At 50.5% G+C, this 71,316-nt stretch overlaps 2 protein-coding genes across 2 annotated transcripts; both read left to right on the forward strand.

The window, feature by feature from the left end:
* The first annotated feature begins 4,832 nt into the window (after positions 1 to 4,832).
* On the forward strand, positions 4,833 to 7,895 carry slitrk2 (SLIT and NTRK-like family, member 2). Its single transcript, XM_030106678.1, has one exon. The coding sequence runs from the start codon at positions 4,912 to 4,914 to the stop codon at positions 7,603 to 7,605; it is 2,694 nt and encodes an 897-aa protein (XP_029962538.1). The 5' UTR covers positions 4,833 to 4,911; the 3' UTR covers positions 7,606 to 7,895.
* A 6,642-nt stretch (positions 7,896 to 14,537) lies between these two features.
* LOC115404275 (proline-rich protein 2-like) lies at positions 14,538 to 33,995 on the forward strand. Its single transcript, XM_030113549.1, has 5 exons — positions 14,538 to 14,549; positions 17,358 to 17,507; positions 32,924 to 33,051; positions 33,159 to 33,677; positions 33,902 to 33,995. Exons 1-5 carry the CDS (start codon positions 14,538 to 14,540, stop codon positions 33,993 to 33,995), a joined length of 903 nt encoding a protein of 300 aa, XP_029969409.1.
* Positions 33,996 to 71,316: the final 37,321 nt, after the last annotated feature.

Here is a 71,316-nt window from a genome sequence, read left to right on the forward strand (position 1 = left end):
GATGTGTTTAGATTACAGCCGGGTTTCAGAGGCAGTTTCCTCCAAAGCCCCGAGCGAGGAAAGGCCTGGAGCGCCGTCTGTCCTCCGCCCTCCTGGGGGTAGACAACCAGAGTGGCGCCGCATGCAGGAAATGATCCTCACCGTGTGTGTTGGTGCCCGGCCTCTTCAGTGACCCCCGCCCGTCGCAGAGCCCCTGCAGCGTTCCAGGGAACCCTTCACAAAGCACACAGCGGTCCCGCCCCGCTGCTGCTCTACGCTCCATGAGGGAATAGCTTCTGGCCGTGGTGCAGCAGGGCAGCCAGGCCTCGCTCACCTGAGGCCCGCTCTCTGCTCCCCGGACCAGATCCAGAAGAAGACGGAGAGTGAGCACCAAGAGAAGATCGGAGCAGGACCAGCCGACCAGGCTCTCCCTGATGGTCCGTCCGGATGCTGCAGCACGACGTATGATGAGTAGGTCACATCATGAGTGTCAAACAACATGACTTTTATTCTGAAAGATCCACCTGAAATCTAAAGAACACCCAAACGCACCACAAGTTCCAACTACTTCCTCACCATGAGACGAGGCGTTATCAAGACCCCTCATGACATGAATCCAAAGAATGATCCCTGTCCTCACACCGTGCTCCAGTGAAAGCTTCAGAAGGTTCTCACAACAACCACAGGCGCCACTTTTTAAGTCACCCATGACTGATCAATACGGTGGAAGTTTTCTAAAAGTGTGCTGCTGCCACGGGAGGCAGAGCAGAGCCGTCCTGAACCAGGACTCTGGTCCCTGGAGGCTCTGGAGACGAGACGGAGCTGGTGCTCCCGTCGTTCCAGCCGGACGCTGCTGAGGAGGGGGAAGCTGCTGCTGCTGCTGCCGCCGCCGCCGCCGCCGCCGCCGCCGCCGCCGCCGCCGCCGCCGCCGCCGCTGCCGCCGCTGCCGCCGCCGCTGCTGCCGCTGCTGCCGCTGTTGCTGCTGCCACTGCTGCCGCCGCTGCTGCCGCCGTTGCTGCTGCTGCCGCCGTTGCTGCTGCTGCCGCCGCTGCTGCCGCCGCTGCTGCCGCCGCTGCTGCCGCCGTTGCTGCTGCTGCCGCCGTTGCTGCTGCTGCCGCCGTTGCTGCTGCTGCCGCCGTCGCCGCTGCTGCTGCCGCCGCTGCTGCCGCTGCTGCTGCTGCTGCCGCCGCCGGATGCAGCTCACCTGTTTCTCACACACTTCTCTTTCCTGTTGTTGTTGTTGTTGTTGTTGTTGTTGTGTTTTTTATCCTTTCGTCCTGTCTGCCGGGCCGGACGACGACAACAACAGCAATGGTGATAACATCATCTGAAGAGTGGTGTGTGTTTGTTTCTGTTTATGTGTGTGTGTGTGTGTGTGTGTGTGTGTGTGTGTGTGTGTGCGTGCATGTGTGTGTAACCCAACACAGATCCGGCCCAGAGGGGGACCTGACCCTGACCCCCTCCAACACACACACACACACACACACACACACACACACACACACACACATCCAGGAGGCAGGAAGCCCGCAGGGAGAAACAGGACTCACCCAGCACTGAACCCCGTGGGGGCCAGAGCGCCGAGGGGGGGTCGTCACCCCACAGGAAGAGGAGGATCCGCCTCCACAGCCACCCAGAGGGGGTGGCAAACATAAGACCCGTGGGCTAAAACCGGCCAGCATGAGGCTCCAGGCCGGTCGAGCAGAACCACAACACTGAGCAAAAGATCAAACATGTCAAAGAACACATGACCCCCCCCCCCCCCCCCCCCCCCCCGGCCGCGCTGCCAGGACAGCTAGTTAGCTAGCTAGCGGTAGCTTCAGAGCCAGGAGCCTGGACGCCATGCTGGATCCCAGCAGGAGGCGTCATGTTCAGCAGCAGCTGCTTCTCTGAAAACATGTTGGACAAGTTACTTTCACCAAGGATTTAGTCATAGTTACTAGTTACTTCTTCAAAAGAGTAACTGAGTTCCAATATTTTAAAAGTAACCAATTACTAGGTGAAGTAACTATTGTGCTACTTTGAAAAAATGTGTTTAAGTATGTCAAAGAAGTCCGATCCCCTCTCAATGGAACTTTAAGATCATGTTGAATTATTGATTATAAACTGAATGTAGGATGAATGAAATAAACGACAAACAGGAAACACTACGCTGACCTGAACTGCTCAAACGTTGCCGTGTGACAACACGAGACCAGACGCCAACATTTCATTGATAACTGTAGACAGTGTTTCTACATCTTTTCCCACACGTCTGCTGATATGGAAAGATGTCAGCAGATCCCAGTAATTCCATCTGAAAGCTGCAGCTGGTAGAGTGACCAGGCCTCTCTGTGGCTGTATGGCTGTCAGGTCATGTGACTCACTGTGCTCCAATCAGGTAAACCTCCGTTGTGTTTTTCAGAGCTGGGAGCCACAGAAACTGCAGCTTTTTGAAAACAACTCCAAAGATGGAACTTTTTGACAATCCGTCTCCATGGAAACACATTTTCTGAAATGCTGCTGCTGATCATGAACACCAAGGCTGCTCTGCACACGACCCGGTCCAGACTCTCCTGGTGCTGGTCCTGGTGCTGGTCCTGGTGCTGGTTCATGCTGGCGGCAGGTGGAATCTCGCCGCCTCGACTCTACATTCAACCCAGCCAGAAGTGGGGAGCTGAGCTCAGGGCGCAGTGCGTCCAGCAGGGCGGCGATCTGATCAACTCCACCACTTTGAACAAGCGCGTCCGTCTCTCGTCCTCTGCTCTGACCGACCCTGTCCCGAGTCCTCGGTCCGCCGCGCCGAAGCAACGTCTGAACGGACGGACGGGTCTCCAGGCTCGCAGATGTGTTGTTTTGTGTCTCTCAAGCAGAGGGGACAGGGGACATGTCAGCGTCCAGCAGCGCTCCCTCAAACACAGCAGCGCCTCAGACTGCAGCTTACTGTCGTTCATTCAGAGAGATCTGACGATCTGCAGCGTTTCCTGTTCCTCTCAGAGTTTGATTCGTCCTCGTCCAAATGATGTGTCAATAGACCCACACAGCACAATCATGTGAGGCTGAGTGACAGATCCACTCTGAAGATAAACGCCTCAGTGACGGAAAGGGCAGCCTTTCCTGCCTCCTAGTGGCGCTGCAGGGAAAATCACCTGGGAAAAGAGCACGGCTCGTCTTGAAGTGACTGCAGCAGAATGGCAGCGGCGTGATTGATATAAACTCCGCGTCTGAATCATTGCATTTGCACGGCGGCTCTGCAGGTATGAAAACAGCTGATTTATGGCGCCGTTACCGGCTGATGCTGAGGTGCAGGTTTCTTCCCTGAATGCAAAGCGGCTGCCGTCAGGCCGGGCTTCATTCTGGAGCTGTTAATTGGATAAAAGGGGTGACCCAGCTGAGGGGCTTCACCAGTTCAGCTGATGACTTATAAAGAGACAATTTGGGGCATTTTTCACCTTGAAAAGCAACTTGTTCATTTTATTCCTTTTCTCTCTCTTTCTTTCTTTGGAGAAACATTTTATCTATAAGCAGCAGAGAGGGGAGGAAATTTCACTAATGTGGGGAGAGATGGAACACTTTACTCTGACGGAAAACTGGAGCGGGTTAAAAAAAAGCATTTTACAGTGTGGCGGTTTCAGGAGTGTGTGTGTGTGTGTGTGTGTGTGTGTGTGTGTGTGTGTGTGTGTGTGTGTGTGCGCGCGCGCGCGCGTTCATGTTGACTGTGTCGGTGACGTAACGGCCCCTGGGTCGGTCTCTCGCTCTCTCTCTCTCCCCTCTTCTCTCCCACCCTCCCTCTCTCTCTCTCTCGCTGTCCTTCTCTGTCTCTCTCCAATATCTCCCTCTCTTTCCCTGCCCCCCTCAGCCTCTCTCTCTCTCTCACTCCTCTCCTTCTCTCTCTCCCTCTCTCAGTCTCCCTCTCCCTCTCTCAGCATCTCTCTCTCCCTCTCTCTCTCCCTCTCTCAGCCTCTCTCCCTTTCCCTCTCTCAGCCTCCCTCTCCCTCTCCCTCTCTCTCTCTCTCTCCCTCTCTCTCTCTCTCGCGGTCGGCTTTGGGCAGCAGACGCTCGGAGCTGCTCTCAGTGCGCCGAGCGGAGGAGGAGGAGGAGGACGGACGGCACAGGGCTGGAGTTATGCCTCAGCTCCGGGAATATTCATCTCCTCTGACGCTCTCTCTCTTCTCCCTCTTGTTTTTTTCCTCCCCGAATTGACTTTTCCCGGCGCTCCGTTCCCTTTGGAGACGGCGGTCAGGGGAGCCGGCCGTGCGTCATGGCGCGTCTTTGCGCATTATTTCTGGATCTTTAAAGAAGTGTGGTCTGTCTTTCTTTTCTTTTCCGCCGTGGACTAAGACATGGAATGAAAGGCTCAGAGTCTGCGGACCGGAGAGAGGCAGCGCTCCGCCGCCCTGCAGCTGCCGCTGATCTGCGTGAAGCCGCTGAACAGATCGCTGCACCCTAAAAGGAAAAACTAAGGGGTTGCAGTAAGCGGCTGTCGCCTCCTCTCACCCATTCTCCTCGGCTTCTGACAATGTGCCAACTCCATCCGCCGTGCAGGAGCCCTGTGCTTTCACCGGATTGATTGTTTCTTTGTTTTTTTCCTCTTTGGAAAGATTTGGAGATATCTGTGGGATTTGAAACAGAAGATCAATGGAGAGATCTGCGCACCTCCCGTGCGTCACAACCTCGTTTTAACACTAAATAACGGCGGTGCGCCTGCTTTCTGCGCGCCTGTGTGTGCTAGTGTATGTGTGAGTGAGTGTGTGTGTGTGTGTGTGTGTGTGTGTGTGTGTGTTTGAGTGTGTGTATGTGAGTGTGTGTGAGCGCCTCTGTCTCCTTTTTCCCCCTCCTCTCCCAACTGTGAGAACTGGGCTCGCTCTCTTTTTTCTGTTTCCCCCTCCCGTCCATCCTCCTGCAAACGTAAATGCTGGGTCCGTATTTCAGCGCCCTTCTCTGGCTGTAAAGATGCTGAGCGGCGTCCTGTTCCTGAGCGTCCTCACGGTCACCAGCCTGACACCGTCCGAAACGCAGAGCCGCAGAACTTCAGCCTCCAAAGACATCTGCAAGGCGCGCTGCGGCTGCGAGGAGCGCGAGAGCATCCTCAACATTAACTGTGAGAGTAAAGGCTTCACCACCGTCAGCCAGTTCCAGGCGCCCCCCAATAAAATCTCCCAGCTTTTTTTAAACGGAAACTTCCTCTCCAGGCTGGGCGCCAACGAGTTTGTCAATTACGGCAATGTCACCTCGCTGCATCTGGGGAATAACGGCTTGCAGGAGATCCGAACCGGAGCCTTCAACGGGCTCCGGTTCCTGAAGCGGCTCCACCTGAACAACAACAACCTGGAGGTGATTAAAGAGGACACGTTTGCCGGTCTGGAGAGTCTGGAGTATTTACAGGCGGACTATAATTACATCAGCGCCATCGAGCCGGGCGCGTTCAGCAAGCTGAACAAGCTGAAGGTGCTGATCCTCAACGACAACCTGCTGCTGTCTCTGCCCCCCAACATCTTCCGCTTCGTGCTCCTCACGCACTTGGATTTACGCGGCAACCGGCTGAAGATGCTGCCGTTCGCCGGCGTCCTGGAGCACATCGGGGGCATCATGGAGATCCAGCTGGAGGAGAACCCCTGGAACTGCACCTGCGACCTGATCCCTCTCAAGTCGTGGCTGGACACCATCTCCGTCTTCGTGGGGGACATCGTGTGCGAGACGCCGTTCAGGCTGCACGGCAAAGACATAACGCAGCTCATCAAGCAGGACCTGTGTCCCCGCAGGAACGCGGGCGAGCGAGCGCAGACCCCCTCAGACTCGCACTTTCAAGGGGCCCTGCCCCCGACCTACCACCCGGGGGGGATCACCCCCACCCGGGCCCCCAAAGCCTCCAGGCCGCCCAAAATGCGCTACAGGACTACCCCTCGCGTCTCCAAGGACAAGCACTTCGGGCCCATCATGGTGTACCAGACGCGCTCGCCCGTGCCCATGCTGTGCCCCAGCGTGTGCGTGTGCACGTCTCAGAACCCCGACAGCGGCCTGAACATCAACTGCCAGGAGCGGAAGCTGCATAACATCAGCGAGCTGAACCCCAAACCCTCGTACCCAAAGAAGCTGCACCTGACCGGCAACTACTTACAGATGATCTACAGGACGGACCTGACGGAGTACAGCTCGCTGGAGCTGCTCCATCTGGGAAATAACAGGATTGCTGTGATTCAGGAAGGTGCGTTTGAGAATCTGACCAACCTGAGACGGCTCTATCTGAACGGGAATTACATCGAGTCGCTCTCGCAGTCTCTGTTCGCCGGCCTGCAGTCGCTGCAGTACCTCTACCTGGAATATAACATCATCAAAGACATCCTGCCGCAGACTTTTAACTCTCTGCACAACCTCCAGCTGCTGTTCCTCAACAACAACCTGTTAAGGTCCCTCCCTGACAACGTCTTCGGAGGCACCATGCTCACCAGACTCAACCTGAGGAATAACCACTTCTCCTACCTTCCGGTGCGAGGCGTCCTGGACCAGCTGTCGGCGTTCATCCAGATCGACCTGCAGGAGAACCCCTGGGACTGCACCTGCCACATCGTGGCCCTGAAGAACTGGATGGAGCTGTCCAGCACCAGCGTGGTGGTGAACGAGATCACCTGCGACTCGCCGTCCAAGCACGCCGGGCGGCTGCTGCGCTCGCTCCGCAACGAGGCCATCTGCCCCGAGCCCAGCGAGGCGCCCCCGCCACAACACGCCCCCCCTACAAAAGCCCCCACGTTAATGAGCCCCGGCACCGAAGCCGTCACCACCACCCCCTCCTACCCCTCTCCTTCTGCTTCTCCGTCCTCCTCTTCTTCCAGCTCCGTCAGCCCCACCGAGTCCCACCTCCACACCCCCGAGCTGCACCCTGAGGTCCCCCTTTCAGTCCTCATCCTGGGCCTCCTGGTGGTCTTCATCCTGTCCGTCTGCTTCGGCGCGGGCCTGTTTGTTTTTGTTCTGAAACGCCGTAAAGGCGTGGAACACGTCCCCACGGGAGCCAACAACCTGGATCTCAACTCATTCCAAGTGCAATACGGCTCCTACACTCCCGAGCCCACCCAAGACAAGACCTCCGAGAGCCACGTGTACAACTACATCCCCCCTCCGGTGGGCTCCATGTGCCAAAACCCCATCTACATGCAGAAGGACGGGGAGCAGGTGGCGTACTACCGCAACCTGAAGGAGCTGAGCTTCGGGCCCCTGGACGTGAAGAAGGAGGACGTCCTGACCCGCAGCCCGGGGGCCTACACCATCAGCACAGTGGATTTTATGGACAAGTCGCCCACGTCGTGCGGCTTCGGCAGCCCGGAGCCCCCCGAGATGCTGTACCAGAACTTGGGCGAGCGGCCCCACAAAGAGCTGCCCTCGGCGGCGGGCGTCCCCCCTTTCAATTACAACTTTTGCACTTTGCCCAAGAGACCCTGTATCGTCCCCCCGTACGAGGCCGCCACGGCGCGGCGGCACGTCCCCAACGTGGACCGGCTGAACAAAACCGTGCTGTACGGAACCCCCAGGAAGTACTTCGGGCCCGAGCACCCGTCCAAGAACGAGCACCCGCTGCTGCTGCCCGGGAAGCTAAAAGCAGAGCCGGACTACCTGGAGGTTCTGGAGAAACAGACTGCCATGAGCCAACTGTAAGATAGCGTCACCCCCCCCCCCCCCCCAGGTTTTTGTGCAGCATTCATAATAATCACGCAGTTACTGTAATAACTCCCATATATCTATCTTATCTATCTGTGGTCAGCTCGACACGACGGCCTGGAGACAAACACAAGCCTTCGATCGATTCCTCTCCATCTTTTTTCTTCTCTTTTTTCCCTCCTAAAGATGTATAAAAAGGAATATAAGAAGTATATTATTATGCAGTTCTATTTTTTCTCCTGGAAGGTATAAATTATTTCTTCTTTTTTTGGAAAAAGAAAAAAGAAATTCTAAACAAACAAAAAGACTCTGAAGACGGCAGGTATTTCATGGGCAGGACTGTAAACATACAGCTTTTCAAAAAACTGTATTTTGGTAAAAAAAAAAAAAAAAAAAGAAAAAAGAGAAAAAAGAAAAAAATCTTTGAGTTGATTCCCCGTGAGTCTGAAACGTTCAGCCTTTGTTGGAAGAGGAAAAAGCTACAGATTGACATTCCTGTACATACCCTAGCAGATAAATGGTGAGTGTTAAAACCCTGAAAAGATTTTGGTTCCCTCAAAAAAAAAAAAATCCCAACAAGCGGCAAAATCCTAACTTAATCCAGAAAGTGCCTTTGCACTCGACTATTTTATCAACAATGCTCTCTGCAAAATGGTTCCTTTCTTTTTGTTTTTGAAAAGTGCTGTATTTTAAAGAATCTTTATGTAAAATACTTATTTGTTGGTTAAAAAAAAAAAAAAGAAAATGAACTTGAAACTTTGGGTGTGAAATGATGTGTCAGTTCTCCACAGGGACGTTCTACATTTCTCTGAGTTGTTTTTGTTTCCTGCTTTGGTTCTGAAGTGTCTTTGGAGATGTGTGAGGGAACGCTGTATGCTTATAGGGGAGCAATACCGAGCGCCGGCCAGATTGCGCCATTAAATTTTCACTGAAGCACTTTGTCAAGATGCCTGAGCGTCAGATACATTTCTTCAGTTTGTCTGCTGCTTTTTTTATCCTTATTGGGGAGGAATGTGTGCCGCCGGTCTGCTGCGTGTGTGTGTGTGTGTGTGTGTGTGTGTGTGTGTGTGTGGTGGGAAAATGAAAGTAGGGCCTGTTTGCCTGCAGCTCCTCGTCCAGCTCTGATGATTTAAGGGGTTTGTTTTCTGCGCTTCTTCTTGAGTGATTCCACGAGCTGGATGAGCGATTCCTTCTCTGTGAAAGCGTCCGTCCTGACGGTCACTGGCGTCAGAGGGTGGTCATGTGACCGCAGAAGCATGTCAGACGCTGACAGGACTCCACCTCTGCCTCAAGAATCAGCAGGAAAAAGGAATCTGTATCTTTTTGTTGGATGAAATTCCCAGAAGTCGTTCACCTTCAGCTGATTATGGTTTTTGCTGTTGTGGCCGTGTTGCCCTTTTTTCAATCCATCCAGCAGATGCAGGTTTATGAAAGGTTGGATGAAGATGATTGCCTGAAAAGAGAACAGAAGTGCTCTGGAGCGTCGCTTCGTGGCTTCGTCGTCTCACCAGAGAGGAGAGTTGTCATCAATAGAGCAGTTAGCAGCTGTGTGTTCCTCCCGTGGTTCAGCAGTAACACAGAGAGAGAGAGAGAGAGAGAGAGAGAGAGAGAGAGAGAGAGAGAGAGAGAGAGAGAGAGAGAGCGATGTGCTGCTGCTGGAAAATGGAGGCTGGTCTCACTTCATTTCTTCAGACATTTCTTTGCGCCTCTTTAAAGACGAGGGCTGTGGATTGAGGGACACTCAGCCGGGGAGGCCGGACGGCGTCCGGCCGTGGCGGGCTTCGTCTTGCTGGAGCTTTGTGTTGGATCATTGTTTTGGTGTTGCTCTAAATGAGCGTCGGTCCTGTGATGTTCGGAGCTTTATGTGAATGAGCTTCAGACAAATCGAGGCCTTTTCTCTCAGTTTCCTCCATCAGAGTCACTCAGTGACCATTTCTTTAGCTGTGGCGTCGCCTGAAAAGATCTCACTAAGAAACCAAAATGAATTGTGTTGTTTTTTGGGGGGGGGGGGGGTATTTCGTATTTTGCCCCAGAAGGCTGTTCAGGAACATTGTTTTTATGCTGGGATCATAGTCACTCTTGAGAGCACTTGTTTGTTTTGTGTGACTTTAAATTTAAACATTTCTCTCTGATGGCGTGGAGAATATATGAGTTAAAGGTTCTCATGGCACTATTTCACGGTCCGGCCCACTCGAGGGGAAGTCGAGCTGAACCAGCGTCACAAAATCATTTTTCACTGTAACAAAACACACTGCTTGTTGGGCTTTGTGATCCAGCCAGACTGAAGAATTCTCATTTCCAGAGCAATTAGCAGTGGTGGGTAGCTTCCCTCATGGACAGAGGAACGGGGAGAGAGAGAGAGAGAGCGAGAGAGAGAGAGAGAGAGAGAGCGAGAGAGAGAGAGAGAGCTGGAAAATGGAGGCTGGTCTGCGGAGTGAGAGCAGGCTGCTCCAGACGTTCGGCTGTTTGGAAAGAGAAATCTGCTTCTGAGCGCAGTGAGACGGAATCTGTCGTGTGGAATTAGGACTGAGAAGAACAAGTCACGCCTTTTTTTTGTATTATATATATATTTTATATATTTATATGATATTGTGGAAAATCTTGCCGCTTTAGGTGTTTTCGGCCCCCTCCTCGCCGGCCGTGTGGCAGAACCGAGCCGTCCAGTCTGCTCTCATGCTAATTCTGTTTTCTGTCCTTCAACTCAAGTTGACATTGGCTCTTTGTATTCTCTGTGAATGGCTCCCAGCGGCCAAATCCTTCTCCCCCACCTCCCCCCTTCACTTCTCCCTTTTGTACGTCCCTGTCTGTGGCCCACCTCCCCCCTGATCCTCCCCCACCCTCCCATTCCCCCACCCTCCCATTCCTCCACCCTCCCATTCCTCCACCCCCCCCTGTCTTTTGTCCTCCTGCTCCTCCTCTCCTGGGCTGGAGCCGCTGCTCGCCGGTCGCTGTCCGCGGTGCTGAAATGCTGCTGTCCGGTGGAGTTTCACCTCTCTCAGACGGAGGTGACACACTGCTGTTTTCTGCTGGGGGGGCTGCTGTCATGCAGGTTCCTGGGCGATGTTTTTTCACACTTGAAGCTTGTTTGAAAGAGGAAAACGGTACATGGAGTGTGTGTGTGTGTGTCTGCTCGTTGCTCTGGGCTGATCGCTGGATTTGGTCAAACCTCAGCAGCAGGGTGGAACATGATGGCTTCTTGGGAGTTTGAGGGTGAAGTGCAACTGAAAACACTGCAGATAATTTGTGATACAGACCTTTAAGGCACTGGTTTGCAAGTGAACCTTAGAAAATCAGTAAATTCGCTTTGTTTTGTTCCAATAGCGAAGCCAGATATATCATTAGTTGACCAAATATTAAGCTATTTCACCATTTTAACCACCTCTTTTAGTGGTTATGTAGTCCGTTCCATGGCTTTATTTGATTCCCATCATTTATAAACACATTATAAGTGTTATTTGAAAAAATCCTGAGAAACATAAACCATCAGGAAAATATACTAAATGTATTTATTTTTCAAACAAACTGTTAAAATGTGGGCTTTTACCAAGGATTTTATGTTAAGGTTGATCTGAAAACCCAAGTTGTGTTGCTAACCTGACAAATCCAGACTATGTATAAGAACAGAAAGCAACGGTCAAGTCATAGACTATTGGTTGTTACAGCTGCTTCTTGTGTCTACAGTCACAATAAAAGAAGAAGAAAGGGGAGCTGAAAATTTACATTTTGATGGGGATGGATGGATCCTACACAAGGATTCAGCAGTGAGTCCACAGATCATTTATTTGAAAAGAAGTGGATGACATTTAAATGTTATCTTTCAAGCCACAGCACGATTCAGCATCACGGACTCAGCTCAGGCCCCACTGATGTCTTGAGTCCAGCGTTATTTAGAATTATGTCCACAAATCGATGTTTTCTCTGTAACTCTAACACTGTCTTGCCGGTTTGAGCTGACGGGCCTCATGTTTGACACCCCTGGTTTAATCTAAGCAGACAGTGATCAGCTGACAGCTGGAGGATTTTACGTCACACTGTTTCAAACCCTGAAGTTTTGTCCAAAAATGATTGAAGAACAATAAACGAGACTGAACATGTTTATCAGTTTAGGCTCCAATAGCCTGTATGAATTAACGTTCTGGCCTCAGGGTTCGGAGCTTTGGGATTGAAAGTCCATGGGTTCAAACCCCACAGCTGATGGGTTCCTCACCAAGGATTTAAAAAGTCCGATTCCTTTAGCTGTTGCAGAAAATAAATAGAAGCGAAGCAAAGACGCCGGTCCAGAACCACAGAATAGAAAGACTTTATTAATCCCAGAGGGAAATCTGTCAGGCCAGTTGTGGCGGCTGCAGTGTCTGCTTGGTGCTCAGGGCAATCTAGGGTTCAGCGTCTTGCTCAAGGACACTCCAACAAGTGGCAGAATCAAACTCATAACCTTTAAAGATTTAAAGATTGTTGAATGATATTTTACTGATCTGCTGTGACACGAGTTTGAGAAACTCAGCGTTTCCCCTGCTGCGATCTTTAGTCTGACCACCAGGAGGCAACAGCCAGAAAAACAAACAAACACTTATTTACATGTTTTCCCTCATTATCCGTCTATGATATAAGGAGGGACTGGTGACGGAGCTGGTGGGAGGGAGTCTGATGGAGAATGAAAGACACATCTGGAGTGTGGATAAGCAGCAGAAAGCAGAAGGATCAGAGAGAAGAAACAGAAGATGAAGCGTTGAACGGCGTCAAGCAGCACAGAGGAGAATAAGACCAGAACCCGACCAAGATGTTCAGAAACCGAAAGTTTCCAATTCTGGGCTGAAAGGAGCAACTGAAGCAAAACGTGTTGGAGGAATCAACGCCTGCAGCACTGAGGTCAAAGGTCAAGGCCGAGGTCAAAACGATAGCTGCTTCCTTCATGAGAGTCATACTGGATGCAGGAGTTTTATTGAGGGGTTGTTTTTCGCGCGCGCGTGCGTGTGTGTGTGTGTGTGTGTGTGTGTGTGTGTGTGTGTGTGTGTGTGTGTGTGTGTGTGTGTGTGTGTGTGTGTGGTAATTTTATTTCCAGCAAAACCCAAAGAAATGAAATGTTGCTGAGTTCATGCGGCTCCAGAGGAAAGTGTGTAAAAAAACAAACTGCTGTCATGTAGTTCAGCATCAAACAGCACATTAACCCCACAAACCTGGTATTTCCTTTTCTCCCTTCCAAACTCGTCAACACCCCCCCCCCAAGAAAAAAAACCCTCCAAACCCCCAACTCCCCCCAGCTCTGTAAGTTTCCTTTCTCTTTTAAGACGGTGTATTGAGTTGCTTTCATCCGTGGTTCTCAGCGCACACGCGGGTGGGGGAGGGGGGGAGGGGGGGAGGGGGGGGGGATGGGTGGTGGTGGTGGTTTGGTGGAGGGGGGGTGGAGGGAGGGGGGGGTGCTGCAGTAAGCAAAGCTGTGAATGCTGTCAGGCCGGCTTCCTTTTTAACAAGCGTCGCCATTTCAGCTGCTGTGTGAATGACTGAAGAGAGAGAGAGGGAGAGAGAGACTGAGGGAGAGAGAGGGAGAGACTGAGGGAGAGAGAGAGAGACTGAGGGAGAGAGAGAGAGAGGGAGAGAGAGACTGAGAGAGAGAGATAGAGAGAGAGAGGTTAGCAGAGTCGTTCTTCTCGCTCCCTTTTTTCTGAAAATGGAGAGATTTTCCTTCCTTGGGCACAATAGGTCCTCTGTGTCTCTTTAGTGGCAGTGAAGGAAAGACAGGCAGCACACACACACACACACACACACACACACACACACACACACACACACACACACACACACACACACACACACACACACACACACACAGGGGGATGTAAGGGAGGGTTGGAACATGTGCAGCCTTGCACACCAATGAGGAAGCTTTCTCCACAGAACACTCTCCTCTCTTATCTTGCAACCCTCGGACTGGCGTGTGTGTGTGTGTGTGTGTGTGTGTGTGTGTGTGTGTGTGTGTGTGTGTGTCATCATTCAAACTTTCATATCTGAGTGAACGTCAGTAACTTTTGGTGAGGGTGTATTTTGTTCCTCTGTTGATAAGATTCAAACGTCTAAACATCTTAACAGGTCATTTGTGGGGAAACTCTCTCAACCTATTTATCCCTCTCAACCCCCCCCCCCCCCCCCCCCCCCCAAACAACCCCCTCTCTGAGTGATATGATAGAGCGCTGTGAATTGGTATTCCTATAGTGCGGCTCAATGTGTGGATAAACGATTCCGAGATGACTTTGAAGCATGAAGGCTTTGAGTTGATTTATAATAGGTGTTTGAGTGGGCCTCTGCTCTGTCCACAGACACTGTGTGTGTGTGTGTGTGTGTGTGTGTGTGTGTGTGTGTGTGTGTGTGTGTTTTCAGACTTTTTGAGCTCAGTGTTGTGCGTGACACCCGCTTTCCACACGTGCTACTCTAATCGTTTTGCCGCAGATTGCTGCAATCCATTTTCCCCTCAGTGCAGCCTCCGTGTGTGTGTGTGTGTGTGTGTGTGTGTGTGTGTGTGTGTGTGTGTGTGTGTGTGTGTGTGTGTGTGTGTGTGTGAGAGAGAGAGAGAGAGAGAGAGAGAGAGACAGAGAGAGAGAGAGAGAGAGAGAGAGAGAGAGAGTCAATTTTCTCTTCAACTCATTCTCCATCCTCAGTTGTCTTTCCTTATTCTGAGATTTTGGTTGTAATTTGAGTGGCCTGTTAGTTAGCACGTTAGTGGGTTAGCATGTTGGTGGGTTAGCATGTTGGTGGGTTAGCATGTAGGTGGGTTAGCATGTTGGTGAGTTAGCACTTTGGTGGGTTAGCATGTTGGTGAGTTAGCACTTTGGTGGGTTAGCATGTTGGTGAGTTAGCACTTTGGTGGGTTAGCATGTTGGTGAGTTAGCATGTTGGTGGGTTAGCATGTTGGTGAGTTAGCACTTTGGTGGGTTAGCATGTTGGGGAAGGTGCTGAAGAAGTGATGCCGACATGAATGAATGAGCTCTGCTCTTCTCAGTAACAGTGGAGATGAATGTAAACAGGACTGAAGGGAAACCGCACAACGTCAGGTGTGACTACGTGACATTTGGAAGCGTGACGATCCGATTGTCTGACGAAGAATCTTCTGGTGTGTTCTGCTCCACAGTGACTCCACACACTAGAACATCAGGAGAGGAAGATCTGGTGCGATCTGTCTTCTGTTGTCTTCTAGTGTGTCTCTGAATCGGGCAAGATTGAAAAAATCCTGTAGTGTGAACCAAGCTTTAAAACCAAGAAAAGAAGGGATCCTGCCAGAGTGCTGAGAGAAGCTCATGGAGCTGGGACGCTCCCAGACACCCCTGGACACTCCTAGACACTCCTGGACGCTCCTAGACACTCCTGGATGTTCCTGGTCACTCCTGGATGCTCCTGGATTCTCCTGGGCACTCCTGGATGCTCCTGGACGCTCTTGAATGCTGCCGGATGCTCCTGGATGCTCCCTGATGGTCAGGGACTCTCAAATGCTCCTGAATGCTCCCGAATGCTCCTGGACGTGCCTATAGGCTCCCGGACACTCCTGGATGCTCCCGAACGCTTCCATATGGTCCTGGACGCTTCTGGATGACCCTGGATGCTCCCAGATGTTTCTGGACGCTCCTGGACTCCCCTGTACGCTCCCAGATCCTCCTGGATCCTCCTGGATGCTCCCAGACGCTCCTGGACTCCCGTGTACATTTCTAGATCCTCCTGGATGCTCCTGGACGCTCCTGAACAGTCCTGGATGCCCCTGGACGGTCCTGGATGGTCCTGGATCCTCCTGGACAGTCCTGGATGGTCCTGAACGGTCCTGGATGCCCCTGAACGGTCCTGAATGCCCCTGGACGGTCCTGGATAGTCCTGGATCCTCCTGGATGCTCCTGGGTGCTTCCGGCCAGATGGCCAGATGGAGGAGCATCACTGCGCCGCTCCTCTGCAGTTTGCTTGGTTGTCTGTGAAAGTCTTAATCTTGAGCCCACGGTGGAGGATCTCCCTGCCTGGAGCCGGATCACCTGGGACCCTCAGCCCAAACTGGACTGTGGGCCTGGACTGGTCTTTGTGACTCCAGGGCTCCTTCATTGCGCCTCGTTGATTCCACAGTGAGATGAAGGGGTTGTGAACTTGATGCGGTTTTAGTTTCGGAGGATGAGGAGCAGGCGTTGCTGCTTTGAGCAGAGGAATGCTCTGCCGCTACAGACCATCAGCTGCACCATCAATACCACAGCGTGACCGCTGAGAACTCCTTTGGATTGGTTTTCTTCTTTTGCTTTGAAGTTTAAAGATTTTTTTAAACCCTGACGTTGTACACCAGAGGTGACAAACACATTTTAGTTCAGGGGCCACATTCAGACCACTCCCATCGTCAATAGTGCAATAACAGCCTTTAAACACGTTTCTTGGTCATGGCACAGTGTAAGCTCTGGGTCCTTTTCCATCATTATTATTTATTGTTGTATATTTTCAATCTAAACGTCACTTTAGAACCTGCTGGGGCCAGAGACAGTGAAGTGTTCCTGAAGCGTGTCTTCCCAGACTCGCCCTGACAGCGTGGCGCCGAGGCTAATGCTAGTTAAGCTAGCTGTCATGGCAGCTTCGGCTCGTCTCTGCTGTGTGGGTTCAGGCAGCAGAGCTGCTGCTGCTCTTCTCCACTCATCTGTGGAAACATCCCGAACTGGAGAAGCCGAGTTAAACCGAGATCACAGGAAGCAGGAAGCTTTCATCTCATCTTTGCTGCTTTTCACATTTTAATCTCAATATTTGAAATTCCAGATTCCAAGAAACAGAAATCCCTGGACAGCAGTGATCATCAGCTAATTCTCTCAAAGAGCTTATCGTTAGTGTTTTGGATCTGAGACACGAGCTGAATTGAACTTTTCTCTATAAGAACGATCTCTTGATTTAAAAAACATTTTTTTTAATGGTTTCTATCAGCTGCTGTTGCTCTGCGCCTGTGAGACTTTCCCAATCTGTCTGGAAACCATGATTCCATTATTCTAAATTAGATATAATGAATTCAATAAATAAAGTAAAAAACTACTTTTTTCATTAACCATCAATGGAAATGTGGCCATTTTTGATCAAACAAACAGTAACAGTCATTTCCACTGAACTCAGGGTTCTGCTGGGATCACATGGCCCCTGGTTCTACTCTGGAACAGCCCCAATGCTTAATTTAGCTAAAACAGGAGGCTGATGCCCAAGTTCAGAAGTTTCACGATGATGTGTTTCCATCAAAAGCATCTTCTTAAAGACTCAAGACTCAGGAAAGGTTTTAGAAAGACCGCCGTCACTTTCTGTCCTCCTTGAGCTCTCTTGACACTGGAATCAGATTCCAGCTGCCTGGATTCTTTAGATTATGAGAAAAAGTAAGAGGTTTTTCTACTTTTCCTTCGATGCTATCAGCGTTCAATATCTTGACAGTATTCTTGACAGTATTGATGAACTGACTGTGAGATGTTGACTCGTGTCTGTGGTTGGACAGTTGGACAGTTGGACAGTCTGACACACACTGCAGCCAGGACGAGCTTCTGGAATTCTGTCGGTTTCCTGGATGTTGGCGGGTTTGATCTGCAGACAGCTGGAGCTTCAGGAGCTTCAGGAGCTTCAAAGATGTGCTTCATCGTCGCTTTTTCAGCAGATCATGAATCTTTCACTTATCTGTGAGCACGGCGCTCTGGGACAGCAGGGACGGTTCCTGAACCACACAACCACGGAGAGGTCTCCCTCTGTCTCCATCGGCCCCGGCGCTCTCGTGTCAGCGATCTGCCAACGACTGCAGCGGACTTGAAAAGGCGCAACCTTCCATTAACGGCCGAGTCAGACCGGATCAACCCGATCCGCCTCAGAGGTTCCCCGGCAGCCCGTCGGACCCCGGACCGCCCTGTGGCAGCGCCGCCATCTGCCACACGGTCAGTCAGCCGTTTATACCGCCGCCATCAGATGAGAGCACTGCCAACGAGCAAGGCAGCACGTCTGGGGAAGATTCAGCATCTCGGGACGGAGGCGTCTTCGGCACGTTGATATGAGCGACGTTAGCCAAGCTGCACAGAGCGAAAAGTCGTGTGTGTGTGTGTGTGTGTGTGTGTGTGTGTGTGTGTGTGTGTGTGTGTGTGTGTGTGTGTGTGTGTGTGTGTGTCACAGTTAATGAAGCAGAGCGAGAGAGAGACGTCTGCCTGCTCAGGGTGCAAAGCGTGGGCGGTTACATGTAATCTAAATGTAATTACTTCGTTCACATGTGATCACGGCGCCAGGCTCACATTAATGCTGCGGCTTGATGGGATTATTGATTTGTAGACTCGCGGCGCTGCGTTCACTGCTGCTGCCGTTTCTCTTAGCATTAATAGTTTGTGAATATTTGGCGCCTGCAGTTTAAATCGGTTACAGTGAAGATTAAAGCCGCCTCAGCAATTTCCAGAAACAACAAGGTCAGAGCAGCTCTTTCTCTGCCCTGGGAGGGCGGTCCTCACACCGGCCCCGGACAGGCTGCAGCTGGAACATCTGACCCAATAAGACTCAAGACGTAGCTGGTAAATGGAAGGAGCACGGCGAGAACGGCAGTCTGGGATCAAACTCACTTATTCAGTCCAGAGTTTACACAATTCCACACGAGCAAGAAGAGGAGGAGACGTTCTGCAGAACCAGACTCAGGAGACTTTCTGCTGTGGTGGTTGGAGTCGGAGGAGTGAAAGGCAGAGAATGATGGGATGGAAACGGAGCTCACAGACAGAATCCACTCACTGCAGGCGTGATGGAGGCAGGAGCTCCCATCACAGACTTCCGGTTCCACTCCTGCAGGAAGAGAGAGCGCGAGAGAGAGACAGAATATCTGTGAAAATCTTTTCTGTCTAAAGCACTGATTTGTTTCAGATGTAAAATCCAATGGAGGATTAAGAAAGTCAAATCCTTTTCACCCTCATTGCTGGTAAAACCTCTCGTTTTAACCTTCTGATTGCAAAGAAGAAAGGAATAAAAACAAAAGAAGCAGATGGATCTGTGCAGGTTTTACCCTGAGAATTAGAACTTTCTTTCAGGACTGATGGGTTAGTTTCATCTGGAACTGAATGAAAGCAGAGGATGATCACATTCAGAGGGCCGCAAACTTCCAAACAGGAAGGTTCCTCGTTCAAAACAGGAAGCTGTCAGCGAGAGGAGATCCAGGGCGTTTTTAATTCGGGTTAATTCCTTTATTCTCAATTAGGTCATTCAGAATTATATTCATGACATTCATGTCTCCATTAGAAAAACGAAGGATGAACTCCTCTCTCAGGTCGGGGTCTGTGCAGCGTTCTGATTGGACGGGGCAGCCGTGATGTCGTGACGTCTCCAGGAAGTAAACAGCGTTTCTCTCGTCTTTCTTTCTGGATTAACTTTGACGCTGCAGCTTTGAAAACGTCCTGGTTGTTCCGCCCGTTTCTTTATATCCAACTCTTCTAAAACTGCCGTTAAATAAACCGTCCCCATTCGAGTCGAGCCGCCATCTTGAAATATTGCGTCATCACGGAGGGACACAGCGAGCAGAATGAAGTCGCCTCATTAGCAGATAATTCTGCTTCCAGAGGAGAATCAACCCGCCGGTCTATTGGGATTCAAACTTAATTCTGAATCATGTTTTCAGGCGTTTCCATGGAGATTTCAGAGCAGAACGAGGCTTTATTCAGATTACAGAGGAATAAAAAGTCCCATGTAAACACACGGCTTGTGTTCTCGCTGAGCGCAGAGCTGGGAGTCTCTGAAAGTGGCTTTTTTTCTCCATCAGCATCATTTTTCAAAAACAGGTCTTTTTATTATTATGAAAACAGTAGAACAAGACATTATAACGATGGATAATATCCACTCAGGAACGACCGCTGAGCATGACCGATGGTGCTGCTCAGAGCGCTGCCGTGGAAACGCCACATCGTTCTGAAACACAACGCTTAACACACAATGCATTTTCTCTTGAAACATTTCTTTCCGAGCTTAAATGAAGTTTCTCCTTACTCTGAATACGGATCTTCTTGAGGATACCAGTAATTCACAGTATCACAGAAGAAGAAACTGCGATATGATGGTGAAGTGAATTGATTATGCTGCTTTGTGAATCACAGCCTTGACTTCTGTTTTGACCCGACTCTCTCTGACTGACGGAGTGCTTTCACTGGAAATGTCATCGAAATGGACCTAATGCAGTTATTAGAGGAGGTGCTTCATCCCGCTGTTTGATGTGTGGTTCTGATGGTTCTGTTGGTTCTGATGGTTCTGATGGTTCTGATGGTGCTGCAGCAGCCCCCCCCCCCCCCCCCCCCCTCCGGGTTCTACTGAGGTGCGTCTGGAACTCTTTGTTCTGGGTCAGTCCAGCAGCAGAGCCGAGTGAGCGGCCGATCTCCACAGCGATGGGAGGGCTCGGCTGGTGTGTGTGTGTGTGTGTGTGTGTGTGTGTGTGTGTGTGTGTGTGTGTGTGTGTGTGTGTGTGTGTGTGTGTGTGTGTGTGTGTGTGTGTGGAGGCTTGAATGTCAGAGGTGTGTGAAGCAGTCAGGCAGATTGTGTTTCTCTGCAGTGTCAGGTCTCTGCTCGCCTCGGGCCACACAGCCAGAGAGCGTTCAGAATTCAACTTCAAACTTCCCACATGTCACAAAACTATATGGATCAGATGGTCAGTTACACTCAAACATTTGTTTAAAGCCGACATTGAAAATAACGAGCCGGGGATGAAACGACAGCGGCGGCCAGGCGCCCGGCTTCAGCGCCGGCCGGGAGACTGGAGTCACCGGAGCTCTTACATGCTGCTTTACTCTGATCAAGGTTCAGCTACTTTCCCCGATCAGGCTGCGGCGTTGGATGTCGCAGACGGGGAACCCGGCCGGATCCGGTTCAGGGCTGGATGGGGTCCAGCTAAGTGATGCCACTTGGATTTAGAAAGCCTGGTATTGGGTGTAAGAGGCTGTCTGGTAAGTCGAGCCGGACTGCAGCAGTGTGAGAGTGTGTGTGGAGACCGGTGTTACTGAATGTCGGGACATGAGGAAAGTCACTTCTCTAAAAAGTCGGGACTTACTTCGATAATTCCTAGAACTTGAAAAGACAGGACTATACAGACATTCGTATGGACAGACGAGGAGGATTATTCTGGTGAGTGTGACAGTGTTGGGCCTGCAGCAGGGAGGGCCCCGGCCCGGTCAGAGTTTCCACCGTTTGCTCGTAGGTTCAACAAAAAACAAAAATCAAAAGCGTAGATGGAGTTCCTCCCAGCCTGTCTACGGCCCTGCAAACCCCTGCAGCCTGAAGCTCCCTGGTCTCCTCACCGCCCCCTCCTCACAGCCGAGAGCGACCGTCCTGTTGTCCTTTCAGTGAGACTGCCTGCATGCAAACGGACCTCACAACACCATAAAGGCTGTTTTTACGGCTGACTTTAAAAAGACCTGTTCTTAACCAGAATGACCGCCAGTCGTCTGACGTTTCAGTAACTGCAGCTTCTGTATCGTTACTGATTTTATCAGTTGTTACCAACAGCAGAGACATTCCTGCCAGTTCATCAGGACCACCCTTCAGTTCCTGGTCTCGGACCCCGGATCAGGGAGCTCTGGCTGGAGGCAGAGAGACGTTCGGTTTTCCTTTTGGAAAGGTCTTAATCCCCCATTGTAATCCTCAGTCTGGCCTTCAGCAGCGGGTCCGTCCCTGTTTCTGGATGTGCATGTGATGTGCTGATAGATGTTCACTTTCAACAAAAGGACTTAACGTTGTGGCTGGCCAGCATTTCATTTCACCAGGGCTTTTCTGATTAGGTTTACTTCATTAAATCTTTGCACATCTGGCTGCTGGGCTGCTAACCGGGCGGAGCAGGGGTCACTCCAGCTCCGGTCCTTCAGCTGCCGACGCTTCAGTTCTTTATTCACACAGGATTTCTGTTCGATTCAACTGAAAGAATGAAACAATTCAGTAAATGCTACAGAGGCATTCCTTTTAAAAGCTGAATGATTTCCAATAATGTTCACATTAAGAGAAGGCAGAGCATTCCAGACCGGTGTCCTCCAGCTGAGCTTCCATTAGCAGTCTAGACACTTTCCACACATTTTACAGTGCATGAACAGAAAGGTAAAATACGCCAACTGTCAACGGATCTCGCCAGAACTATCTCACTATTGTTGTCACAGTCAGAAATGACCTTTCATATTCAAAAGCCCGTATTGTCCAGCTTTTCTTACCTTTGCATGGCTTTTAGGGAACCTTTAGACAAGGAGAGTGTCTAAAGATGGAATGACAACCCGCTCTACACGGGAAACACGCAACATTTCAGTTATTTTCTTCTGAAGAGTTTCTGTTTCTGAAGAAAATGGCACTTTAAATCAATCTCGTCAGATCAGAGGTGTCCTCTTCCTGGCAGTCCTGCACACATGTTTAACGTGGAAGCATAAGTCCTGGAGAAAGTTACTGGTTCTCCACCAACGGGAGGCGTGAGGAGAGGAGGTTTCCTCAGGCTCCACTCTTGCGTTCTCGGAAGGATCAGAAGAGCTGGACCGGCTGTGCCAGGAGGATGGTCGAGGGAGGACCAGCCATTCCACCCAGAGAGCACTGCAGACGGCGGCTGGGAGGGGAGGCGTGCAGACGGTGAGGAAGCAGAGCGGCCGGATAGACGGAGCTGAGGGAGAGCAGGAAGATGGAGGCCAAGAACGAGGAGGAAGCAGCAGAGGAGAATCAATACACTTGGTTCAGTCGGCCAATTGGATTTTCTTCTGCACAAAAACAATCCTGTGTGTGTGTGTGTGTGTGTGTGTGTGTGTGTGTGTGTGTTTGTGTGTGTGTGTGTGTGTGTGTGTTTTCTGTCCTACTTGACTGCATATATCCTGGTCATTCTTGGTCAAAGTGATTTTCTCTCAACGTTCTGGTTAAACAGAACAGGGAACACATGGGACTTCTGTGGCACCAAAGGACGGGGAGCGAGACGGGGAGCGAGACGGGGAGAGAGACGGGGAGAGAGACGGGGAGAGAGACGGGGGAGAGACGGGGAGAGAGACGGGGAGCGAGACGGGGAGAGAGACGGGGAGAGAGACGGGGAGAGAGACGGGGAGAGAGACGGGGGAGAGACGGGGAGAGAGACGGGGAGCGAGACGGGGAGCGAGACGGGGAGTGAGACGGGGAGCGAGACGGGGAGAGAGACGGGAGCGAGACGGGGAGCGAGGCGGGGAGAGAGGCGGGGAGAGAGACGGGGAGAGAGACGGGGAGCGAGACGGGGAGCGAGACGGGGAGAGAGACGGGGGAGAGACGGGGAGAGAGACGGGGAGTGAGACGGGGAGAGAGACGGGGGAGAGACGGGGAGAGAGACGGGGAGCGAGACGGGGAGAGAGGCGGGGGAGAGACGGGGAGAGAGACGGGGAGAGAGACGGGGAGAGAGACGGGGAGCGAGACGGGGAGCGAGACGGGGAGAGAGACGGGGAGAGAGACGGGGAGAGAGACGGGGAGCGAGACGGGGAGAGAGGCGGGAGAGAGATGGGGAGAGAGACGGGGAGAGAGACGGGAGCGAGACGGGGAGAGAGGCGGGGAGAGAGACGGGGAGAGAGACTGGGGAGAGACGGGGAGAGAGACGGGGAGAGAGACGGGTAGCGAGACAGGGGAGAGACGGGGAGAGAGACGGGGAGAGAGACGGGAGCGAGACAGGGGAGAGACGGGGAGAGAGACGGGGAGCGAGACGGGGAGCGAGACGGGGAGAGAGGCGGGAGAGAGATGGGGAGAGAGACGGGGAGAGAGACGGGAGCGAGACGGGGAGAGAGGCGGGGAGAGAGACGGGGAGAGAGACTGGGGAGAGACGGGGAGAGAGACGGGGAGAGAGACGGGGAGAGACGGGGCTGTAAGTTTGTAGAAACCGGAGTCCGCCCTCAGGCCTGCTGGGTCATTTAGAGTTAATTTGCTTCAAACGCAGATCAATGCAGATCCACACTCCGGCTGGCTGAGCGGTGGTCTGAACAGCCATACATCACCCAGGAGCTGGGAGGCACAGCTGACCTTTCCACATTTAAAATGCACCAAAACTTCCTCCTCATCTTTGAACTTAATTAAATACATTTTCCTTGAGAGAAACGCCAAAGTGCTGCTGCTGCCCTCGCCATCCGACGCAGTCTGTTTCCATTTCCACTGACGTAGCGTCGTCATGTGATTGGACACACCGTTCAACCTGTCCTCAGGTGAAATGCCAGCATGCAGACCAACCACAAACTGGAGCAGGAAAGTCTGGTTGGGGTTGATGGCTGGATCAGCCACTAGAGAGACCAGGTCTGACTCAGACCTGCAAAACAAAACTCAACATTAATTCACACGTGATGGGAACTTCAGCCATCAAGCCATCTTCTGGCCTTGACACAATGCTACTCGTCCCTCTGTCCTCCTGGAACGCTGCAGATTTCTCCATGAAAGGAGAAAACCTGCTTTCTCATCTCCGATTTGACACAATATGCAGGTGAAGACAAACGGCTGCAGACACACCAGTGTATCTGTGATCTATTCAACATGTCTGGATCACAGGTGTGTCCTGTACGGCGTTACTGGAGCCACTCAGCAGCTCCCTGGGTTCGTGGATCTGGAATCTCGGGGTTTGATCCCCCACTTTAGAAAATAATCCTCACTTTCGCTGCGACCGAGGTGAATGGGTTGGTGGACTGCTCGGCTCGGTCGTCAAGTTGCAGGTTCCTTTACACATGTCCAGGTGTCCTTGAGCAAACACCGAAGCCCCAGACTGCCCCCAGCCTCTGGATGCAGTCCCTGGCGTGGCGGCTGGCTGTCTTCATTTGGGTCAGTGGTAGTAGAGGGGTTAGAGAGGCACCATGGAGGGTCCTTGAAGACCCTTCACCCCCATCAGCTTCCTGGAGTGCCGCCAGAATAAGATCAGTAAATATGGAAAGAGGGAATTAGTTAAAATAGTCAAATCCAGACTGAATTGAAAAAGAGCCATTGTACATGAGGTAAAGTGAAACAAGCACACTCCTCAGCTCAGTTTGTTTCTGATTTTCTGTCTCTCAACATCCAGCGCGTTCAGTCAGCTGTTCTGAGGAGGACTACTGTAGTTTTCAGGTATGTGTGTAAGTCACAGTTTGACTTTCTTGTGTGTCTTGTTGCAAACTCTTCTCTGAGTTTTAGCGAAAGCCATCATCAAATCTGTTTTTGATGTCAGAGAAGTACAGCATTTAGCTGAATAAAGTGACTATAGGTCGTGCCAAATGATCAGGTAGGACCAAAGGTTTGCTTCTAAAAAAAGGTCCTCATGAAGAAGTGGAAGGCCGCAGACGGGCCAGCTCTGAGCCACAGCTACTCCCTTCAATGCACTGAAGACACTTCGATGGTGCCTTGAGCCCTTAAGATCCTCCACATTGATCAGCGATGGACTGGGATCCATCGGTGGTGTGGAAGCAGAGAGGTTAGCCTGACCCCTCCCCCTCTTCCTCACCCTGACGGATCCCGATGGGGGACGACCGGGCGGCTCTCGTCCGCCTGCCGCCCTCTCCAGAGGCCTCCTGACCTGCTCTCCATGGCTGGAGCCCTGGAGGTCTTTGGCATTCAGCCACATGGCCTCACGGCGGGGGGATCAGGAAACGAGCAAGAGGCCTTTTCCATCAGGACTGCATCTTCCTCATCTCACAGTCCTACGAAGGAGACTGGACCGTGTGCTGGATGCAGGGCACTTCTGGTTAAAAAAAAAAAGACATTGAGGCGTCTGCTGTTCAATGTTTGTCTGTGAAGCTTCAGAGATGAAAATTATTGTACAATAAGAAACACATTTTCAAACTCATAACGATCTCATCACAGTAGAACGACTGAGAGACATGAGCAGACGTGATCCCTCCTACACACCTCCAGCAGCCGAGCCACGCCGCTGCCTGAGATCAGTCCATGCTTATCTCATCGCTGAGCTCCGTGCAGACAATAAGTGGATGGAGGGATAAATTTGGATTCAGTGGAGAGGTTTAATGCACGGCTCCCATCACAGGATATCGTCTTTCCACTCAGAGTCTCCTCTGGCGGGATGCAGGCCTCCTGGGAGGCCCTGGCTGCTATCACTCACCGACTCTTTCATTCCCCGGCCAAGTTGCTTTTGTTCACACAAAATATTTTTCCTGACCCGCATCGATTTTCTTCTGGCTGTAACTTCTACAATTGCATTTTCTTTTTTCAAGCCTCTACATTATAGCAGTTTTTTTTTTTTTTTGTTTGTTTTTTAAATCCAATCCATGCACATGCATTTGCCCCACAGCTTTCACAGTTCCTTCACATCGAGTTCAGGACGGAACATCGAGGCAAAAGTTGGAAAAAGCAGAAACTAAATATACTTTCTTGAGCCAAGGAACTATATTTGTGCAAACTGAAACAAGTGAAGCAAGGCCACAGGTTATGATCAATATACAGGTAAGAACTGATGCTGGAAAACCTCCCATAAATACATATTTAGTACAATAAATCCTAAAAGTAACTGATCAGAACGGAAAATTAGAACAGTTCACGGGCGATAATCGATGTTACATGTTTAGAGCAAGCGGCTGGCCGTCAAACCACCGAGCAAACTATGAAAACAGATCTATCTTCTCTGTGACATTCAAACAGATTCCACAAAAGTAGCAGACAGAGACCTGAGCTGAGGTATGGGTGAAGCTGCCATGCGCGCTAGCTAACTAGCATTAGCCGGAAAGCCATGCTGCCAGCGGGAGTGACGGGAGAAAATGTCCTCCTGTCAGGACTCAGGATTCCAGACGCCGCTGTCGGTGCTGCAGGAGCTCAGCAAACTGGACTAAACCACGCCTCAAGCTGACCCAAATCACCAAGATCACTGAAGACAACAAAGACGAGCCACACAGAAGACGCCAAATACAGAGCCCCGCCGCACAGGCACAGATGAAACCCATCAGGGCAGGAAACGGCCGAGGACGACCATCTGGGATGAGGTCAGGCATGTACCTGATATCTGAGCTCAGTGGCTGGTTTCTAACTTTCTCTACTTCCTGTTTCTCACTCCCCTGGCACCAGGGGCTCCAGGAAGTAAGAAGAAATGTCTCACAATAACTAAATCTTGAGGTAAAAATGGTAAAAAAATGGTAAAAAATAAAATCTAAACGGGACAATGGCCCAGTTTACATGGGTGTTTTTTTCACTCGGATTGTAAACAATCGTAATAAACGGAGTGTATTCATGAAGTGATCCACGATGAATCCTTGTTTACAAGGACTCTTGGTGAAGCGGATTATACAGCGTCCTGTGACATGCGCACAAAGTCTCACGAGGAACTTGCAGGTCTTTAGCTCCGCAGCAGCAGTCCTCAGCGCCGAGCAGAGAGTTTTTATCTGCTAATATCTGCTCAAATAATGTCCCAAAAGTCCATGATACGCTGCTGGAGGAGCGGCTGCTCCCCTGGCTGCAGCACCGCTGCGCCGAGCGCCACGTCTCGGTGTGAGCTCTGCTCCGCATGTCGATGTTTCGAATTAACTGGTGCCCGTGTTAACTGGTGACCAATACATGATTGAAAAATGTAGTCGTTCTTGCGAATGTCGGTTATCGAGAGTTACAGTGAGTGTGTACGTTTAAAGTCATTTGTGAGTCTTACTTTAACAACTGCTGTAATCAGCCTGTGTTTACACAGACCTCCGCCGTCATTCGTTAACACGGGAACCAGTTAATCCATAACACCAGCCGGCGATCGCTTGTATTCTGCTATAGAGCTCTTTATACAACTCGCTATTGCGCGATTTGGTTCCATCTCGCCTCTCCAATGTTTTTTCTGTCGGGGTTTTTTACTAAAAAAGTGTTTTTCAACCACCTCTGCTGGTTTTTTGACTGTGCTGCTTCCTGTTTACTGGCACGTCACACACGTCACTACATGCATGCGCAGAACAAACACTCCCCCAGTACAATCCGCTCCGCTGTCAGACTCGTTTATAAGGGACACGGAGCGGATTGTCGATCGGCGTAGACCACCTCCTACAATCGGCTCCAAAATACAATCCGTTCCGAGTGAAGCGGATCCACTCGGTGTTTACATGACACATTTTACAATCCGCTCCACGTACAATCTGCTCATACGTGGTCCATGTAAACGTGCCCAATGACCACATGTAACCCACGCTAATTCAAACGTGTGCGTGTCGGACTTTCACTGGTTCAAAAAGCATTTGTATCAAAAGTGAAAGTGAAGAAAAGCCAAAGAAAACCATAACTGTTGCTGGTAAAGCAGTGACATCTGAGTTGAATTGAGTGATTGTACCGAGTGTCCCCTGGTTCTGACTGAAGGCTGCAGCAGACGACACAACACGCTAAAATCAAACTTCTCTTTCAGTGTGAGACCTTATCTGTTTTGGTGCGTATAAAAAGATGGAATGAGTTTTAATCATTGTCAGAACATACGATGAGGAAAAAAAATTCCCAAATTAAGAGTCATGGGATGTTGTTTCTTCTTCTTTCCTCTAAAACGTCACATCATGACTGCTGTCACCCAAATTCACATGAACTGAAATAATTTCACAGATTCACCTCTCGGGCCGGACATTTTCAGCAGTTCTCCCTCAATATCACCACACCGAAGGTATTTGATAGGATTTTCCTCTGAACCGTGCTACATGCTACATGCTACATGCTACATGCTACATGCCTAGCAGTTTCAGGACTCACACTCCAGTGATGCTACATGCTACATGCTACATGCTAAACATAACTGAAGTCTGACTGATGCAGGACTGAACTTGCTATGTGCTGCAAAGTAGAAAATCACGTTTTGTACAAACAGTCGTAATTGTGCTGGTATTTGAGAGGAAGCTGTATTGTGACTTGCTGTTGGTAGAGAGATAAAGATTAACAACTTGCACCAGTCCTTTAAGAAAGTGTCATCAGTGAATCCCTTCTCCGCTTGAAAGCAATAAATCTGCGGACTGAGACCACTGCAAGCGGTTTGGGGATTTGATAAGTTGCAGGAATGTTTTCACAAAGGCTGGTAAAGCCTCGTCTGACGTTGTTCAGGTAAATCAAGCTGCTGCTGAAACACCAGAAGTAAGTCAAAGTGTCAGAAGTCAATATTCTCTAAGAGGCCAGTGCGTGGCTTTCAACAATTCTTTTTACAAACTAGATCAGCTGTAGCCAAAGCACGATCAGATCAATACATCAAGCTTTGCTCGCTGGAGACAGAAAGGCAGAAAGGCAGCTCCATCATAGACATAAAGCCCTGCTGCCTCCGATAAGCTCAGGTCCTGTCAGGACGTCTCTGAGGGAGGGGACGGTTCTCCAGAGCTTCTCAGGGGGGAAATAAAGCCGAGCGCCTCAGGTGAGCAAAGACACACGAGCAGAACAAGAGTTACTGATAAAACACCGCTGACAGTTTCTAAACATGGCAGAAAGTTCTGAGTGCAAACCTGAATAATGTGAACATCTGTGCTTGTTCACCAAGATCTTTTGACTGTCGGTGGTTCAGAAGCCACAAAATGACAAATCGCTTCCATTAGCCTGAAACACGGCCGGACCGTGAGAGTGTGGCTGAAGTTCATCATCTGGGAGCTCTGAGCAAGGCTGTGGGATCAGGGACCGAAGGTTTAGGATCCATGGATCTGCTGTATCTATCAGGATGGACGTTTTCTCTCAGCGAGATCTGGGAACCGGAGAAGGGTTTGAGTTAACATGGTGGTGTGTCGTTAGCATGCTGCTGGTGGTTAGCATGCTGCCGGTGGTTAGCATGCTGCCGGTGGTTAGCATGCTGCTGGTGGTTAGCATGCTGCCGGTGGTTAGCATGCTGCCGGTGGTTAGCATGCTGCCGGTGGTTAGCATGTCATGAAACCACACATTCACAGAACAACACTGTCCAAAGCAGGAGACGTCCTCCTGACTGCAGTACATCCTGGTACAATGTGTTCACACACACACACACACACACACACACACACACACACACACACACACCGTGATCAGAGCGCCACTGGCCGGTCTCCGGCTGGTCCACAGGTTTCACTGTCCTGCTGGATAAACTGCTGAAATGCACACGGTGGTTTAAAAATCAGCAGTTTGAGCAGCAGCTGACGTTTCAGAGCATCGCGTGCGACACACACCCTCTCTGTCCAGCGGCTCTGAGGGGATCTGAAGGGAGGTGGGCAGGTGTGCCAGACCGCAACGAGTTCTGAAGGAGGGGATGCTAACAGGAGAACACGGCTTTGATTCACCACGCCACATTGTGACATTTGAAGAGGAGGTGCAGGTGAGGGGGTGAGGCTCACCATCCCCCACATGAGCACATGATTTCAGGATATCCAACATCTGCTGCAGCACTCCGACGTACTGACGACTCCCTGGTCTCTGATTTAATCTGGCGCTGCATGAAAAACAGTCACATGACTGCGAGCACGCCGCTCCCGGAGCACGCCGCTCCCGGAGCACGCCGTGCTCCCTCATCTCTGATGTAAGGTCACCCATGACGATGAGACTGGCGTTTAAAAGGCAGGCGGTTCCACATGAGCAGACGGAGGAGGCGGTGGGAAGTAGAGCCTGCTTCACTCAACTTCCTGTGAAACAATGAACGGCACAGCATGGGACACCCCCAGTCTGCTGCCGGGCAAACCACTGCTCCACCGTGGAGGAAGAGGAGGAGGAGGAGGAGGAGGAGGGGGAGGAGGAGGAGGAGGAGGAGGGGGGGGAGGAGGAGGAGGAGAGGAGGAGAGGCGGAGGGGGGGGAGGAGGAGGAGGAGAGGAGGAGAGGAGGAGGGGGGGGGGGGAGAGGGGGGAGGAGGAGGAGGAGGAGGAGGAGGAGGAAGAGGAGGAGGGGGAGGAGGAGGAGGAGGAGGAGAGGAGGAGGAGGAGGAGGAGGGGGGAGGAGGAGGAGGAGGAGGGGGAGGAGAGGAGGAGGAGGGAGGAGAAGAGGAGGAGGAGGGGGGAGGAGGAGGAGGAGAGGAGGAGGAGGGGGGGAGGAGGAGGAGGAGAGGAGGAGGGGGGGAGGAGGAGGAGGAGGGGGGGGAGGAGGAGGAGGGGAGGAGGAGGAGAGGAGGAGGGGGGGAGGGAGGGGGAGGAGGAGGAGGAGGAGGAGAGGAGGAGGAGGAGGGGGAGGAGGAGGAGAGGAGGAGGAGGGGGGGAGGGGGGAGGGAGGGGGAGGAGGAGAGGAGGAGGAGGGGGGGAGGAGGAGGAGGAGAGGAGGAGGAGGGGGGGAGGAGGAGGAAGAGGAGGAGGAGGGGGAGGAGGAGGAGAGGAGGAGGGGGGGAGGGAGGGGAAGGAGGAGGAGGAGAGGAGGAAGAGGAGGAGGAGGAGGAAGAGGAGGAGGAGGGGGGGGGGAGGAGGAGGAGAGGAGGAGGGGGGGAGGAGGAGGAGGAGGAGGAGGAGGAAGAGGAGGAGGGGGAGGAGGAGGAGGAGGAGGGGGGGGGGGACTGCGGCGTTCAGCCTGGTCTCCACTCAGCTCCGTCTTCAGTCCGTCTCGCCGTCTCTCCGTCTCATTTCCCTCTGACAAGCCAGCGTCTTCCCGGACGTGTCCATGTCTTCTGGAGTGTGTGAAGTGACTCGGCTGCAGGCTGCAGACCAGAGGAGCCTCACACACACTTTCACCGCTCAGCTGAACTCTGTCTGGATCCTGTCGTAGAATCTCTCCTTTCAATTTCCTCCCTAATCAGCTGCTTCCACGCTGCAGGAGAGCACTGTCTGTCCGTCCACACACCTCTTCTGAGTTTTATGCAACTTTGTGGATAAAAAAAAAAAAATCACAGTAATCATAAATATGAAAAATATTTGCAAATATGTAAAAAAAATTGTGATAGACGAATATTGTAATAATCACAACAGCCCCACTCCCAGTTCAGCTGTGGTTCTACACGTCGCAGAGCTTCCCTGCAGTCAGCTGCGTCAGAGCAGTGGACTCACCTGGTGGACAGCGTCCAGCTCTGCTGCAGTCATCTGCGTCAGAGCAGTGGACTCACCTGGTGGACAGCGTCCAGCTCTGCAGCGACAGGCTCACTGAAGCTCAGGAAGTTATGGGTGGAGAAAGTCTTACTTTATCTTTGTTTTGTCCCCCACACAGTTTTACAAAAACACCTTTATCTGGATTTTCTGAAGAAGATAAAACAGCAACAAAGACTAAGGAGGGAAATTTCCCTGAAACAGCGAGACGCAGGAGACGAACAACAACTTCAAGCAGAGAGAAGGATCAGTCACAACACATCTCTGCTAAGTTACAGAAAACAATTCAAACAATAGCTGAAACAATCTGATTCACTTTCACTTCTGTCCGTACAAACACAACAGAGAAGCTTTCAGCACGAGCAGAGGAGAGGAACCCTTTCTTTAAAAGAAGAACCCTGCAGAACCAGACCCAGAGGAGACTTCCTGTAGAACCAGACCCAGAGGAGACTTCCTGTAGAACCAGACCCAGAGGAGACTTCCTGCAGAACCAGACCCAGAGGAGACTTCCTGTAGAACCAGACCCAGAGGAGACTTCCTGTAGAACCAGACCCAGAGGGGACTTCCTGTAGAACCAGACCCAGAGGGGACTTCCTGTAGAACCAGACCCAGAGGAGCCTTCCTGTAGAACCAGTTGAGGTTTGGTAACAAATGGGGAGAAATTCTGAAACGTCGTTCTAAGACATAAATGCATCCTAACCTGTGCTGTTCTCTGAACACAAGTATGAATGGAACACCTCAGGTTTTGCTCCCGTTCCTCATGAGCTGAACTCAGCGATATTTGAGACAAAACATTTCAGATCTTTGAGTGTAAACAGAGTGCAGATGTTTGACAGTGAAGACGATCGTCCCTCCGATCGTCCCTCCGATCGTCCCTCTGCCTCCCCAGCCAGCAGCAGGACTGCACAGGGAGCCTCGGCCTGGTCTTCTTGTGCCTCCAGCCAGATTTGACGTGGTGAGAGAGGCTAAAGAGCATCGCCGGGCCTCTCCAGACCCCGTCAGGTCTAGGCCACCAGCGCCGGCCTCTCCAGACCCCGTCAGGTCTGAGCCACCAGCGCCGGCCTCTCCAGACCCCGTCAGGTCTGAGCCACCAGCGCCGGCCTCTCCAGACCCCGTCAGGTCTGAGCCACCAGCGCCAGCCTCTCCAGATCCCGTCAGGGCGGAGCCACCAGCGCCGGGCCTCTCCGGGGCCCGTCAGGTCTGAGCCACCAGCGCCGGGCCTCTCCGGGGCCCGTCAGGTCTGAGCCACGAGCGCCGGCCTCTCCAGACCCCGTCAGGTCTGAGCCACCAGCGCCGGGCCTCTCCGGGGCCCGTCAGGTCTGAGCCACCAGCGCCGGCCTCTCCAGACCCCGTCAGGGCGGAGCCACCAGCGCCGGGCCTCTCCGGGGCCCGTCAGGTCTAGGCCACCAGCGCCGGGCCTCTCCAGACCCCGTCAGGTCTGAGCCACGAGCGCCGGCCTCTCCAGACCCCGTCAGGTCTGAGCCACGAGCGCCGGCCTCTCCAGACCCCGTCAGGTCTGAGCCACCAGCGCCGGCCTCTCCAGACCCCGTCAGGGCGGAGCCGCCAGCGCCGGGCCTCTCCAGACCCCGTCAGGTCTGAGCCACCAGCGCCGGCCTCTCCAGACCCTGTCAGGTCTGAGCCACGAGCGCCGGCCTCTCCAGACCCCGTCAGGTCTGAGCCACCAGCGCCGGCCTCTCCAGACCCCGTCAGGGCGGAGCCGCCAGCGCCGGGCCTCTCCAGACCCCGTCAGGTCTGAGCCACCAGCGCCGGCCTCTCCAGACCCCGTCAGGTCTGAGCCACCAGCGCCAGCCTCTCCAGACCCCGTCAGGTCTAGGCCACCAGCGCCGGCCTCTCCAGACCCCGTCAGGTCTGAGCCACCAGCGCCGGCCTCTCCAGACCCCGTCAGGTCTGAGGCACCAGCGCCGGCCTCTCCAGACCCCGTCAGGGCGGAGCCGCCAGCGCCGGCCTCTCCAGACCCCGTCAGGTCTGAGCCACCAGCGCCAGCCTCTCCAGACCCCGTCAGGTCTGAGCCACCAGCGCCGGCCTCTCCAGACCCCGTCAGGTCTGAGCCACCAGCGCCAGCCTCTCCAGACCCCGTCAGGTCTGAGCCACGAGCGCCGGCCTCTCCAGACCCCGTCAGGTCTGAGCCACCAGCGCCGGCCTCTCCAGACCCCGTCAGGGCGGAGCCGCCAGCGCCGGGCCTCTCCAGACCCCGTCAGGTCTGAGCCACCAGCGCCGGCCTCTCCAGACCCCGTCAGGTCTGAGCCACCAGCGCCGGCCTCTCCAGACCCCGTCAGATCTGAGCCACCAGCGCCAGCCTCTCCAGGCCCCGTCAGGTCTAGGCCACCAGCGCCGGCCTCTCCAGACCCCGTCAGGTCTGAGCCACCAGCGCCGGCCTCTCCAGACCCCGTCAGGTCTGAGGCACCAGCGCCGGCCTCTCCAGACCCCGTCAGGGCGGAGCCACCAGCGCCGGCCTCTCCAGACCCCGTCAGGGCGGAGCCGCCAGCGCCGGCCTCTCCAGACCCCGTCAGGTCTGAGCCACCAGCGCCAGCCTCTCCAGACCCCGTCAGGTCTGAGCCACCAGCGCCGGCCTCTCCAGACCCCGTCAGGTCTGAGCCACCAGCGCCGCGGCTCAGGACTGCTGGGGGAATCGGCTCAGCTTCCTGGAAGGGAGCCAGCTGGACCTGGTTCCAGGGGAGAGGGGGCGGGAAGGTAAAACGTTTGGTTTCAGGCAGGAGGTGTTAGCATAAAAGACCAATCTTAGCTTAATACGATTTGATTCCACTGTGAACCGTGGAAAGCCTCTCCAGTGGAATTACTGGAAAAAAGGAGAGAAGCAAATCCTCCAGGAAATGAGGATAATGAGCCACTTTTAGAGGAGTAAGAATCCACATGCACTTCGGTCAACATAGAATATTGATAAAAGATCATAGATTGTTTAAAGTTTCTTTTTTCTTTTCTGTAACTTCCTGAAAGAGCTCAAGTGTTGTTTTTCCTTTAGCTGAACAGCAGGACCAGGCCGTCCCGGTCCTGAAGGACTGTCTCTACTGGACGATGTTTGCCCCGGTGACAACATGAATGTTGGTGAACGTCTGGATTCCATGGAGAACAGCGTGTGGAACATCAGGGTGCTTCTCTTGCTTCTGCTGCGCTCGGCGTCTGGCTGTGGAGAAAGCAGCTCAGGACCTTCAGAGCCCTGGTCGAGGCTTCGCTCTAGCTCTTTCTAAACTCAGCATCAAGACAAACAGGTGTGTGTTGATGGTCCTGACGCTGTTTCTGGAAACACAACGCAAATTCTTCAACCGTTTGTCCAAAAATGTGAAAAGTGTGACACTGTGTGTGTCAGAGCAGCACCAATACACACACAATACACACACAAAGGCCGTTCATCAGAACGCTCCATCAGCGGTATGACTCAGCCAGAAGCTCAGCCCTCGCGTTGCCAGGTTTGATTGCTGGCTGCGTTCAGTGTAGATTCAGTCCATATGGAGATGAAATGAAAAACCCGTCCAGCTATGGATCGAGAATTAGAAATGAGGAGTTTAATCTAATTCTGGCTCAGCAGGGAAACGAGTCGCAGCTGCAGAAAGAGGTTTAGAAACTATTACAGCAGAGATCTGGGTTCACCTGCTGACGGTGATTATCGGTGTCAGAGAGAAAGAAATCTGACTGTAAAGATTTTCTAAACCTCTTATCGTCTGTGAGCTTGAAATGAAGAAAAGCAACATTTTAAAGCTGTTCCTCCCTGGTTGTGTTGCTCTGGTTCCTTCTGAGCGCTGAGCTCTGCTGCACTGCATTATGAACCCGGCTGCTGGGAAGTTCTGATTCCCTTCAATCATTCTTCTCTAATTGTGAAAAACCTGCGTTAATGTCGTCTGATAACTGCTGTCAGCCTGACCTCGTGCTGAAGAGACCATATGGCCCCCCTGAAACAAAACTGATTCTAACGAGCTCTGCATAAGTGAGGTGTGTGTGTGTGTGTGTGTGTGTGTGTGTGTGTGTGTGTGTGTGTGTGTGTGTGTGTGTGTGTGTGTGTGTGTGTGTTGCTGTGAGGTTTTTGCAGCCACATGCTGGGAAACATCCCTTGTTCAGGTGAACATCAGGACCAATGAATCAGGGCGGTTCCCAGTTTGGTACTTTTGCAGGTACTGACTGAATTCCATCAGTAAAGAGAACCGATTCATGCAAAATCAAACAGCAGCATGTTTCAGTACCTGAACGCATCCTCAATCAATCAATCAATTTATTTTTGTATAGCCCAATATCACAACAACAGTTGCCTCAGAGGGCTTCAAGATGTTACATTGGTCGGTAAAGTAAAAACAGTGAATAAGCATAATGGTAATATGGTGATGAGGGAGTGGAGGAGTTGGAGATTTTCCGAGCCGGACCTGAACACAGCGTTGCAGCAGGCGAGTGTATCGCCGTCAGTATCCGGGTTCAGTCCGCAGAGCAGCAGGCTGATGGAGAGGCTCAGAATCACAGCTGCCAGGCAGGTCACGCTCACTGTGGCGGGAAAACACTAAACTGAGGAAGCTGCTGGTGAAGAACGAGATTTTAACCAAGGCTGAGGAGAGCAGCATTTGAAACAGCTTCAGATCTACGACTACGACCTCTGTATTCAGCACCGTTAGCACGCTAGCATCTGTTAGCTTGCTAGCATCTGTTAGCAATTCGGTACCCGTCCCTGCTCCCTGTACTGTCAAACCCCCAACACCTGTGATCACATGGACTGAAGTGGAGACTGAAGACCTCTTAGCAATCTGTTCGCTTCTCTCTATCTGTATCCAAACCAACACTGGAACAGCAGAGTCTCCTCTGAGTCTGGTTCTATAGAAAGTTCTCACCTCCGCAGCTTCTCTAAAACAAAAAAGCAAAAAAAAGATGTTTTCCCTTCATTGTTGTGTAAACATGACCTAAAACCTTTATTTGATTTAATTTCCTCCATTCTTTAACGTAACCCGCCTGTACTCCTGCTTTAAAACTAAACATGGACAAGATCGACAAAAAAGAAAAAGAAAAAAAAAGTCAAACTAATTGGTCTTCATTTGTCGCTCCCTGGAGGTATTTTCCCAAACTCCCCCACAGGAGGCCGTAAAGATTAGTGAGTCATATTTACAATGCAGCCAAGGTCAGGGTCAAGGTTAACGTGAAAGTAGTGAGAACAAAGCCCTTCAGCAGTACAGTGTGTGTGTGTGTGTGTGTGTGTCCTACAGGAGCTCGGCTGCTGAGCGCCGTCCTGCTCAGCCCGATGCACGGCGCCATGCGCGGCGGTGACGACGACCCTGTGATCCACTGCAGCACACACTGAGTCAGGCTATAAAGAGGAGCGTATCCTCCATTAAGCCTCGGAGGTCGTTCCGGGGGCGACGGCCACGCTCATGACAGACTGTGATTGGCTGCAGGTCGTCTGAATCGCGTTCAGATATATGGTGTGAATAAACCCCCGCCCCCGGTTCATCGTGGTCACATGCCTCAGCGAGGGAACATCGGCCTCAGTTCACTCAGCGTATAAACCAGCATCAGCTTCAGTCTGTCGGTCCTCAAACGCAGTAGCACTGCTTCTGCAGGGACGCGTTTAGCAGGGGACTTCACTGAAATGGGACCACATTAACTACGCTGTCCACTTAAAAAGACATCAGGAGGTTTTCTGCAAGGAAAGCCCAAACGTTTAGAAGCAGATGATGGAATGAGGGTGCAGAGATCGGTGGAAACTGAAACGCTGCTGGGTTGGCTGAGGTCTTTACTGCATCCTGTGGACCAAAACATCTGGAGTAAACCACAGTAGGTACAAAGTTTTGAGCACAAAAGGTAGAAATAAGTCACAGAAACAGGAAGGAGCCACACACCTTAACACCGACTTACTGACTGACTGGAGTTCTTCACTATTAGAGCTACTTCCTCTCATTCAAAGGAGTCTGCCTAATTCGGAACATAATTAATGTACATAACATTCTCCAGAAAGCGTTGGCTCAGCTGTCAGGACGGCGTGGTTCAGTGTTCCATCGACTGGTTGGAGGAAGATCCTCCACAGCAGACAGCTGACAGAGGAAACCCGGAGCTGTGCAGCTGCCTCACTGTCTGCTCAGCAGGAAGGAAGCCAAAGGAATTCCTCTGAGTGTCACTGAACTGACGCCTGTACGGCTGCAGCATGCTGCTGGGTCTCAAACGTAGGGCCATGAAAACAATTCTAAACTCAGTCTGACGCTGCTCCCAGTGTTGTTCATTAAAACTAGTAAAATGTTCTGGTTAGTTCCGATTCACCAGCAGTGATCTTCCCAGCCAGACTGCAGCTGCTGCTGAAATTCCACCAACATCAAGTTTGTCTTTGTTAGAAAAATGAGAAGTGGACTGAAAAACACCAGAATCAAAGCCTTTCCAGTTTTAAAATCCACCGTCCACCACCAGTACCACCAACAACAACACTATCAATACCACCACCACCAACAACAACAACAGCAACAACAACAATACCACCACCACCAAAAACACTACCGACAACAACAACAACAACAACAGTACCAACAACAACAACACCATCAATACCACCACCACCACCAACAACAACAACAACAATAACACCACCACCAGGGACACCACCACCAACAACACCATCAATACCACCACCACCACCAACAACAACAACAGCAACAACAACAATAACACCACCACCAGGGACACCACCACCAAAAACACTACCAACAACAACAACAACAACAACAACAACAACAGTACCAACAACAACAACCACCAACACTACCAACAACAACACTACCACCAATAACAGCAACAACAATAGCACCACCACCACCACCAAGGACACCACCACCAAAACACTACCAACAACAACAACAACACCATCAATACCACCACCACCACCAACAACAGCAACAACAACAATAACACCACCACAACACTACCAACAACAACAACAACACTACCAACTACAACAACAACAAGACCAACAACACCATCACCATCAGTACCACCACGACCACCACCAACAACAACAACAATAACACCACCACCAGGGACACCACCACCAAAACACTACCAACGACAACAACAACACCATCAATATCACCACCACCAACAACAACAGCAACAACAACAATAACACCACCACCAGGGACACCACCACCAAAACACTACCAACAACACCACTACCAACACTACCAACACTACCAACAACACCACTACCGACAACAACAACAAGACCAACAACACCATCACCATCAGTACCACCACCAACAACAACAACAATAGCACCACCACCACCACAAACACTACCAACAACAACAACAGTACCAACAACAACAACCACCAACACTACCAACAACAACACTACCAACAACAACAACAACAACAATACCACCACCACCACTAAGGACACCACCACCAACAACACTACCAACAACAACAACAACAACAACAACAACAACAGCGTGGCACCTGACTACAGTCAGACTACAGTCAGACTGTCTGACTGTAGTCAGGCCTCCAGGGGGGTTTTGATCTTTCTCTGAGGAGACGTGAATCAGCACTTCCGAGGTCAGATGTGTTGGTCAGTGACGTTCTCCGATGCTTGATTGTTGTTTCTTTTTCTGACTGATGCGAGGGCGTAACTAAAGTGTTGAGTGACTTTAACGAGATTGTGTGTTTTTAGAGATGGAAGTCAGCCTGAAGCCACATCACCTGAATCTGTAGCAACTCAACTGAAGCAACCAGAGACGTCAGCAGCGACCATAACCACATGAGGAAGAGCAGAGTATGCCGTCTACACGGCTCGCAGCGTCTCCAGTGTGTGTGTTCTCTGCACTGGGCTGGTGACTTGGCTTCACGGAGCGTTAGCTGGGATGAGCTCCAGCGCTCCGTGGCCCTGAACGGGGTGAAGCAATATCAAAGATGGATGGGTGCAACCTCTCGGTGTGCAGAGAACAAAGGCTTCCATTCAGCGTGTGTATTGTGTTAAATCTTAGAGAAGCACGTCACTGGTACGGCTGTTTTTATAAATCACAACACACATCAAGACAGATCGGACTGTGACCCAATGCATTACGATATGTATCAAACACACAGAGACACAAAAAAAGCAAAGACCAGACTACAGATCGTCTGTCAGTGTCGTTTTTCATGTATCTACTGGAACATTATGTCCCAGAAATACATGGTTTCAGCTATACTTTCCCATCAAAACAGATTTGAATGTGCCTTTTACCGCTGTATTTTCTGGGATTCAAAGGCTCAGTGAGGTCAGCCGTGTGAAGAGAAAATTACCGAATAAGAGACAAAATTGAAGAAATCACTCAAGCCGCCAAACGACTGCCTTGCAAATCAATGAAATCCAATAAATCGTAGTTTAACCTCCTCTTTAGTCACTATTCCGTGACTTTAAACAGCAGTCCTCATGCATCCCACTAAATGCCAACCTGAAATTACTTTTTTGTTTCCTCTTTAGCTCATTTCCTTCAGAGGCACTCACCCTTCAGGACTGGAGGGAATCTGAACCCCGATCACGATCCTCACGCTCGAATCTCATCACAGAGATCTGCCTGCTCCCAACTCCATGGCCTGCTTGAACAGTGGCCCGTTATTATGAGAGGAACTTCAGCGTTTGTCTCGGAAGATGTGATGATTATCCCAGTGTGTGTTTGCACTGTGCGCACACACACACACACACACCACACACACACACACACACACACACACACACACACACACACACACACACACACACACACACACACACACACACAGACACAGACACAGACACACAGACGCACAGACACACACACACACACACACACACACACACACACACACACACACACACACACACCAGCTGATGACTAATGTGGCTTTTCCACTGCAGAGCTACATCACCAGCAGATATCCATCAGAGGGTCGCTGTGGAGGCAACGCGTGGCTGCCGACGGACCGAACGCCGGGGCGGTGCTGCTGCAGCGTCGTGAGAGCCGGGCGGAGGTGTGGTCATGATTTATGGGAAAATTTACCAGCATTTGGAGTGAGGCGGAATGGACGAAAAAACAAGAGAAAGAACAAAGATGGAGATAAAGGATGGGAGAGAAGTGTGTGTGTGTGTGTGTGTGTGTGTGGGGGGGGGGGGGGGGTCGAGATGAGGGATGAAGGTTATTGCAGTCCCACTAAGATCAGTGTGACCTTCCTGTTTGTGTCTGAGGCTCAGTGTGTGAGTCTGGCAGGCTGCTCTCACATGGGTCTGCTGTCTGATGCTGCTCAGGCCCTGGTTGGTCTTTTCCCGGCCGGGTCCTGCCCCGGGACGGGCGCGCAGACAGGCCGCCAACCCCCATCGCCAGCCAACACTCATCGATCTTAATCAAGAGCGAGAAGGCAGAGTGGAGTGAGCGAGGGGAGAAATGAGGGGGACCGGCCCGGAGCCGGGACGCCGGCCGGACGGGACAGGAAGCCCGGCCGCCTCGCTTCCGGATGCCGTCCTGTGAAGGTGACTTCAACCAGTCAGAAACTGGAAAGCCAAACTTTCATCTTCACTCGCCAGCATTCGGCCCGATATTCAGTCTTTCCTCCAAGGATTTCTACATTTATTACTACAAGTCGGTTACAACTCTAGATCACATGACAGAAATAAGAAAAAGAAAAACACGAGCTCCAAACTGAGCAGAGTTCAGAGGGCCGGGCCAACTGTAGAAGTCAGAAACGAGGAAGACCAGCTTCTTCAGTCATGCCACTGCTTTCTCATTTCATTATACCTACTATTTTTCTGGACATTCTTAACTTCAAGGAAAAAAAAAATCGAGTTTGGTTCCTTGTAAGATGACCATAAAGACAACTGCACCATCAATCAGTATTATTTAGCTGGAGAAGTGAGAGCAGAGATTCAGAACAGCGGAAAGTAAAAGATGGTTCACCGTGACCACAAGTGCGTCTCGACAGAAGAAAGCCATCTCCAAGCCTGACCGCGGCAGCATCGACACACATGCAGTTCGTACAGGAAGTACAGGAAACGGGGAGATGGTTCTGCTGGAGCATTTGGGAGTTTGGGGTACCAGCTGTTACTTTTCACACGTACAGTTTCATCCAACTGGCTGATTACAGCAAGCAGGGATGCAGCTTTGGCTCTCAGGCTGTTTGAATTACCTTCAAATGAATGAGACGCACAACAAAGATTCTGCTGGAAGAGTCTCTTAACTAAACACTGCATTAGCATATTCTATAAAGCATACAATAACAAGCACCTGAGGCAGTGCAGATAGTTGAATATTGATGTGAGGCTGCAACAAGCATTAGCATGAGAGAGATAAACAGCGGAGGGTGTTGGGGTTTCTGCAGACGAGGACTGAATGGATGAAGCAGCGGCTGCTGAGTCTCTCCCTGGAACAATGGTTAAAAATCAAACGGCGTGCTGCGGTGATCACAATGGACGACTCCTCCAGAACTTCAGGACAACACGCAGAATGCTGTATATTGATACGAAAACTCATTTTAATGAGCTGCACTGTCATGGAGCACGCTGTTCTCTTCATGTTTTAACCTGGGCTGTTATTCAACTCGTCACCGGCGTTCCACCGAGGGGTTATGAGTGAAAACTTTATGCCTTTTGGTTTCAGGAAAGTTCTGTGTTTCAGAAAACGTCTGTCCACAGGAGAGACAGGAGAGACTGGAGCTGCAGGACACCGTCCGTCCTCATCGTCTCAGCTCCATGTGGGATCCAGAAGATGGCGTCGTGAATGTACACTGTTTTAGAGAAGCGCTGTTAAATTCAGGACCTCACCCTATGAATGAATGAATGGATGAATCCTTGTCTCAGTGGGCAGGATGGCTGACCGACGTGCTGCTCAAGCTTCAGCGCTTCAGAAAAGCTGCAGTGGCCAGCTAAAAGTCACCTGTTGGAGACAGTATCCTCAATTAATGAGGGAACAGGGAGCAGAACACAGTAGTGGGACGGGGACGGGGACGGGGACGGGGACGGGTGTCTCCCGGACTGCTGACAGCAGGGTTAGCATCAGCAGGTGTTGCCAGTAGCTGCTGTTGTACTTGATGCTAACCTGGCCTGGTCTGTCAAAGCATGGATGGATTCAGTCCATCAGTCTGTCCACCATCTGTCTGTCTGTCTGTCTGTCTCATCGTCTGTCCAGGGACAGCTGTGGCCCTGCAGGGCAGTGATCTGCTGCTCGGCGTCCTGCTAAAGGATCCACCTTCCCAGCCAGCCTCCGCTCTGCTCCCCCCTGTGGAGGCGTCACCGTGTTGAGCGACAGTTCTGGTAAATGGTGAATCATGTTTACATAAGCAGTGCAATCAGAACTGAGATTAAAAAAATACCCTCAGTTGACTTTATTGTAAAGATGATATTATTCAGAATGTTAACTGGAGCAAAAACTGCCGTAAACAGCACATCTTAACCCCGCCTCCTCCGTCCCTCTGCTTCCCTCTCTCTCCAGTGCTGGTGAAACACTGCTGATCCTCACTTCTGTGGTTTTCTGTTTAAATATGTGTCAAGTGTCTCTCAGTTGATGTGGAAAATGGACAAACTGCTTAATTGATCAGGACAGCCGTTCAGAAGCAGCTCTTTGTCTGCGTTAACAGCAAACGGCAGCGTACGCTCATCTCGCTCTGACACCATGAAATAAATAGAACAACAAACCGGATTAGAGAAGAGAACACGCCTCGCGCTGTCAAACGCAAGGTGGCATTTATAGGTTAACCGAGTGTCGGTGAACAGCTGGAGGCGGACGCAGCCTGCCGCTACAAACACAGGAGGGAGGAATCCCCAGACCCGCAGAACCTCCATTCATCTGAGCGTTCAGTGTTGTTCACTGATATGCTACAAGAAGAAAAGGAAACCAGCAGAGCACGCGTTCTCCCTGAGAGGGCGGCGCTGTGGAGGCAGAGGCTCGGCGCTTTGAGGAGGTCGTGATGCTTAAAGGAAAACGGTCGTTTTTACAATCTGGACCTTCTTTCACATTCATCACAACAACATTTACTCACCCCTTTGACTTTCGTGTGATTTGCAGTTGGTTCGGAGATAATTAGCTCCTCCCATATCCATATAACGGCAGCGGGCGGGGCGCCAACATGCAGCCGTTACAGACGCTCTTTTCTCTTATGTTTGTTGTGGGGTGGTAGATACATGTACATTTATTAACTCAGCATCACTTAGCGCTATTGGGAAGTCTGTAAACCGGCTAGATTGAGCAACTCTCCGGGAACTCTGAAGTGATGATGTCATCACACTGCGCCGTGGCGCACATTCATTCTGTTTGTTTACATGGAAGCAGCGTCTCTGCTCTGCAGTCAGACCACGGCATCTCCATCGGCTTTTTTAGGCAGTCAGAGTTTATTTTCAGCTGGCTGTAACTTTGGTACAATGGTCTGAGTGTGCATATATCCTGCTGTGAAAGTGAAATGACCAGCTGGACGTCACTGAGCTCACAGGCTCCCACTGCGTGACGGGATTCATTGAAGCTGTGGCTAATAGCGCTCAACATGGACCCCAGCATCACAGTTCCAACTTTACCACGTTTGGATTATAGAGCTGGTTAGAGTGTTATAAACTTGTTCCTACTCCTTCTGAGCAACAGTGTACAGAATATTTTACTGTTTATGTACAACTCTTGTCATTGACAGATATACTTGTATCATCCTTTGTTGTTGCTCAAATGAACTAAACAGTAAACATCCAGCCTCTAGACATTAGTAAGGAAAAAAATGAATATTATCAGCATCACGTTACCTCGACCTGCTCTCCTCCTGCAGCCGCTGGATGGCATTCTTTTTGAGGTTCATTCTCTGGATCTTCTGGCCTTCATTTCTTTCCTGAACTGGGAAGAAGTCCTCCGATGTGAAGTGGGCACTACACACCCGATAATCCAAACGTGGTAAAGTTTGAACTGTGATGCTGGGGTCCGTGTTGAGCGCTATTAGCCATAGCTTCAATAAATCCCGTCACGCAGTGGGAGCCTGTGAGCTCAGTGACGTCCAGCTGGTCATTTTACTTTCACAGCAGGATGTCTGCACACTGGAACCATTGTACCAAAGTTACAACCAGCTGAAAATAAACTCTGACTGCCTAAAAAAGCCGATGGAGATGCCGTGGTCTGACTGCAGAGCAGAGACGCTACTTCCATGTAAACAAACAGAATGAATGTGCGCCACGGCGCAGTGTGATGACATCATCACTTCAGCGCTCCCGGAGAGTTGCTCAATCTAGCCAGTTTACAGACTTCCCAATAGCGCTGAGTGATGCTGAGTTAATAAATGTACATGTATCTACCACCCCACAGCAAACATTAGAGAAAAGAGCGTCTGTAACGGCTGCATGTCGGCGCCCCGCCCGCTGCCGTTATATGGATATGGGAGGAGCTAATTATCTCCGAACCAACTGCAAATCACACGAAGGTCAAACGGGTGAGTAAATGTTGTTGTGACGAATGTGAAAGAAGGTCCAGATTGTAAAAACGACCGTTCCCCTTTAACGGTCCTCACTTCACTGAGAGACACCTCCAGTGCATCAGGCCCATGAAACACTGTGGGCTAAACATGGCTGTGGTGCAACAGCAACAACGATGATAATAATAATAATAATGATAATAATAATGAGAATCATATAAAATGAACTCTGTCACAGGATAAAACAACAAGTTTGCAGCTGTTGCAACATGATGGTAAATGTCATTTTAATGTGCACGGCGGTGGAAGGAAGGGTGTGGGTTCAACTCCCAGCAGGGCCTTTCTGTGTGGAGTTTGCATGTTCTTCCCATGTGTGCACGGTTTTCCTCCCGCAGTCCCTCCAGCCTGTGGGGTTGATGGGTGTCTAGAGTGTGTGTGTGTGTGTGTCTGTCATCCATTCATCGCCTCACACTGAGCATGAACACACAGCATGAAGAAGAGAGTCATTCGGCTCCGAGTCAGTGTCTGCGGCCTGGACGACCAGAGGAGGGTTCCTCAGTGTTCCACCACATGCTGCTCATCTGGACGCACAGAACGAGACAAAACAGAACACCTGAACAGATCCTGATGCAGAGCCTGATGCAGACGGCACTTCCAGGTTTTCTTCCTGCTTTAGCCGTTTGGACGGGTTTAGCTTTTCAGAACAGCTTCGTGACTGTAATCTGCTCTTCATCACATATGAAAGTTTCTGAATAAAAAGTAGTGAATGTGAAATTAACTGTGAGAAAAATATGAAGCAGTTGCCTTCAAACTTTTCCACATCTATTTGATTCGGTTTAATATCCCAATCATGCATAATAGCCCAGTGCTTGTATTGAGACAGATTTTGAGCTGAACAGCTTCAGCGTCTGACTAAAAGCTTGTGATGGTTCTGGTAATCACCAGGAATCCATCAACACCGCGGCCGCTGGATACCAGCTCTTTTTTTAAAGCCACTTTGTACTTAACTGCACCATTTCTTCACTCACAAATCGCTGGGAAATGAGTGACCTGCGAAATAAAGTGTCAAGACCATTTAATTTAATCACAGTTTCTGCGAAATTAATCTTTTTTTTCTTTCCAGATTATCCACAATCACGTTGCACCTGCACATCGCTCTGCCATTGTGATGATTGGAACTTGGAGGAAAACATATATTTTGACTTATTTCCTCATTTGGGAGAATCACGCTCGTTCCGCGGGTCGTTATTCATTCCTCCCGCCGCCCCGGCAGACAGAGCGCCGGGCAGAGCGACTGAGACCGAGGCAGAGCAGACGGCAGGGCTTTGCCCGTGGGCCTGACATGAACTGGACTTGAACCTTGAACCCGGGGTAGCAGGACTCAGTAGAGTCCTCCTGGGTCCACTGGGCAGCTCAGTTTAACTGCTGCTCCAGGTGTGTCAGATGATAAAGTCTGTGAATCTCCTGAAGACTGGAGAGCGTCCACACATCGCCCGTCCTCTCCCATCGACCTGCTGCGGACGTATCACACACTTCTTTTCTATTTCTATTCTATCGTAAGTCTTCTGGGTATCTGACCTGAGCATCCTGGCAGTTTGGACTTTTTTTCTAAAGATTCTAAACACCGGATGAGTTCCTGTCGTGACCGTAACTCAGAGTGTTGAGGAGATTTGGAAAAACGTGGAAACTACCAGGAAGTACGGCAAAGCACTGCGTCCTCTGTGGAACGATCACACGTCCTACCAGACGTCCACATGTCCTACTCTGCCAGATGAAAGGACCCACATATCAGCCAACCAATCAGAATGTGGGCCAGTCTTGGTCAGAAACTAAAATTTATGGACAGCAGAGATGGAAGCTTCACGGTCATTGTTTGAGCAATCGTCGACAGCCGTACATACTAAGAGACTTTTCTGTGTAGAAGCTCGGTGTTGGCCCCGCCCACCGCTGTCCCTCCCCTCCTCCGCCCGTCGCTTCGCCCTCCATCCAGGAAGAGGCCCGTTCTCCTCCAGTCCTCCATACCGACCACGGTCATCTGCTGCGGCTGAGGAGGCCGTTAAATCCAATCTCAGAAATCATTACTGAGGTGTGGAGCTGTGACACACACACACACACACACACACACACTGTGCCGTGGCAGCGGTGGGATTATGAGCGTGAGATGAAGGGCAGACGGACGTCTGCAGCATGTAGGCCGACTCCATGTTTAATGCACACTGATGAGAAGCTCACACATTCAAAGCTTTCGTTCATCAAGCTGACATACATTAAATGAGAGCATGAAACAGGACGGCCGGCACGTTACCCAAGCACTCACTTAGAATTTTCTGAATAATGAATATCTGCCATATACGAATGATGAAATGTAATTAGAGCTTATTCTTATTCTCATAATGCAACATCAGCAAGACCGTCACTGCGGCGGCGGCGGCGGCGTTGATTCCTGCTGCAGAGCGAAGCCGTGCTGAGCCGCGGTCATCTCAGCAGACTGGCCTCCTGCAGCAGGCGGCTCCCTTCATGCGAGCCGTTTATGAACCGTTTCAAAGCCAACCTTCAACTAAAACACATCTCACACGGGGCACGGCTAAAAGCCGAGGCAGCCAGCGCTGAGAAAGAGCTGATGGCTGAGGTACTGGACACTGGCGTTTGACACACCGCACTTAGAGGACTCCTGGACAGGAGGGGTTGAAAAAGACGAGCTAGAACTGAATGCTGAGGGTTTCACTGAGGCCCGCTTGTAGGAGACTCTCTGGAGCTGCTCAGCATTTCCACGCTTCTCTCTTCTAGAAGTAATCAATGTTCCTCACTTGTCAGAGCTCCGACTGCGACGGCTGATCGATGCCTTCATAAAGCATTCCGTCAGAGCAGGATGCTCGGCCCGGCTGATTGCTATCAGCGGCGCATATCAACAGCTCCTGTTGTAAATGTCCATATCGGCTGTCCACAGGCCGCTATCTCTGAAGCCGCCCGGCAGTCGGAGCAGGCCCAGCTTCCTCCTGGAGGTGATCAGATCAGCGCTTAACAAGCTCCGGGCCAAACTAACGACGCCGCAGCTCCTTTGAAAGCCAGATGGAGAGGGGTTTAGGGAGTCTCTGGTGGAGGAGCGAAACATTCATCCCAACCCCTGAGCAACGGCACTGTACAAAATAATCATGCTAAGAACAAACCAAGAGGCCTTGGCTTTGCTGCAAAGCAGCTGGGACTGAAACGGCACTCGTGCTGCACGCCGGAATGACCTTAAAGGGCTGTAGCGAGTTCAGCAGCGCAGCATGTTACGGCTGTCAGCTCATCCGGCCAATAAATCTCATTAAAACATATAGCATTGATTTGTTTGTCGTGGCTTCGGCCGGCGCAGGCTCGTGTTGAATCGATGCCACGGACGCACCGAGGAACACTGAGCCCATTCACGGCCAAGCAGCCAGGCCCAACAAGCGCTCTTATGTAAAGGGAGGAAGTGGAGGCCGTCCGGGGAGAGGAGTGGAAAGAAGCTTTATTTATAGAGCGTCCAGGGCTGCCCAGTGGAACTCACATGCCTCCATCTCATTTCTTAGGTCAACCCGGTGTGCTCGTGTTGGAGGGACTGGTTTTGTGCTGTGGCCCCATTTACACAGCATTTTCATGAGGAAACAGAAGCAGTTCATCGTTTCGCTTGTCCGTTCACAAGACAACGGCGCTGGGAGTCGCTGGAAGCTGAGCTGAGCGATACAGCAGCAGCCGGGTGAGTCCACGGAGCTGTCCAGCTCGAAGTCAGAACACGGCTCTTCACATCAGGCAGCAGGAAGACGCCTGAAGTCCTGACCGGCGTCTGATTTTACAAGAGGAGCCTCCGTTAGTATTTCAGTCCAGCAGCTTTGTATCCGGCGTGCTGAGCAGCGCGGCAGATCGCCGGGAAGCAGGAGGCACCTCCGGCTCCGAGGGAGATTGCAGCTTCTTTTCATTACCGTGTCACGGGAAACTTCGATTTCCTCTCCCTCTGCTTTGGCGCCGGAGCGAGGAGGATTTCCCACCTTGCCGGGGCTGAGTTTTATTCCCCTGCTCGGATTGGGGACTGTAAGGTCCAGACGCCGAGCTGAACTTTAAATGGGGAAAGTGACTCCAATCTCCACCGTCGTGTCCCGGTGTGAGAGGCAGACGGCGTCAGCCAATCAGCCGTCAGTCACACCTCTTCTGGGTTATTGCCGTCTTTTCCTTTTGAGTCGCTCACACAACAGTCGCACAAACGTGTTTGTGACTTCTGCAGTCCGGCTCAGGGTTCATCCACTTCATCAGGTCTTTTCACTGTAAAAGCATCAGAGCAGAGCCTCGGTTAAAGGTCAGCAGCAGGTTTAGCTTTATGTCAGAGCATCACCAGGGAGTAGACATGACAAAGAAATGCAGCTGGGACACTGTGTTTCCTGAGGTCTGAGGTGGACTTAAATTATGATTTGTGTTCCACGTTTTGTAGAAAGAAAATACAGAAAGACCCGAATCAGTTTCCTTCATGAATCCTCACTGCTTGTTAAAGGATCTCAGGTTATCTGGACTCAGGCGGTTTCTAAAACCTTGACCTTCCCTGACCTCGCTCTCCAGGTACGTCTGTTCCTGACATGTTTTTAAAGGAGCGGCGAGTTGCTTCCACGGTCTCAGCGGGTCTTAAAGAACAGGCTGTGTTTGCAGGAAGCCGTCTTGTAGCAGGTAGCTGGAGGAAGCTGGTGGCTGTGAGCCGCTTCCATTAGCCGCTCGGCTATCGACGTCTCCCAGGCCCAGATGGAAAACAGAAAGTTCAAGAGTGGATTTCCAACATCAAATATTTGAGAATCAAATGTGCTGCTAAAAATAAAGTTCCTCCTGAAGCCTGAGTCGAAGGCTGAAGGCTTCCTCTTTGATAGCTCAGGATTCTGAGCCCCCCCGCTGAGCCGTCCTTGAGTCAAACACACATCCTCAGCCGGGGTGAAAGTGATCAGCTGGGACTGTGGAGGAGGAAACCGCTCAGATCAGCGATCACGTAATGAACAGTGTCTTTCTGTTACTCAGCAGTGTGAACAATGTTTCAGAACACTGGGAAACTGGCAGAGATCAGAGCCGCTCTTGAGGATTTTCCATTTCCTGTCTTCACCACTGGTTGTCTGTAATAATTAACCCCACAATGTAAAAGCAGACGACTGATGGTCACCGTCAGGAGAAAGACTAAAGACTGCTCTGGGTTCAGGATCATAACAGATAAAACTATTCGTTGTTGACACACAACACTTCAGTGCCTTTCTCCCAGAAAATGTGCTTTTGTTTGCATTCATGTTCAATTAAAAGTTCAATAAAAGTCGAACAAGCCATGATCACTTCCTGCGGAAAAGCAAGTGTTCATGTTTTAGCAGTTTTATCACGGCTAATGAAACGGCGGATGGCAAAACCAACGGTCCAGGTCTGTGACAACAGTTCATTTCTCATCTTCTAAAGAGCATGCGAACCTTAAAATTACATATTCACAATAAAATAACAATTTAGATGGCACACAAAACCCTTAAAACTCTTATTTCATTTTTTTCCAAACCAAATAAACTGTATTGTCACACAAAACAATCAAAAAAGGACTCTCTCTGCTCCAGCTGCCTTCCCAAACATTCCCATTAATAATGTAATTGACAGTAGAACTAATAATCAGTTTTTCACTGAATTTGGATATTTTGCCTCAAGGCAAAACAAACACATCTGAGTGCTTAAAAAACTGTATAATTTTGAGATAATTTTTTTTATATATATATATATTTTTTTTTTTCTTTATTTGGGGAAAAACTCCTCCAATGGGAATAAACAGCACTGAACTTTTTTTTTTTTTAATCACCTTAGAAATGTAAAATAATGAAGGAAAAACACTGTTGGGAAAGGGAACCTGATTCATATGGCAGGACATCACCACTGGAAGCCTTCTGCTCTTTCTGTTCCCGTCATGGAGACGTGACGCTGGAGAGAAACATGGGAACAAAGAAACGCAGGAACAGACGGAGACGCTGGAACCACAAGAACCCGGAGAACAACCACACGTGTTCTCCGCCGCCTGCAGCCGAGGAACAGGTGGAACATGACGGGAAGCACTCAGACAGGAGGGCAGAGAAGAGCGGAACACGAAAGACATGGTGCACATGGTGCACATGGTGCACATGGTAAACATGGTGCACATGGTGCACATGGTGCACATGGTAAACATGGTGCACATGGTGCACATGGTGCACATGGTAAACATGGTGCACATGGTGCACATGGTAAACATGGTGCACATGGTAAACATGGTGCACATGGTGCACATGGTGCACATGGTAAACATGGTGCACATGGTAAACATGGTGCACATGGTAAATGTGCAACAGAAACTTTTCCATCCACCCCGGAGAATTCTCCAAAACGCTCAGGTTTGACCCTTCACATGCACACGCACAAAGCCTGGGCCTCCTCCAAAAGTTCCACCGTGGGAGCGGTTTCCAAAAAGTGGCATTTCAGCAGCTCAGTTGTCATGGAAACGGACACCCAAGACGCAAGAAGAGTTTTGCATTTTCCCTTCCAACATGAAAATGCAGGAGAGCGCTGACTGAAACTCTGTTCCTCGTTCACTGATCGGGACCCTGAAGGAGCCCTGGGTCCTGGACCGGGTAAACCCGTCCACAGTGCTGTGAGGGACCGACGACCCCGGATGACCCCGACGTTATCGGTATGGTGGAGGCTGCTGGTCTGATAACCCCGACCTCTGAATCCTGTTTGAGGTGAGCGAGCGCGCCGCCTGCTGCCGTCCTCACAGCTGTCCTGCATCCGTCCAACAACAACACCTCACATGTCCAACCAGGCTCTGAATGAAGGCGCTGGCCCAGCTCCCCTCTCCGTCCTGTGGGCGTGAGCGCTTCCCTCCCCTGTGTGACTCGCTCGTGGCTTTAAGGAGAGGCGAGCGCCGCCTCGGGGGCATGGCAGCCGGGGCCGTTATCTCGCCTCGGGGGCTGTGTCTATGGAGAAGCTGCCTGCTTGATTATGCCGGAGACACACCTGCTCTTAACCTCATTTCCTTTAGCAGCTGTCAGAGGTTTTTAAGCTAACGACACAATCAGGCAGCGCTCCGGCCCCCTGGACGCCCGGAAGCAGAGTCAGTGCTGAAAACAGATCGCTCCATGAAGGGCGCTGCCGCCACGCTCGGCTGTGGATTCTCCAGGGAGAGTGGAGAAGGAGGCCTGACACCATGTGGTCACAGCAGCTGGGTGAAGACTCCCACAGAGGGACAGGGTCTCTGGTGGCAGGGAAGCCTCGTCGAGATGCACTTCTCTTGTCTCACGGCGGAAACACCTGCTTTTACCTGCCTTTCCTTCCACTGCTACATCAGAACAGATTCACTCTAACACCTGCAGCCTGAGAGTCCTTTACAATATTTAGTAATACATCCGAGCCAGGGAAGCACCCGCCCCCAAAGCCGACAGTGTTCCAGCAGTCAAGCTATTCTCCAGTGACAGAAATGAAAGCAGTGCTTTGTGCTGAATGCATGTTTTTTTTTTTCTTTCCCTAAGAACATTAAAAACAAACAAATGATGTTGTTGGACCATGTGATCAATGAAACACACTCTTTAAGAGACCGTACTGAACCATAAAGTCAACAACAGGAAAATAAAATGTTGACTGGACAATGTTCCAAAGGGGTTGAGTTTCACGGTTCACCATGAAAGGAAAATACCCGTCCGTGACCTGAAGTACCCCCCCCCCCCCCCCCCCCTCTGTCAGTCCTGTCGTTCTCTCATGTTTCAGGCTCTGCCTCTGGAGGTCCAGAGTCTGGTTCTCTGGAAGGGCTCCACCTCTGGGTCCTCCTGTTAAAGGGAGATCTTCCTTCCTCTGTCTCCTCTGCTTGTTCATGTGGAGTCGTTATCTCGTGTCAGCAAAAGTGCCTTGAAATGACGAATAACTGACCTAATAACTGAATCGATCTGGAAAGACAGGAAAACGGAGTTGGTCACCCTGCAGACTGATCGGAGGGTCTGAAAACTTGAAGGCAAAAAGCTTTGGAAACTTGAGCTGGTGACCCATAAATACTGAAAACTGCTTTGCCAAGTTACCATGAATAATTAATACCAAAACCAGTGAGCGCACAGCGTCTGCACAACCCGGAGCAGACTGTCAGTAGGCGCTGCTGGCACCAGAACCAATGGCCCAGTTTCCAGGCTGCCATTTTGAATTTCCGCAACCGCCGGATATGAGGAATGCTCAGGTTTGGAAGCCGAGCAGGGCAGGCAGAAAACTGAGAACCAGGTCTCCAGACCATCACAGGGCAAACAGAGAGGCTGTCTCTCACAATCCGATTCAGGGAGGACCATGGACCCTACCCTGGACCCCGCCCTGGACCCCACCCTGGACCCCGCTCTGGACCCCGCCCTGGACCCCGCCATGGACCCCACCCTGGACCCCGCCCTGGACCCCACCCTGGACCCCACTCTGGACCCCGCCCTGGACTCCGCCCTGGACCCCGCCCTGGACCCCGCCCTGGATCCCGCCCTGGACCCCACCCTAGACTCCGCCCTGGACTCCGCCCTGGACCCCACCCTGGACTCCGCCCTGGACCCCGCCCTGGACCCCGCCCTGGACCCCGCCCTAGACCCCGCCCTGGACTCCGCCCTGGACCCCGCCCTGGACCCCGCCCTGGACTCCGCCCTGGACCCCGCCCTGGACCCCGCCCTGGACCCCGCCCTGGACTCCGCCCTGGACCCCGCCCTGGACCCCGCCCTGGACTCCGCCCTGGACCCCGCCCTGGACCCCGCCCTGGACCCCGCCCTGGACCCCGCCCTGGACCCCGCCCTGGACCGGTCCGGAGATAAGTAGTTCCGAAAATGACTGAATAAAAACTACATTTCAGCATAACCCACGGTGCGTGGTTCCTGGGAGGACAGTCAGTGGCTCCAGCTGTGTAAACGATCACAGTATTCCATCAGCACCATATTTCACGTGACAGTCGGCGTGCTGCAGAGAGGGCCTGCCGGCCAGTTGGGCTCATGCCACATCGGTTAGCTCGACTAAAACAGAAGTTGTTTCAGACACACAGGCAGTGTATAGAAAATGAGATTCAAGCGTCCAATGTCCGCTTAACCAGACAGGTGTTAAACTGTTGGTCCTCAGTGCTCCATACAGGGATGACTACTGGTTCCATTAAGGCCTGATCTCAGATCAGCCAGGCTCAAAATGGCTTCAGTGTGACTGTGTGAGGGGCTGAGTGGTCACCCCAAACCCAGGATGTGGACCCGAAGACCCGAAGGGTCAGAACAAAGCTCAAAACTGGAGATTCTACAATGTTTATTTGGAGCTTCAGGACTGATTAGTCAGCCTCACAACCAGCCGGCAGGTTCAGACTTTCCCTCTGCCAGTCTTACCGTGGAGCCTTCCTCTCCAGCTGTCAGCCTCTCCTCCTATTAGTCCAGGCCAAACCTGATTATCCAATCAGGACAGGCTCGGTCTGAACCAAACACAAGGTTAGCATCGTCAAACAGCCAAAACGCAAGCAAGTTTTGAAATGTTGTGCTAATGGGGCCTCAGTTCAGCACAGGGTGGACAGAACTTCACAACAGAAAGTAAATACAGCAATAGACTCGATCAGAGGGCTTTCTGACCGGAATATATGAAGACTTCAAACCAACTCCAAAGCGTGGCGACCAGGAACTCCTTCACTGAGCTCTGCTGTTCTGACCCATTAAGCTGTTTCTAATCTCACTCTTCGGGCATTGTGCCACATAATTATTACAGCTTTTTGCCAAAATGTTAATCAGATCAGGGATCGGCACTGATCCTGGTTTAATGTGACTGAGGATAAATGCACTGGGGTCAAAGCAGGACCAGCGACGCCCAGAAACAATGCAATAAAGCTAATAGAGCTGCTGGATACACGCCTCGTTTCATCAAATTACACAGGGATTTGTTATGATCCCAACAACTGTAGTTTGGCAGTTTCCATCAGGAGGTTGATGGAGCAGAAACACTCACCTCTCTTGCTTGGGAGAGACGGAGGAATTAGGATTCACAGCTGGGTGGCTGAACCAAGTGTCAACTCCTCTTTCTAACAAAGCACACTTCCACTCCCTCTCTCCACAGTGGTCCATTCTTCATCTTAAGCCTCTTCAAAACGTCACACCGCTGCCGTCGCTCGACAGAACACTTCGGTCACTGTTAGAGGCAAGCGGATGCAGATTCAGTCGTATTCATTACTGATTGGGCTAACTGCTTTCAAGCTCTGAAGGTAATATTTCTCTGACAGCACAGAAGCATTTTGTGACTTTTTTGTCATTTGAATAAAGAAGAATGGACATAAAATTAAGATTAAAAAAAGCGAAGTTTCATTCAAACAGAATAAAACATTCACTGAGGGAGTTCCCAGGGGTCATCTGGAAATCTGACGTCTGAAACTGTAGCGGCTGAGTGCAGGTGTTAGCAGTATGAGTTTCTGAATGGACAAAGATTCCAGCTGGGCGTTCAGACTCTGCTTCACTCTGTGATTTCACATTAATAAAGTCACCTGTCGCGTCAGTCCAAACCGGCCGTCAGAGTTCCCCTGCCTCTTGAAGCACGGTTCTCTGCACACGTGGCTCAGTAACTAAACAAACAGTCACCTACTGGAGAAGACGACCACCTGTTTCCAGACACCATTTTCAGAATGTAGCGGTGTGAATAAGAAGCTGTGTGTGAGATGCCACGGACCGAACAGCTCCTTACATTAACAGGCGTTTGTACTTGTGTTTGAAGAGACTGGGCAGAGTTCAGTCTGTTGTTTAAACTGAGGTGGTATTTGCTGAATTTGAAAATTGTATTCACTTCCAAACATGGCCTGAGAAACACTGCGCATAACTCTCAGTGAGGCTGGCGATAAAGACGTGTTCTCCCACACAGATCCAAACCTACTGTCAATGCAGAAACCTGCAGTGACCACTGAGCAGCTTCTTTATGCATTTAGCAGAGTTTCTGTATTTAATGGTTTCTGAGAGCAAATTTGACTGTCTGTGTTTTAATATCTAACAGCGAAGCAGCACTGAATGATGAGCCCTTCAGCTGCTACTCCCATTTCATCCCTATTTAATGGTAAATGCACGGCACTTACATGGTGCTTCTCTTTTTTATTTTCTGCACTTTAGTGATTTACAAGCACTTAACTCTTTCTGCATGTCATTCACCCACTAATTCACTCTCAATGGTAAGAGTTGTCACCTAAGTTCTGAAGAGCATAGAAAGAAGAATACGAGAGGCGTTAAGCAGCTGAAGTGCTCAGTGCACAACTTCAGAACCAGCAGGCGGGATATGGATTTCCTCTGAGAGAGAACGCCGATGGAGGCCTCGTTACATGTTGGATTATTGTTGTTTTCAGTTTTATTTGACCTAATATGGCTGAAACATTCCTGACTGTCTTCACTGATGTTCAGTCTATAAGATAAACCTGCCTACCTAACTTCCCTTTCTACTCCTCCTACCCTCTAAACCAGGCCCCCTCAGTCCTGGTCCTCATGAGGTGCAGACCCACATGTTCTAGGTCTCTCCTCCCAGCGACCGGCCCGTTTTAGGAGCTTGATGAAGGCTTCAACATCAAACCGAGTGGTGATGAAACAGCGACAGAGCCCAAACATGAGTCTGCCACCCAGGAGGACCAGCTCCGAGTCGGGTTCCAGTCTGGTTCCAGTCTGGTTCCAGTCGGGTTCCAGTCTGGTTCCAGTCGGGTTCCAGTCGGGTTCCAGTCGGGTTCCAGTCTGGTTCCAGTTGGGTTCCAGTCTGGTTCCAGTCTGGTTCCAGTCTGGTTCTGAGTCTGGTTCTGTAGATTCCAGTGAAAGCAGTGTTTCCTTTCCAGCATCTGCTCGACCTGCTCGAGGGCCTGTTGGTTTTTCTATGCGAAGGCCGTAGAGACTGCTTTGTTTTCATCTGAATAGAAATATGACTGAAGTTAATTGAATTCAGGACTCTCTAGACTCCCTCAGCACTTCTGATCATGCTTTAACTGACGGGTTGGAGGGCGAGACGTCCCCATTCCTCATACGTCCAACCTTTTCTGTCCTCTGAAGAGTACGTTCTCACCCGAAACAGCCCTGAATGAACGGATTCCTTGTTAACGACTCAGTCGCTGAAGGTTACTGGCTGACTGCACAGCCAATAGAATATTGTGAGTGAGGAGAACTCTTGAAGAGCGTGTTACACGGTATGCTACTTCACAGAATGTAAATTCTTCTTGCCTTACTTCAGTTTCGAGGAACCTGTGATGTGTTTAACCACATCTCTAGTGAGGGACGAGGTATTGATGATAGCTGTTCATTCCCTTAATGTAGAAACTGAAAGTCTAACAAAACTGAAGCCAATGAAAAACAAAGTAATCCAACAACTGCCACCATCTGAACTTTAAATTTTCCTTCACACACTAATCAACCACAGCATTAAAACCACTGACAAGTGAAATGGACAACATTGATTATCATTAATGACACATGTCAAGAGGCGAGATATATGAGGCGGTAAATGGACGATCGGTACGGCGTGACTGTGTCAGGAGCAGGGAACCTGAACAACCATATGAGACTGGGAGACTTAGTCAGTCTAGTCCTCCTGTGGGACTGGGGTTGCTTAAGCATGGAGAACTGAAACACAAAGCTTTGAGTGGTTTCTTTGGACACTTCTGTTTGCCAGTCCGATGCAGGGTAGTGTGAGTCTTTGTCTCGCCAAGTGGACAAAAACATAATGATGTGTATTCCCAATGACTGGGATGTGAGGCTCTGGGCCGATGTGGACAGGAATCAGTTTGCTGATGTGTTGGACTCGTCCGAGTCCAACCTGCTGTCCCTAACAGAACAGTGAGCCGATCAGCTCCTCCCTCCAGCTCCGCCGAGCACAGAGGATGAGACACATCGTGGGGATCTTCCCAGAGGGCCGCGTTTATAATTGAGATTCTCTAAATTTCCTTTGCACAGGAGAAAGAAACTGCCTGATAACGCCAAAGGCGCACCTGCTGCTCGCCGCCTAGCAGTTAAGCTGAGTGTCAGTCAGGCGCAGCTGATCGCCGACGGCGGCCTGTCGAGGGTTCAGCCTGTTCACAGGTGAGTGTCAGATTCCACCTTCATTTCAGCTTTTTACAAACAGAACTGCGTGACTGTTGAGCGGAGTTAATGACGCTCTCTCTGCCTGAATCTGTTTCTAACACCTACCTGAGGAGAGGAAGGCAGAAAGCCACGAGTCCCAGAGGACGGCCCCTCCAACAAAGCAATGAATGGATAACTCTGCCCTCAGCAGGGTCTCTGCGGCGCCATGTGAGCTTCAGCAGCCTGTGGGATGCGACACGGAGGCTCTGAAGCCTAAAATAGGGTGAGCTGCGTCTGATAACACGAGCCGGGAAGCGCAGCAGGGAAAGCAGCCGTCCTCCCTCCTCCACCGGCAGGCAGAATCAGATTCTTTTTTCTGTTTGTGCACTTCAAGTCATTGTACAAGTAGCACTGTTTACACGCCACGCTTTACTGCCCACATCCAGCTCCTCCATCACGGGAGCGAGAGCTGCACGCCTCTGATAACACCAGGATCTGGGCTTCGGGGCTGCATCTCAATGCCGTGCAGCCCAGAGACATTTCCTCCTCCAGGACGGGTTTGTAGTTTCTGTGAAAAGACGTCTATGTTTGTCTTTTCAATAATCAGCTTGTATCTCACGCATCACTGCGTTTAATCCTATCAGCTAAAAGAAGCCGCCGCCAAATTACACATTGAAGCTGGTGAATGCAACAAATTTACCTTTGTTTGCATTGAAATGATGAACGCTTAAGAGATATCACACTTTCAATCACTGTCTTTTAGAGCTGGTCTTACAGAAACAGCTCTGATTGGCTGATTTCGGAGCCTGAGTGAAACTGGTTGATGACGTCTAGATTCCTGTTAAGCTCGACTCTCACGTGCATAAGGGCTGGAAACCTCTGGGAGGTGCAGTGTATCCTGGAACTCTTCATCACACGCTGCTTTCCCACCGACACCCGGCTGCTGGTTTGACGCCCTTGCTGGTGTCGGCGGTATTCTTGTCAAAAGCAGGCAGAGGCAGCGTGACACTGAACAGGCCATCAGTGTTGTTGATTATATGCAGTGTGTGAAAGTGTGTGTGAAGGTGTGTGTTGTTAAAATGAGCTGTGGAAGGTCACATTTTCACGTGCATGACAAGAATTACAAGTCTCCGAAGACTTTTTCCCCACAATGGCTTCCATAACGCCACATTTTGAAAGTGCTCCTGCCTCACTCTCCAGTAAAACAGGGAAAACACACATTTTACAACACTCTCACACACACACTATTTTCCTCTGTGGTTTTTCTGCACATGTTCAAGTAGCTTCATGACAATTATCCACTGATGATGGAGGATTCCAGAGAGTTTGTACACTTTGTTTACAACGCCAATCCTCCTTTTGGATGATACAACGATGTGCAATAAGAAAACTGGACGGACACATGACATTCTTTGAATCTGGTTCTTACAAAAGACCATGGATCTGTTATAAACCAAGCCTTCGATGCTTTATGGCAATGGGAATGACTTTGGAGTCCAGCAGAGGGAAGCTGCAGGTCTCCAGGACCAGGATCAGAAAAAACACCGTTGAGTGACAGAGAGCCATCTGGTGCTTGAACTGAAGAGGAAACATTTACAAAACCTTACTAAGTGGAGAAAGTCTTCATTTGCCACCGAAAAGTAGCTGCAGACCACAGACTTCACTATAACTTGATTGAACACCAATACTCAGCCTGATACTGCAAGAAGACTGCATCAAACTTAGCAAGAAAAAATACTAATTTGGCAGCAACAATGCAAGCTCTATCTGCATCCTCAGTCATTTTAATTAACTCTCTGAATCATCATCATGTCGTCTCAGCCAGATTAATTTTAGCTCACTTTAACTTTAATTCAATCTGGCTGGAGTTCCAGTGCACATGTTTGTAGTGGATGATCACTGTAGGCATGAAAATACCCCTGAAAGAAGAAAAAACTAAAGAAAAGAACTAAAAGTAGACTTCTCCATAACCCAAACACGTGGCTGGTTTCCCTGGAACTGAAAGGAAAACTTCTGGTTCTTTAGAAAAGTCATTCTCTGATGAGAAACCCGGATCTAGTTCAGGGTTCCCTGCGTATCGATTCCGCTCCGTGGATCATTTGGTGCCGGGTGGCAAAGAGAGAATAGTAAGTTTTATTTTGAAAGTGCAGAGTCTGCATTGGGTTTTATTTTGAAAAAATGCTTCACTTGCATCAGCGCTTCTTTCCTCTTCTAAACTCCATCAGCTGCTCTGTTTTCCATACAGGTGAAGTCCTTGTTAAGGCGCCTTCACACACCGTCCTGTGGGTGTGTGGATCCACGCCTCACAGGGTGGAACGCTCAGTCTCTCCGCTGAAGATGCTTCAACAAGCACGGTACAGCCCGGACTGCCAAACAGAGCCGTTACCGCGGCATTTCAACCCACGGAACAGAAAGAAATGAATATATTTGGTGATTTAAAAAAAAAGCAGCTTGTGCTTCGTCGTGACTCCACACACTGCAAGAGGAGAAGAGGGAGATCTTGTGAGGAGGGCTGGAAGCATCCTGCTGTGTGGACCAAGCTGGAACACGGCCGTCTGAGTTTCCTGTGTCAGACTTTTCCATTGACACGCCATGTTCTGCTGGTAATGCATGGAGGTACAGCGCCAGTGACCAGAGAATGAAATATTGACCTGAGATGGTGAAGAGATGTTTCCACACTGTCTTCTTTCTGAGCTTCAGTCCGTCATCTCCGTCCACCCGACTGCGTCCTCACATCTCAGCATTACCAACCGTGATCAAAGGAGGACGCTTAAAGAGACGCCGTGACGGAGCAGCAGCGTTCTGCCTCCTGGCTGCAGCTGCAGGGCGTCACACTGCGCTCTAAAAACACATTCATACCAACACAGTAAGCCGCTGGACTCCTCTGCTTGTCCGTTGCCACGGTGACTCAAACCAGGGCTCCACTGATGCTGTCTTCTTAAAGTCGTGGTGAACATCTCTAACTGAACTGCTCCAGTCTGAACAAACTACACCAGACCAGCTGTTCTGGAACTGAAAACTCAGATTTCCATTCTCAGGATTCAGGATTAGAGTTTGATCAACCTGCTTTGTGAAGCGGACCCCTGGCTCTGCAGGTTCCTTCTGGTTTTTCCAGTCCACTCTCTCCTCTGTTTACTCATGTGGAATTGTTGTTTTGTTCTCCATAAAACAGCCTTGAACTGTTTGTGCTATTTTACACTATAGAAATTAAATCGAACTGAGTTGAATGGTAAACCGACGTTGATGTTTCTCATCATTTATAAGAGTGCCTTTCTTTTGTGGCCTTCAATCAATTTGTGGCTGTTATGTTTCAGCTTTCAGCTTGGATCGTTGAAGTAGTGTAGAGTACAGAGGCCAAGCACACACTGACGGGAACGTCACATCCTGAGCTCCTGATGTTCTTCTTTCTTCTTCTGTTTTCTCTCCCTTCAGTTTAAAGCTGCTGAGTCTCTCAGTGGATCACCGGCTCACCCTGGGTAACTGTCTGGACTTTAGATGTCGTTCTGTGTTTTCTGGGTTTGGGATGTCGGCACTTTTTAGCACAGTTTTATTAAATTCAAGAACAAAAGCAGCCAAACTGACCCTCAAAGCAAATTGATATATGTTCACTGAATAGACCTCATGAACTTTGGTTTGGAAACAGATGAGGCTGTGTTCGATGCCTTCCTGGAGAAAACAGAGGAAAACGGCTTTTCTGAACCGCTGCTGCATGTGAGCAGCGAGAAACGTTCAGCCGGTTTCCTCCAGAGGGCAGGGGTCCCGGACCGGATGGTTTCATGGAGACGGTCTGTCTGTGAGACCACATGAAGCTCATCTTTATGTTCTCTGTGCACACAGGTGTGCTTCATTCTAGAAACACCCAGCAGCGCCTACTAGTGGCCTGACATACTAACCCACATAGTAAGAGGTTTTCTTTTCATTTTCATGTCAGAATGCTTTGCCTTACATGACAAAGCTTTGAAACTGAGGCCTCTTCAGACAGAAACAGGAGAAACAGAATCTTTCAAACGACAGCGCAAGAAACTTTTCAGTCAGTCAGTGTAAAAACTAGGTTGATTCAACTTCTGTAGACAACGCCACCCGGCTTTCACAGAGGCTAGGGACTCTGTAAAAACCCACTACAACCACCAAAAGACCAGGCTGTTCAAGTGAAACGTATTTATTAGAAATGGCTAGAACTAAACTTAGAATGACGCCAGTATTAAAACCCTTCAGAATAAGACGTCCACTGCCGAGGCATCGTCCTCCAGCAGGGACGGGCTTCACTCACGGCCCGCCTACTGCTCTGGCTCAGAGGTCAGAGGTCAGAGGGCAGGTTTTCAACCCGGCCCCCCCTCCCGCCGCCGCTGCAGGAGACGGGGACTCTGCAGTAAACCGTTCCAACGCTCCACAGCCATCCTGCCGAACCACCAGGGGGCGGAAGAGCTTCGTTCTCCGAGTCCCACCCCTTGGGGGTCAGCTGGAAGTGGGCGTGGCCGACCAGAGCTCTCCGTCTTCACCGGCTTCTGCCACCAGTCCCAGGATGCACTGAACAGTTTTCCACAGAGGCCAGGGTCAGCGTCATTAAAAACAGGAAGTGAAACAAGATTGCACAGTAGAAACCCACTTCAAAATAAAAGCACACAATAAAAACCTTGTGCAAACATCAAAGTGCAAGGTGCAATATTTCTGTTCTGTGGCATCAGTGAGACAGATATTAGAGCGTTCCGTCTGTTCACCGTCAATGAATCGCCACCAAACATTCTGCTCAGTAAAGTGCTTTTCTTTATTTTGATATCTCAGTATTTCTTTAGCTCCTAAAATACATTTTGCAATGAGAATAATAACTAATAAGTTATACTCCAGTGTTACTCTGGTATCATGTCAGCCACTGAATAACACTGATTCTGTCATCCATCCATCCATCCAGGTTTTATCAACAAGTCAGGAGCTGTTCTCTAATGATTCTTCAGGCTAGTGTCCTTGTCTCCTTTCACTTGCAGGGTGTACAGGGATCGCTGGAAATAGCCTATCAGCAGGCTTTTGCATAACCAGATAGTTGTCAAGATTTGGGATTTAGCTGTGGGAGGAATTCAACCACAATGAAAGGCTGCTAAGTTCCGTGTTGTTTGATCTGCCAGTAATGCCGACCCAACGCGTTGGCCGTGCTTTCATATCTGGTTATAATGAGTTTCCCACAACTCCGTGTGGTTTCACATGTGCTGATAACAGCCTGGACTTCAGAGACAGAGAGAATATCTTCATGCACTTCTTCAAAACTGTATGTGCATTGCATACTTCAGTTTGTTCACTGTCACTGGCCCCAGCGAGCAGAGGTTGAACATCTTGCTTTCATGACAAGAACGATATTAAACTTGTCAAGTAGTTGTATGACTAATAAAGTTTCTTGGGAACTGTTCCTCAGTAGACCCTGATGGCTGGCAGCCTCTAACAAGGTGGAACTTTTTCACAATGCAGTCACTCCATCTCCATGTACACAGGGGGAAAATGCAACTCTCTGAAACCACTGCTACTGTGCATGCGCACCACAGCGGCAGTAAATAGTTCTGCAGACGTATGTTATCGTTCTTCGTCTCTGACGCACTGAGTGGCACTGTTAGCGCCAGGCCGTTTGGGTCCCGATCAGCGGCTCGGAGGTGGTAGACGACGCGATGCAGGCTGACAACACCTCGGTCGTCTCGCATCTTACAAATGGCAGAATTGTGAGCCACCAAGCAGTGTGGGTGCTGGAGGGCTTGTGTCAGCCTCCCTGTGAGTCCTGGCTACAGCAGAGCGACAGTGAAGCTACAGTGAAGCTACAGTGAAGCTACAGCAGAGCGACAGTGAAGCTACAGTGAAGCTACAGTGAAGCTACAGTGAAGCTACAGTGAAGCTACAGTGAAGCTACAGCAGAGCGACAGTGAAGCTACAGTGAAGCTACAGCAGAGCGACAGTGAAGCTACAGCAGAGCTACAGTGAAGCTACAGTGAAGCTACAGCAGAGCGACAGTGAAGCTACAGCAGAGCTACAGTGAAGCTACAGTGAAGCTACAGTGGAGCTACAGTGAAGCTACAGTGAAGCTACAGTGAAGCTACAGAGAAGCTACAGTGAAGCTACAGCAGAGCTACAGTGAAGCTACAGTGAAGCTACAGTGAAGCTACAGTGGAGCTACAGTGGAGCTACAGTGAAGCTACAGCAGAGCTACAGTGAAGCTACAGTGAAGCTACAGCAGAGCGACAGTGAAGCTACAGTGAAGCTACAGCAGAGCGACAGTGAAGCTACAGCAGAGCTACAGTGAAGCTACAGTGAAGCTACAGTGGAGCTACAGTGAAGCTACAGTGAAGCTACAGTGAAGCTACAGAGAAGCTACAGTGAAGCTACAGCAGAGCTACAGTGAAGCTACAGTGAAGCTACAGTGAAGCTACAGTGGAGCTACAGTGGAGCTACAGTGAAGCTACAGCAGAGCTACAGTGGAGCGACAGTGAAGCTACAGCAGAGCTACAGTGAAGCTACAGTGAAGCTACAGTGGAGCTACAGTGAAGCTACAGTGAAGCTACAGCAGAGCTACAGTGGAGCGACAGTGAAGCTACAGCAGAGCTACAGTGAAGCTACAGCGGAGCTACAGTGAAGCTACAGTGAAGCTACAGTGAAGCTACAGTGGAGCTACAGTGGAGCGACAGTGAAGCTACAGCAGAGCTACAGTGAAGCCACAGTGGAGCTACAGTGGAGCGACAGTGAAGCAACAGTGAAGCTACAGCAGAGCTACAGTGAAGCTACAGTGAAGCTACAGCAGAGCTACAGTGAAGCTACAGTGAAGCTACAGTGAAGCTACAGCAGAGCGACAGTGAAGCTACAGCGAAGCTACAGCGAAGCTACAGTGAAGCTACAGCGGAGCTACAGTGAAGCTACAGTGAAGCTACAGCGAAGCTACAGCAGAGCTACAGTGAAGCTACAGTGAAGCTACAGCAGAGCTACAGTGAAGCTACAGTGAAGCTACAGCGGAGCTACAGTGAAGCTACAGCAGAGCTACAGTGAAGCTACAGTGGAGCTACAGTGAAGCTACAGTGAAGCTACAGCAGAGCTACAGTGAAGCTACAGTGAAGCTAGAGTGAAGCTACAGCGGAGCTACAGTGAAGCTACAGCAGAGCTACAGTGAAGCTACAGTGAAGCTACAGAGAAGCTACAGTGAAGCTACAGTGGAGCTACAGTGAAGCTACAGTGAAGCTACAGCAGAGCTACAGTGAAGCTACAGTGAAGCTACAGTGAAGCTACAGAGAAGCTACAGTGAAGCTACAGCAGAGCTACAGTGAAGCTACAGTGGAGCTACAGTGAAGCTACAGTGAAGCTACAGCAGAGCTACAGTGAAGCTACAGTGAAGCTACAGTGAAGCTACAGAGAAGCTACAGTGAAGCTACAGCAGAGCTACAGTGAAGCTACAGCGGAGCTACAGTGAAGCTACAGTGAAGCTACAGTGAAGCTGCAGTGGAGCTACAGTGGAGCTACAGTGAAGCTACAGCAGAGCTACAGTGGAGCGACAGTGAAGCTACAGCAGAGCTACAGTGAAGCTACAGTGAAGCTACAGCAGAGCTACAGTGGAGCGACAGTGAAGCTACAGCAGAGCTACAGTGAAGCTACAGCGGAGCTACAGTGAAGCTACAGTGAAGCTACAGTGAAGCTACAGTGAAGCTACAGTGGAGCTACAGTGGAGCGACAGTGAAGCTACAGCAGAGCTACAGTGAAGCTACAGCGGAGCTACAGTGAAGCTACAGTGAAGCTACAGCGAAGCTACAGTGAAGCTACAGTGAAGCTACAGCGAAGCTACAGTGAAGCTACAGCAGAGCTACAGTGAAGCTACAGTGAAGCTACAGCAGAGCTACAGTGAAGCTACAGTGAAGCTACAGTGAAGCTACAGCAGAGCGACAGTGAAGCTACAGTGAAGCTACAGTGGAGCTACAGTGAAGCTACAGTGAAGCTACAGTGAAGCTACAGCGAAGCTACAGTGAAGCTACAGTGAAGCTACAGCGAAGCTACAGTGAAGCTACAGCAGAGCTACAGTGAAGCTACAGTGAAGCTACAGCAGAGCTACAGTGAAGCTACAGTGAAGCTACAGCGAAGCTACAGTGAAGCTACAGAGAAGCTACAGTGAAGCTACAGCAGAGCGACAGTGAAGCTACAGCGAAGCTACAGTGAAGCTACAGCGGAGCTAAAGTGAAGCTACAGTGAAGCTACAGCGAAGCTACAGTGAAGCTACAGCGGAGCTACAGTGAAGCTACAGCGGAGCTACAGTGAAGCTACAGTGAAGCTACAGCGAAGCTACAGCGGAGCTACAGCGGAGCTACAGTGAAGCTACAGTGAAGCTACAGCGAAGCTACAGTGAAGCTACAGCAGAGCTACAGTGAAGCTACAGTGAAGCTACAGCAGAGCTACAGTGAAGCTACAGCGGAGCTACAGTGAAGCTACAGCAGAGCTACAGTGAAGCTACAGTGGAGCTACAGCGAAGCTACAGTGAAGCTACAGCGAAGCTACAGTGAAGCTACAGAGAAGCTACAGTGAAGCTACAGCAGAGCGACAGTGAAGCTACAGCGAAGCTACAGTGAAGCTACAGCGGAGCTAAAGTGAAGCTACAGTGAAGCTACAGCGAAGCTACAGTGAAGCTACAGCGGAGCTACAGTGAAGCTACAGCGGAGCTACAGTGAAGCTACAGTGAAGCTACAGCAAAGCTACAGCGGAGCTACAGCGGAGCTACAGTGAAGCTACAGTGAAGCTACAGCGAAGCTACAGTGAAGCTACAGCAGAGCTACAGTGAAGCTACAGTGAAGCTACAGCAGAGCTACAGTGAAGCTACAGCGGAGCTACAGTGAAGCGACAGCAGAGCTACAGTGAAGCTACAGTGGAGCTACAGTGAAGCTACAGTGAAGCTACAGCAGAGCTACAGTGAAGCTACAGTGAAGCTACAGTGAAGCTACAGCGAAGCTACAGTGAAGCTACAGCAGAGCTACAGTGAAGCTACAGTGAAGCTACAGCAGAGCTACAGTGAAGCTACAGCGGAGCTACAGTGAAGCTACAGCAGAGCTACAGTGAAGCTACAGTGGAGCTACAGTGAAGCTACAGTGAAGCTACAGCAGAGCTACAGTGAAGCTACAGTGAAGCTACAGTGAAGCTACAGCGGAGCTACAGTGAAGCTACAGCAGAGCTACAGTGAAGCTACAGTGAAGCTACAGAGAAGCTACAGAGAAGCTACAGTGAAGCTACAGCAGAGCTACAGTGAAGCTACAGCGGAGCTACAGTGAAGCTACAGCGGAGCTACAGTCAAGCTACAGTGAAAATACAGAGAAGCTACAGTGAAGCTACAGTGAAGCTACAGAGAAGCTACAGTGAAGCTACAGTGAAGCTACAGTGAAGCTACAGTGAAGCTACAGTGAAGCTACAGCGGAGCTACAGTGAAGCTACAGTGAAGCTACAGAGAAGCTACAGCGGAGCTACAGTGAAGCTACAGTGAAGCTACAGCGGAGCTACAGTGAAGCTACAGTGAAGCTACAGCAGAGCTACAGTGAAGCTACAGTGAAGCTGCAGTGAAGCTACAGCAGAGCGACAGTGAAGCTACAGCAGAGCTACAGTGAAGCTACAGCGAAGCTACACTGAAGCTACAGCGGAGCTACAGTGAAGCTACAGTGAAGCTACAGTGAAGCTACAGCGGAGCTACAGCGAAGCTGCAGTGAAGCTACAGCGGAGCTACAGCGAAGCTACAGCAGAGCTACAGCAGAGCTACAGTGAAGCTACAGAGAAGCTGCAGCGGAGCTACAGTGAAGCTACAGCAGAGCTACAGTGAAGCTACAGTGAAGCTACAGCGGAGCTACAGTGAAGCTACAGTGAAGCTGCAGCGGAGCTACAGCGAAGCTACAGTGAAGCTACAGTGAAGCTACAGCGGAGCTACAGCGGAGCTACAGCGAAGCTACAGTGAAGCTACAGTGGAGCTACAGTGAAGCTACAGTGGAGCTACAGTGAAGCTACAGTGAAGCTACAGTGGAGCTACAGTGAAGCTACAGTGAAGCTGCAGTGAAGCTACAGCGGAGCTACAGTGAAGCTACAGCGGAGCTACAGCGAAGCTACAGTGAAGCTACAGTGGAGCTACAGCAGAGCTACAGCGAAGCTACAGTGAAGCTACAGTGGAGCTACAGCAGAGCTACAGTGAAGCTACAGTGAAGCTACAGTGAAGCTACAGCAGAGCTACAGTGAAGCCACAGTGAAGCTACAGCACAGCTACAGTGAAGCTACAGCAGAGCTACAGTGAAGCTACAGTGAAGCTACAGCGGTTTCTAGGCAAGACTACATTTTGCTGGCTGTTACCTTGGCGAAATGCCTGGGTGACGTCCATGCTTTGTCTGTCAGCCATCATGTCTGAGGGCATCCAGAAGTTGGGGAGCCACTCTAAGATGGAACGTTGCCCGTTTCACAGAGGTGCTGCAGAGTCTGCAGTCTATTCAGCCTATGAGCTTCACATGACACGACTCTCCACTGAGTGTCTTAGAGACGGGGAGGAACTCTGGTGTCCAGTCAGACCCTGGGATGCTATGTTGATGCTACAATGGGAATCCACACCTCCAGACAGTCTTGGTCTGTTATAGAGACCCTGACGGAGGCTCTGCTCTCTCCAAGCAGCTCTGATTCCATCGGATCAAGGACACCTTTCACCATTCTTATCAGGTGGTGAACCACCCTCTGCCATCGGGCGTGCTGCCACTCCACCAGAGAGGTGCCCACATATTTACACAACCGTACCTGGACAGGTAATACAACACCTGCATTGAAATCATGTTTTTGTTTGTATGTTATTGCCTGAAATAAACTACTTACTAACTAACTAACCCTGAAGGGGGCATCCTGGATGACAACCGGCGTCTTTTTATAGGCTGCACAGCGTAAACGCCACCAATCCCCATTCAATGCCTGAATTGCTGTAGCTACAATCATAATCTCTGTTTTAAAAAGAGTAGAAAATATAGAAACAGAGAAAGCTTCCCACAGGGGCCCTGAAAACACAAGATTTGGCTCTATTGTTGCTGACATGTTGGAAATATCCCAAACCAACCACTGGAAGGAGTCCGATTTAAAATGCATGACTGCTTTATGAGGCTGGTCATTTATAAATCCGGTAGTTAATTTTTTTGTCACAGTTTTTGACAAACTAACTGGAGAATGTGCTTAGAAAAGGTAATGCTGACGAGAAGGGAAGACAATACAGATGTGACATTTTTTCAGAATACGAGGGCAGAAAGTCATTCCCATCTGACAGTACAGCATGACTGCTTAATTCCACTGCGTGCGTCTCTGCTCCGCTGCGCTCCGGACCGCTCCGTTTGTTCAAAACCCACAGCGTGCGCTTTGCTGAGCTGCGTCTCTGTTCCGCCGGCCGGAGAAGCAGAGCAGCGCAGCGCTATTTCGCATCGACCTCCAGAAGCTGAGCAGTCTGGGCCACACTGGCATCTTTCTCTGTACATCCTGTGGAAAGGATGATGGGGTCATATAAAATGTTGAGATTCTCCACTTCCAGAATCAGCGTCTCTTCATCCTGGCTGTTGTGCTTCAACACGCTGAATTTCGTGCAACAGGATGTTGACATTCGGGCCTTTCAGAATAAAATGCATACATGGTCCTGAATAGGCTATGTATTTTGTAGAAAACACGAAATTTATGGACAATAGCCTGCAAACGGGCCATATATGCAGCTGTGTAAACATTCAGAAACGTTCGACTATAGTTTGATTACAGGCAAAATAGAAGTTTGTCAAATAAAATTTGATAGTGTGTTTTAATTTTGGTTTGCCTGCTTTTTAAAGTGTATATTTTAATCAGTATGGTATGTCTATTCGTGATATATCCGACAATTAATGTGACGGAAAAAAAAAAACGTCTTTTAACAGTTTAAAGTTTTTAATAAAGACAAAATGATTTTATTTTGTATAAAGCCGGAGGTTGTTGGAGTTCTCTTTCCTGTTTGGTGCATCTGAACTGTGGAAATGTATGCGTACGGAGACCTGGACGGACCGGACCGGAGAGACAAATAGACCTCGGCTCTATTTTGGACTGACGGAGCGGAGCAGAATGGAGGTTGTGGAATCAGCTACAGTCATTAAAATAGCAACGTATTTGCTGCGGCGGTCGGACCGGAGCTGAGCTGAGCGCAGACGGAGCGGACCGGAGGATGTGGAATTTAGGGGTGACAGACGCCAATGTCCAACAAGTCGTCCCCTGCTGTGCCTCTTCCCCTGCAGTTGGGAGGCGGAGCCTCACGGAGCATGGACGCCTCTCGTGTTCTCTCACCGACACAGAACGCAGGATTCAGCCTTCAGTTCTGCCGTCGGTGCCTGGCTCCTCAGCACAGCGGCACAGCTCAGCTGACCTCTGGGTGTGTGTTTTCACGTGCACCACGGTGTGATGAGGCCTCGGCCATTTTCGCTCACGGTAGACACTTTTGGAGGGTTTCTGAAGACAGCAAGGATGTTCCGGTTCAAACTGCTCCATGCTGAAAGCCCTGGCTGAGAGAGGCTCGTCAGCCACTGGTGTCTTCACTGTAATGTCTTCGCTAACAACTTGAACAGAGGAGACGGCCGCCGTTTATTTAAAATAAACTAAAGACACATTTTCTGCACTTTTGATCGGGTTTGTCCAACCAGTGGCCCGTGTAAAGAAATGTGTGCCGAAGGGTCCAATCAACCTGCAGTATGAACTTTCAAAGCATGAATGTGAAGCTTGTTTTTTCTTTTTTTAAATGAAGCTCCCTGCTATTGCAGAACAGCACTGAATCCCAGAACCCAACATCAGCGGACGAGGCGCCGCAGCAGCTCGTTAAAGTTTCATCCCGCCGGAACATGATCCATCTCTGGATCACATTTCTGATACGCTTCCCTTTCCTCCTTTCCAGGCCCGATCGAATCAACCATGTCTGTGTGTCAGAGGAGATTCCAGTTACCGTTTCAAGTTCCTTTTTTGGAGTTTATTAACAATTAAATTTTGAACATTATCCAGATGTGCTGTTTGTTTCTTTTCACCCTAAAACAATGGGGGATGTTGAGGCTACCTGTAGTGCTGCTTCAGTGCCGGTCTGGACTGCCTGGTTCAAACCGAGGTGTGGATGACCGTGTGCCGTTAACGTTTCTCCTTATTTACTCTGCAGTCTGATGAGGAATGGCATCAACATGTTCACACTACAGAACTATCAGGACAAACTTAAAAACAACAGTTTCCTGCTGAATGTTTGCTGGGTGCTAACTCAAGCTTCCTTTACCTGTTTGAGTGATTTCACTCACGCCACAGTCAACTGTTTGTTTTAACACATCTTTCCAGCAGAAGCGAGCGGCCATGAAGGGGATTCTGTTCTGTCTCCACCCATGATACATTCTCCTCCACCCCAAGAAGTAGAAAAAGCATGATTCAAACAAGAGGAAGACTGGTTTGCATATGGAAT

This window comes from Salarias fasciatus, chromosome 2, assembly GCF_902148845.1.
Source record: "Salarias fasciatus chromosome 2, fSalaFa1.1, whole genome shotgun sequence".
NCBI classification, from domain to species: Eukaryota; Metazoa; Chordata; class Actinopteri; order Blenniiformes; family Blenniidae; genus Salarias; species Salarias fasciatus.

Bases quoted from the DNA above. Each gene is read 5' to 3' on its own strand.
- slitrk2 (XM_030106678.1), top strand. From the start codon at position 4,912: ATGCTGAGCGGCGTCCTGTTCCTGAGCGTCCTCACGGTCACCAGCCTG.
- LOC115404275 (XM_030113549.1), top strand. The intron at 33,052-33,158 runs GTCTGAGCCACC...CGGCCTCTCCAG, and splicing joins GCCTCTCCAGACCCCGTCAG to ACCCCGTCAGGGCGGAGCCG. The intron at 33,678-33,901 runs GTCTGAGCCACC...CGGCCTCTCCAG, and splicing joins GCCTCTCCAGACCCCGTCAG to ACCCCGTCAGGGCGGAGCCA.